Here is a 72089-nt window from a genome sequence, read left to right as displayed (position 1 = left end):
ACCACACATGATCTAGACAGGTGTTGCTAGAGGGACGGGTAACTTCCTATATGAGCTTATAGACCAAGACTTGACATTGATTTTATCAACCGGTGATTGGCGTTTTGACCATCAAGGGTGTTGATATTAAAATCACCAAGAACGAGAAGTTCTTTTTCCGTTACATACAGTTTTTCAAATGATTCTTCCATCTCTCTATCTAAGTCAGCAGATGATTCAGGTCTATATACGCCGACAAGAAAAAGAGGACAATTAGACTTGTAGGACAGTAGTCTCACACAAAGCATTTCGAGATCTTTTGATTCAAATCACCATCTCCTTTGTGAAAGCTGGACAACTTCCTGGGAAACCATCTGCAAGGATGGAGTCGGCCCTCCTGGATACTGCCCAGGACTGGAAAAATGCAGGTTGACCTAGGCCAAAACCTCATCTTTCCGCCAGAAATAATCACAACTAACCTCAGGCTGGACATGATCCTATGGTCAACCTTGCAGAAGTCCCTATACATTCTGGAGTTAACTGTGCCATGGGAGGCTGCAGTTGATGAAGCAAATGAACATAAGAGACTGAATTATGCTGGCCAAGCAGCAGAGGCAGAACAATGAGGCCGGCGGACCAAGGTCCTCCTGGTAGAAGTCGGCTGTAGAGGGTTGATAGCCACCTCAACATTTAAGCTCGTGAAGAGGATGGGAGTTTGAGGCTAGGCCCTCAGACAAGCAATCAGGTCATTGTCAGAGGCTGCAGAATGAAGTAGCAGCTGGATCTGCCTAAAAAGAAAGGATCCCATCTGTGCTGCGAAATGACCAGCAAGAGGGGTGAAAGCAGAGGGGAGCTTGCCTGGGACACTGGGTGTCGCTGTTGAGTTTTCTGGAGGTGTCATGGGCCTATCAATGAAATATCAATGAAGGAGGTGCCCACCTGATGACCCCGAGGAAGTGATTAGCCCCTTTTCCACTCAAGATTTCAGAGTGCTGATTTATCTGAGGGATTGAAACATCAAGTCCTATGAGCTCACCTTTAACCGAGTTCACAATTTCCAACCTAGGTAAAATTTTGGATTGTCTAAAACAACTTAAAAGAGATTTTCCATCATTTCTTTTGCCTCTCTTTCTTCCATCCATTTCCTTTCTGTCTGCACCTACCAAGTATTTCCTCCTGTCTGTCTACCTATTCAGCATTTTTTTACATATATTTTACCTATATTTTTTCATACTTAAAGGTAGACTGCTCTCTCTCTCTCTCTCTCTCTCTCTCTCTCGGAGGCCCCAGGGAAGACCCAGGACACGCTGGAGGGACTATGTTTCTCGGCTGGCCTGGGAACTCCTCGGTGTTCTTCCCGAGGAGCTGGCCGAGGTGTCTGAGGAAAGGGAAATTTGGGCTTCCATGCTCAGACTGCTGCCTCCGTGACCTGGCCCCAGATAAAGTGGAAGAAGACGAGACAAGACGAGGTAGACTGCCTTTCAGATTTTTCAAGTGTAGATCATAAAAAGAATATTCCTGACACCCAATTATTTTTGTTTAGTGATTGAAAGCTACTGAATTCAAATCACAGACATCCAATTTAATTCAGGTTTTTTAAATAGAACAATTAATGAATTTGAAGCCATGTGGCCCTAAATTCTCCACTATTATTTCTTGCTTCACCATGACCCAATACAAGATACCACGTCATGCATCACATGGTGGGCTTTCCCCGTTCGCACAAGGCATTGTGGGATACAAATTTGAAACGGGAGAGAAAAATGGAGGATGCAAATGAAATGTGAAAGACTGACTACAGTAACGAAAAGCAAGAAGAAAAGACATTATGTTGCGAAGAAAAGGAAACACAGGACCAAACTAATACATATCGGCGGTCAGCAAGCACCTCTGTGTGATCAGCTGTTCATTTAGTGATAGAATGATGTAAGCAAAATTTATCACACCTGAGTTTGTGTTACATTACGTTACATTACATGGCATTTAGCAGATGGTCCTATCCAGAGCGATATACAATGAATGCAAAAGCCAGGTACATGAAGTGCTGAACTTGTAGACAAGAAAGTTCTAGTGCCAACTGTACAAATGACAGCAATACCTCGTGTAATATGCTGTTGAAATACCAATACTCAAACAGCCAAGGAAAAAAACCAACCATATAAAGTATAACTAAATAGAGAACTCAAAAAACAGCTAACCCCAGGCTAGACCATACACAGCCTGGGTTGGTCTAGACCAAAGCGCAGTTAAACAGTGGACAGGGAAGAAGGGGAGAGGTGCAGCCTGAAGAGGTGAGTCTTCAGTCTGCATTTGAAGGTGGTCAGGGAGTCGGCAGTTCTGACCTCTTTGGGAAGCTCATTCCACCAACCGGGCACCAGGACAGACAGCAGTCTTGAGTGGGCTGGGCAGGAGCAGAGAGGAGAGGCCAGGTGACCAGTAGTAGTAAAGCATAGGGATCTGGTTGGCATGTAGGGACAGATCAGTCTCAGGAGGTATGCTGGCCCTAACCCCTTGAGAGCCTGGTAAGCTAGCACCAATGTCTTAAATTTGATGCGAGCTGTGACAGGTAGCTAGTGCAGTTCAACAAGCAGATGGGTGACATGGGAGGGCTGACATCAGTGTTAGACTGATGAGTGGGTGTGGCCCCTCTTCCTCTCCATTCCTGCCCAGTCTGCTCAAGACTGCTGTCTGTCCTGGTTCCCCATTGGTGGAATGACCTTCCCACTGAGGTAAGAACTGCCAACTCCCTGACCACCTTCATGCACAGACTGAAGACTCACCTCTTCAGGCTGCACCTCTCCCCCGCTTCCCTGCCCACTGTGTAATTGCGTATTGGTCTAGGCCAACCCAGGCTGTGTACTGTCTAGCCTGGGGTTGGCTATTTGAGTTTTTTCTCTTTGTCAGTTGATTTGTATGGTTGGTTTGTTTCCTTGGATGTTTGCCGAGTATTCGTACTTCAACAGAATATTATACTGGAAGGTCCAGACCAAGGTCACGATCAGTTCTGACTGAGGGAGTCGAGGTGGAGGCTGTGGATTCCTACAAGTACCTCGGGCTGTGGCTGGATAGCAAGCTAGACTGGACTTGCAACACCAACCACTTGTACAGGAAGGGACAGAGCAGGCTATACTTCCTGAGGAGGCTGCGATCGCCAGTGTCCTGTTTTACACCATGGTGTGCTGGGGGGGCGGCACATCCAAGAAGGACACATCCAGGCTGGACAAACTGATCAGGCAGGTTGGCTCTGTGGTCGGCATGAAGCTGGACTCTCTGGTGACGGTGGCAGAGAAGAGGACTATGGACAAAATACTGAACATCATGGATGACGCCAGTCACCCTCTGCACACCGTCATCAGCAACCAGAGGAGCCTGTTCAGTGACAGAATGCTCCTTCCCAAGTGCAGGACTAACAGACTTAAAAACTCCTTTGTCCCTCATGCCATTAGACTGTACATCTCCTCTCTGGCAGGGAGGAGGGGTAACAGGAGGACAGAGGACGGGAAGGAGCAGTAGCCTAGCCTGACAATAAGCAGTACTGGACAACGTACAATATAATGTGCAATACCTCTTCTGTTGGATTTTTTTTCCTTCCTCTTCCCCATATCTTATTCTTATTCTTTTTTATGTTTGTATATGTAAATACCTAATTTAATTTAATTTAATTTATCTAGAAGTTTTTCTCTATTGCTATTCTCTGTTTATCCTGTAATGATGCAACTGGAATTTTTAATTTCCCTGAGGGAACCCACCCAAAGGGATCAATAAAGTTCTATCTAATCTAATCTAATCTAATCTAATCTAATCTAATCTAATCTAATCTAATCTAATCTAATCTAATCTAATCTAATCTAATCTAATTTTGTTATTCTGTCACTTGTTCAGTTGGCACTAGAACTTTCTTGTCCAGTTGTTCAGCACTTCTTGTACCTGACTTTTGCAGTTGTTGTACATTGCCCTGGATAGGACCGTCTGCTAAATGTCATGTAATGCAATGTGTGGTTGTTTGTCTCCTCTTTTTCAGTGATGACAGGAGAGGAGAGGGAGATTTGATGAGCAGAGTAGTGTGTATGTGCATCTCAGTGTGTTTGTGGGCATAAGCTGAAAAGCAAAATAAGAAAAACAAAATGTCAACTAAAGTATCCTGCCTGTCCCAACTACAAACCATTCATTAACTGCTTACACAAATGATCACATTTTTAACAGATAATATGAAATTGTACCTTCTCAAAGTCTTTCAGAGGATTTTTCATGTTAAAATGAAACAAGTTCCCGAATATAGGAATAGGTTGTGGTCCAGGAGGGAAGTTCTTGGGTCTCTGGATCCTGATGAAGAGGAATAGGAGGCAGACACAAACAACAGCCAAAATCCAGGAACCCAGCATGATGACTGCTGTACTGCTGCTCTATACTCTACAAACCTCTGGAATGACAGGTCCTTATAGCAAAGAGTGTCTTAATCATTTACAGAGCAATGTAACAGAACAAGACAGCATGGTGGTGTAGTGGTTAGCACTGTTGCCTCACAGCAAGAAGGTTCTGGGTTTGACCCCAGTGGCCGATGGGGGCCTTTCTGTGTGGAGTTTGCAGATTAGATTAGATTAGATTAGATTAGATTAGATTAGATTAGATTAGATTAGATTAGATTAGATTAGATTAGATTAGATTAGATTAGATTAGATTAGATTAGATTAGATTAGATTCAACTTTCTCATTGCACATGTGACAGGTACAAAGCAACGAAATGTAGATTGCATCTAACCAGAAGTGCATAGCAGTAAATAACAAGTGTAATATACATAAATATAAATGTATAGGAATTACAAGGTATGGAATGGTATAATGAAAGCAGCTAGAGATAATGAGAATGAGATGAGAAATTTACCCTTAGATGCATGGACGACCAGACCTACACTCTTCCATGAGTGGGGTCAAAAATGACCCCAATTGGAATTAGGGCATTTTTGAGTGGAAACTGATTTTATGTTGTTCAGAGTTGATTGTTAATGCCATATTTTGATATCTGACATGTTCATTCACCACTTTGTATGTTTGTTTGTGTTTGTTTTGTGTGAATTTGTTTGTTGTTTGTTTATTTTTGTATGTCTGTACATGTACAGTTGAATTTTTTTTTTTTTTTTGTGTGTGTGTGTGTGTGTGTGTGTGTGTGTGTGTGTGTGCTCATCCGTATAGCGGTATCTCAGAGGATAACATATTCTCCAGTGGAGAGAATGATGAGAGAAACAGTAATGACACAATGACAACAGTATGATGTTGTATGATGTTCTCATGCACTTTATTTACATGCTTACTTATCCCCTTAACACCCAAATATAGAAAAAAAGTGTAAAAAAAATTTTCAACCTAATATATGTTGTTCTAGGAAGGCTCTGATGCAAAAATTGTGTTTCTTTTTTAATTTTGACATTTTAGCAACTTTTTGGGGAAAAGTTGTAAAATTACAACATTGGCTCTCAAGGGTAGGTAGCAGAATTTCACTGGCATCATTCACACACTGTAAATGATCTGGGTGTGTTTGTCTTCACTTTCCTGCTGATCAAGGGTCACAGAAGTGATTGTATCTTCACAACAAACAACAACAATAATAGTCAGACATGTTATATTGTTTTATGACAAGTAATTTATTCAAAAAAAGTAATTTCCACTCTTTAAAAACACTGGATGAATGTTGTATGTACAAATCTGAAAACAAACTTAAGATGCATTTTTACATCTCCCTTCTTTACCTATGGTAGTCCAAAAAGCAGTTTCTTTGTTCTGAAAAACAAAGGCAGACATCACACTTCATACAAACAGTGTTAGTGTAGCCTTTAGCACACTGTCTGCACCTTCCCCTGTCAGCTTTGATGGGGAAATGCCCAGTCATGTCTTTGCAGACATCACTTGGTGGGTGTGCATTTCTCCTCTTAGAGGGCCTAGCAGCTGGAGAACTCATAGGGCTTGAGGATGGCCGCCCTCGCTTTGGCACTGGGACAGATGTGCCAGTCAGGATAAAGGAGGATGCCAACTGGGCCTGAAACCGTCTCCTGATCAGGATCTCTTTCTTTGGAATAGCCCAGGCCTTGCAGTCCCGTTTGTACAGGAGCCAAGCGTTGATCACAGCCAGAATAATTGTGTGCCAGAAGATGTAGATGTACCAACGATGGGACTTGAGAGGAAACTTGTACTTGGCCGCAAATGAGTCCAGCAAATCCACTCCCCCCATGTTTTTGTTGTAGGTCGCCACGATGTTAGGCCTCTGAACTTCCACAAATGTTTTGGCAGTTTTGTCCCAACGTTTAACTTTTTCCACTGGTTCTGGGCCAGTAAAGGATGACACAAGTGTCACCTGACGGGTGTCGTACCATGTCACAACACAAATGTTGTGGTTCTTCTCCACTCTGACATCAAATGTCCCTCTTCCCTTTTTCTTCAAGGTTTTCTCATCATTGAGGTTGCAGTTTGGAAGCCGTACTTTACTGTTAGCACAGTAAGCTAGTGTAATAAAAATAAGTATAGAACAACATAAGTATGCAGTAACAACACAATCACACAAGATTCATTGATGTTGAAAATAAGTTAACATTTTAGGACTATTGTATGGCGAATAAAACTGATGATAATACTTACATGTGTGTTGCTGAGTAAAAATGCTCTTCAGGGTGGTGAGAATGTAAGCAGTAGATGTGTTGATCGGCAACAAATGTATTCCTGACAACCAGAGGTGACAAAAATAAAAAGTTCCTAGGGATATCAACCGAAACTCCATATAAAATGCTTGGGGTCAGTTTTGATCCCACTTATGGAAAAGTTGGGTATTGATACAAAATATAAAATAACTTAAAAGAAAAAAAACTATACATACAAATCCAAATGAGACCATATCAAAAACACCCTATTTGAGGAATACATGGAAGGTTAGACAATATAAATGTAAAATGACAAAGATTTTGCAACAAAACTACCACTGGGGTCCGTTTTGACCCCACTTATGCATCTAAGGGTTTACAGTATGTTCAAAATGTGCAATATGAATGAATTATAGTGCAATAGTATGATATTTGCAGTATACAAAACACGGTATGAATAAACAGTAGTGAAAATAGTGATAGTACAGTGAAGTCAGTTCAAAATTCAGTTTGTTCGGGGGGGTGAGTATGTGTGTGTGTGGAGGGGGGGACCGTGGTGGGGTGGAGTTCAGCAGTGACACAGCTGAAGGAAAACAATTGTTCCTGAACCTGGTGGTTTAGGTCCGAAGACTCCTGTAGCACCTTCCAGAGGGCAGGAGAGTGAACAGTTTGTGTGCTGGATGGCAGGAGTCTTTATTGATGTTTATGGCTCTCCTGAAACATCACTTCCTGTAGACATCCTCAATAGCAGGAAGTGAGGCTCCCACGACACGCTGGGCAATTTTCACCACCCTCTGCAGTGCTTTCCGGTCCAAGACAGAGCAGGCCCCATACCAGACTGTAATACAGTTGGTTAGGATGCTCTCGATGGTACAGCAGTAGAAGTTCACCAGGATGTCTGAAGAGAGGTGGTTTTTCTTCAGGGTCCTCAAGAAAAAGAGATGCTGGTGAGCCTTCTTGGCCAAGTTGGAGCAGTTGATTGTCCAGGTGAGGTCCTGTGAGATGTGCATCCCCAGGAATTTGAAGCTGGTCACACGCTCCACTGCTGCACCATTGATGTGGATGGGTATGTGTGTGTCAGCATTCCTCCTGAAGTCCACGGTGAGCTCCTTGGTCTTATTGGTTATTGTTTTCACTGCACCACACAGCCAGGTGGTCCACCTCCTCCCTGTAGGCTGACTCATCGTTGTCCTTGATGAGGCCTATCACTGTGGTGTCATCCGCAAACTTGATGATGGTGTTAGTGTAATGTACAGGTCTGCAGTCATGAGTAAAAAGGGAGTAGAGGAACGGGCTCATCACACAGTCTTGTGGTACGCCAGTGTTTAGGATGAGGGTGGAGGAGCAGTGATGGTCTAAACGAACATGTTGGGGCCTGTTGGTTAGAAAATCCAACAATCAATTGCAGATGGGAGCACTGATGCCCAGATATGTGAGTTTGGTGATGAGCTTAGAGGGGATGACAGTCTTAAATGCTGAACTGAAGTCTATGAACAGCATTCTGGCATATGTGTTTGCCATTATCCAGGTGTGAGAGGACAGAGTGTAGGGCTATGGAGACTGCATCTTCTGTGCTCCTGTTCTTGCAGTAGGCAAATTGGTGGGGGTCCAGGGTGGGGGGAAGACAGGATTTGAGATGTGCTAGGACCAGCTGCTTTAAACACTTTGTAATGATGTGGGTGAGTGCTACTGGACGGTAGTCGTTGAAACATGCTGGAGTGGAGTGTTTTGGTAGTGGCATGATCGAGGTAGTCTTGAAGCAGGTTGGAACAACAGCATGAGCCAAAGAGATGGTGAATATGTTTGTCAGGACCCCCGCCAGCTCCCCAGGACATGCTCTGAGCACACGTCCAGGGATGCCATCAGGGCCTGCAGCTTTATGTAGACTGATCCTGCTCAGCAGTGCTTTGACATCAGTGGGGGAGAGTGTTAGGGGTTGGTGGTCTGTACTCAGCCTTGCCCTGGATGCAGACTCCTGGTTGTCCTTCTCAAACCAAGCATAGAAATTGTTGAGCTCGTTGAGAAAGCAGATATCAGAGGATGGGAGGGAAGGGTTGTTGGACTTGTAGTTGCTGATGACCTGAATGCCTTGCCACATACGTCGGGGGTTGGAGTTGGAGAAATGCTCCTCAACCTTCTGTTTGTAGCAATGCTTGACCTTCCTGATGCCACGCTTCAGGTTAGCTCTGGCTGTACTGTAGGCTTGTACATCTCCTGATCTGAAGGCAGTGTTGCAGGCTTTCAGCAGTAGACGGACATCTCTGTTCATCCAGGGTTTCTGATTTGGGTACAAGGTGATCAATTTCTGGGTGGTGACGCTGTCTCTGGTGGTGGTGATGTAGTCCAGTACAGAGGAAGCGTAGCTCTCAATGTCTGTGTGGGAGTGACAGGTTGCTTGAATGGCAAACATATTCCAGTCTGTGTGTTTGAATTGGTCCTGCAGCACAGAGTCTGTCCCCTCTGGGCACACTTTTATTGTCTTCATGATGGGTTTCAAATGTTGGATGAGTGGTGAGTACTTAGGGGTGAGAAACAGAGGTGGGGTTTACATTAGACCGTATTAGCGGATCATCAGATTAACGTTTTTAAAACGATTAGCGTGCACACAGCAACACCAATACACGATTCGCGTGCACAAAGCAACGCCAATACACGGATACGCTCGGCTCCGCAGGCATCCTGCGCTCCAAATCACTCCGCCCTGAACAGCGAGTGCCCTCTGGAGGGTGCGCACTCCGGCCCTGCACAGCTCACAGAGTGCGCGAGTATAGCGCACGAGCAGTGATTCGGGACTGAGCCGCTGTGTGTGTGATCTCAGTGCATATCACTTACCACTTGCAAGTGGAAGGATGGCAAGCCTAAAGACAATCATAACTACACAATGGGCAGTATTTGCATCAGTATTTGCAGTATGTTCATACTTTTATACTCTTTAATGAAAGGTGATACAAGGCGGAAGTCCGAGCCGTTTTTCAGCAGTCGCGTCACATGACCAACGCCAGCGAATCAGGAAGGTGGATGTCACAGTGACGTTGTCCAATGACGACGCCAGCTAGAGCTCAGCACAGCGTATCCGCATATCCATGTATTCTGAATGTTTACACAGCACCGGACCAGACACGATCTGGATTGAATACGTGGACGCTGGCGGATTCCCGTTTCCCGGAGTTTCCAGGCGTTTTAATGTAAACGGACAGTGCATCCGCGAAGAAAACGAGACAGATACGGTCTAATGTAAACTTGGCCAGAGAAAGGTGATCTGACTGTCCTATATGGGGGAGGGGTGTAACTTATGTTGGAGTAAACATGGTCCAGTGTCTTATTTCCTCTTGTGTGGCAGGTAATATGTTGATGCAGTCTGGGAAGTACTGTCTTCAAGTTGGAGTGATTAAAGTCACCCGCAAAAATAAAGGCAGCCTCTGGGTGCATTTCCTGCTGTTTGCTAATGGCTGCATGCAATTCTCCCATTGCAAGCTTAGCATTAACATCTGGTGGTGTATATACAGCAGTAACTATAACTGATGTGAGTTCTCTTGGGAGATAAAAAGGTCTACATTTAACCATGAGAAACTCCACATTAGGTGAGCAGTGTCTCTTGGCTATAACAGAGTTTGTACACCAAGCTCTCATCTCATCTCATTATCTCTAGCCGCTTTAACCTGTTCTACAGGGTCGCAGGCAAGCTGGAGCCTATCCCAGCTCTCTACAGGCGAAAGGCGGGGTACACCCTGGGCAAGTTGCCAGGTCATCACAGGGCTGACACACAGACACAGACAACCATTCACACTCACATTCACACCTACGGTCAATTTAGAGTCACCAGTTAACCTAACCTGCATGTCTTTAGACTGTGGGGGAAATGGGAACACCCGGAGGAAACCCATGTGGACACGGGGAGAACATGCAAAATCCGCACAGAAAGGCCCTCACCAGCCACAGGGCTCGAACCCAGACCTTCTTGCTGTGAAGCGACAGTGCTAACCACTACACCACCGTGCCGCCCTACACCAAGCTCTATTTATATAAATGCACAAACCTCCACCTCTGGTTTTGCCGGAGCCATCTACAGTCCTATCTGCATGGTGAGTGTGGTGTCCTTCTAACTCAATAGCACTGTCCGGAAAACTGCTGTTTAGCCATGTCTCTGTAAAGATCATGACGTAAGTGTCCATAATCCATTTATTGTTGGTGACGCAGAGTCGTAGTACATCCAATTTTGTTCACCAGAAAAATGCTGGGTAAAGGGAGCCGATGTGGTGTTAGCATTAGCTTAGCTCATAGCCCCCCTCACTTATCCCGCCTTTGTTTATGGTCCCAATGCCATCTGCGAGCAATTCCGCCTGGCTGGAAAGAGTGAGCAGCCTCCGGTGTTCTGGAGATCTCTGGGATGAGGTGAAGATTGGCAATAAAACTGTCAGAATTTCATGATCCAATGTCCTAGAGCTCCTGTCTGCTGTAAGATGTTAAAGCAGTGCTGTACTGAATGAACAGTCCAGTAAGGAGCAGATAAAACACTGCTAATTCACAAAATCTGGAGAGACGCTGAGCCTCGCGTTGTTCAAGCGCTGCCATCTTGGTCAGTGTGGGTTTTTATTCTGTGTGGGTTTGTTCTGGTTTCCCCCACAGTCCAAAGACATGCAGGTTAGGCTAATTGGTGGCTCTAAATTGACCTTAGATGTGAATGGTTGTTTGTCTCCATGTGTCAGCCCTGTGATGACCTGGCAACTTGTCCACAGTGTACTGTGGACAGGGCTGACACAGAGACAAATAACCATTCACACTCACATTCACACCTACAGTCAATTTAGAGCCACCAATTAACCTAACCTGCATGCCTTTGGACTGTGGGGGAAATTGGAGCAAATCCACGCAGACACGGGGATAACATGCAAACTCCACACAGAAAGGCCACCATCGGTCACTGGGCTCAAACCCAGAATATTCTTGCTATGAGGCAACAGTGCTAACCACTATACCACCGTACCGCCCCAAATGATATGATTCTGTGATAAATGCTGAGTCACTCCAGACACTTCAGCATCTAAAACTCTAATGTACTCTATATCCGCATTAACACTATGTACAGAGCCCTTTACAATTATTGCCACCCCTTGTAAAGATTAATAAAATAGATTAGAAAAAATCCACCTTTTGGTGAAGTCGCGTCATCTCACACTGAAAAAATTTAGAAAAATCCGACCTTTCATTGAAATTAATTTATTCAGAGAAAAATAAATCCCTCATCAGAAATAAGCATTTTCAACAAAAACATGTGCCACTATTATTGGCACCCCTGCTTTTAATACTTTGTACAACCTCCTTTGGCAGTAAAACAGCGCAGAGTTTCTCCTATAACATTTTATACAGTTGGAGATACAGAGCAGGGCATCTCAGACCATTCCTCTTTACACAATCTCTCCAGATCATCCAGGGTCCTCGGCCCTATCTTGTGCTCTCTCCTCTTCAGCTTAGCCAACAGGTTTTCACTGGGGTTCAGCTTAGGGGACTGAGATGGCCATGGCAGAAGCTTCATTCTGTGCTCAGTGAACCATTTTTGTGTTGATTTGGATATCAGATCATTATCCTGCTAGGCAAGGCAAGTTGATTTATATAGCACATTTCATACACAGTGGCAGTTCAATGTGCTTTACAGAGGTAAAGGCAAAACAGTAAACAATAGAAAATAAAATTACATAAAATAAAGGGGGAAGAAGAGAGAAAAATAAAAATAATATAAGAATTAAACAATAGTAGAAATAAAGTAATAAAATGAAGTAAAAGTTCAGTAAAAAACAGCAGAATAAAATGGAATAAAAGTTAAGTAAAGTTTAAAACATGTAAAGATAATGATATTTATCAGTTAGCAGAAAGCATCTGAGAACAGCTTGGTCTTTAGTCTAGATTTGAAGCTGCCAACAGCAGGAGCATTTTTAATGTCCTCTGGCAGTTGGTTCCATAGCTGCACTGCATAGTAGCTAAAAGCTGCTTCACCACACTTTGTTTTAACAACAGGTTTTAACAGTAAATTTTGCTGCTGCGATCTGGTAGATCTGATTGGGTTAGGCCGCTGCAACATATCAGAGAGGTAATTGGGCCCTGTACCATTTAGAGATTTGTACACCAGCAGCAATGCTTTAAAGTCAATTCTGTAGGTTACTGGAAGCCAGTGAAGGGACCTTAGGATTGGAGTAATGTGCTCTGTTCTTTTTGTTCGTGTGAGAACCCTAGCTGCTGCATTTTGAATCAGCTGAAGTCGTTTGATGGTCTTTTTTGGCAGGCCTGTGAAAAAGCCATTGCAGTAATCAACCCTACTAGAGATGAAGGCATGTATAAGTTTTTCCAGATCATTTTTTGACATAAGTCCTCTTAGTTTGGAAATGTTTTTTAGGTGATAAAATGGATTGATTCTCTCTGGATTTTGTAACAGTTCCAGTTGGTGTCTACTTTTTATTATTCCATCCATCATCTGTAGCCGCTTATCCTGTCCTACATGGTCACAGGCAAGCTGGAGCCTATCCCAGCTGACTATGGGCGAGAGGCGGGGTACACCCTGGACAAGTCGCCAGGTCATCGCAGGGCACTTTTTATTATTATTATTATTATTATTATTATTGGGGCGGCACGGTGGTGTAGTGGTTAGTGCTGTCGCCTCACAGCAAGAAGGTCCAGGTTCGAGCCCCATGGCCGGCGAGGGCCTTTCTGTGCGGAGTTTGCATGTTCTCCCCGTGTCCGCGTGGGTTTCCTCCGTTTTCCCCCACAGTCCAAAGACATGCAGGTTAGGTTAACTGGTGACTCTAAATTGACCGTAGGTGTGAGTGTGAATGGTTGGATGTCTCTGTGTCAGCCCTGTGATGACCTGGCGACTTGTCCAGGGTGAAACCCGCCTTTCGCCCGTAGTCAGCTGGGATAGGCTCCAGCTTGCCTGTGACCCTGGAGAACAGGATAAAGCGGCTAGAGATAATGAGATGTGATAATTATTATTATTATTATTATCTCATCTCATCTCATTAACTCTAGCCGCTTTATCCTGTTCTACAGGGTCGCAGGCAAGCTGGAGCCTATCCCAGATGACTATGGGCAAAAGGCGGGGTTCACCCTGGACAAGTCGCCAGGTCATCACAGGGCTGACACATAGACACAGACAACCATTCACACTCACATTCACACCTACGGTCAATTTAGAGTCACCAGTTAACCTAACCTGCATGTCTTTGGACTGTGGGGGAAACCGGAGCACCCAGAGGAAACCCACGCGGACACGGGGAGAACATGCAAACTCCGCACAGAAAGGCCCTCTCCGGCCACAGGGCTTGAACCTGGACCTTCTTGCTGTGAGGCGACAGCGCTAACCACTACACCACCGTGCCGCCCCTATTATTATTATTATCTCATCTCATTATCTCTAGCCGCTTTATCCTTCTACAGGGTCGCAGGCAAGCTGGAGCCTATCCCAGCTGACTATGGGCGAAAGGCGGGGTACACCCTGGACAAGTCGCCAGGTCATCACAGGGCTGACACAGACACAGACAACCATTCACACTCACATTCACACCTACGGTCAATTTAGAGTCACCAGTTAACCTAACCTGCATGTCTTTGGACTGTGGGGGAAACCGGAGCACCCGGAGGAAACCCACGCGGACACGGGGAGAACATGCAAACTCCACACAGAAAGGCCCTCGCCGGCCACGGGGCTCGAACCCGGACCTTCTTGCTGTGAGGTGACAGCGCTAACCACTACACCACCGTGCTGCCTATTATTATTTTTATTGTTATTATTGTTATTATTATTATTTCTCTAACAGTAGAAATGGACATTTTCAAGCAAGTAGCTTATGAAAGTCAACAAACTTCTCCCTCATTTGGTTTGTGTGTTCACTTATCGTTCCCTTGTTGATGAATGACAAATGGAATTTGGCCTCTGTCACCTCATATGTACAGCCAATTAACCAGGAGGTCATAGATTACAGATTAAAAGTTCCTATACACTCCAAACAACTCAAAGACGTACAACTTAAATAGGAAACATGATTCAGTTACATTGTGTTCACTATAATTTCCAGGAGTACCAATAATGGTGGCACATGTGTTTTTGGTGAAAATAAGTATTTCTTGATGAGGAATTTGTTTTTCTCATTTTTTCACTGTGAGATGAAGCAACTTCACCAAAAGGTGGATTTTTTGTAACCTTTTAGTTTTTTTAACTAATTTTTAGAAAGGGTGCCAATTATTGTAGAGGGTACTGCATATTTGCATTGGTTACATAACAAGTCTTGGGTTAAATCAGTAATCAGGACAAAGTCCCATTTCATTGCCATCTTTGTCATTTTGTAGTAAATGAGGACACTATACCATAGTTTTGTTTAATGAGTATTTGATGTGCTCAATTTAATCTTCTTTTTTAAATAACATGAATAAAATTTGTCATTACAATCCTTTTCAACACAACATTAAACGCTGTAACAGTCATGCCTGCAAAGCTCATGGAATTGAATTATTCAGTGTACAACAAATTTTAACTGTCTCTATCAAATGTACCTATCTTTATAAAATTATCATGGAAGATACTATAGACTACAGCCAACTGACCGTCACACACACACACACACACACACACACACACACACACACACACACACACACACACACATGCGCTTGTTGAACATCTTGTTCCAGATTTATTCCCCCTTTGCTGTTATAATGACCTCCACTCTTCTGGGAAGGCTTTCCATTCAATTTTGGCTGTGGGGATTTGTGTTCATTCAGCCACAAGAGCATTAGTAAGGCCAGGTACTGATGTCAGGTGAGGGTGCAGCTGGGGTTCCTGTTTATCCCAAAGGTGTTCAGTGGGGATGAGGTCAGGCCTCTGGTTTCTGAAAACCATGTCAGCTTGCTTTTGTCATGCTGGAACAAGGTTTGGGCCTCTTAGACCCTGTTTACCCTTGGTTTTAAAATGCATCTTGAATGATTAGATCAGAAGTGGACTGCCGAGACACATCTCCGATGACACCTCTGTCTATCATGGATCTCCAAGGTGTCCAGCTGCCCCCTTGTGTTCAGGTTTCATTACTGCCTTGACACCCTGTGCAATTATGTGCTTCCAAGGTTGTGGCAACAGTGTGGACAAGGCCTACATATGAGTGTGATGGTCAGGCATCCAGATACTTTTGATCATATAGTGCAAGTACTTTGTAAGTAAAGCTAAGGTCTCACATAGACGCTCATAATCACTTCACGGTAGACGATTTTGAGCCTTCCAAGGGACAACCTGCACACTTTCAGAATACGTGAGAGCCGGAGAGCTACCTTAACAACCAGGAGGGCATGGATTCCATCCCCAGAAAGTTTTGTCATCTTGAAAATTGCTGTGGGTGAAGCATCCTTGAGGCATACGTGAGGCTTACATGGGCTACTGGGGGTTACCATAGCATTCTGTCACAACCATCGAGCTCAAAATGTTCATGGAACAACATTCTGCAGAAAGTGAAAAGTTTGCCGAGTGGGCGTGGCTCATTTTGTTTTGCCATAGCTATGCTGTAATACAGCCATGAAAACTGTACACACTGTTATCATTGCCATAAGGCCATACATCACTATACGTCACTGCAGCCATTGGTTTTACCGGCATCTTCCGTCACTACCATTGCGGCTACTGTGGCTTCATTTACATATTTACTCTGCCCAAATTTATGTGATGGATCACCTCCAAAATTTGCCGGAATGGCCACGGTCGCCCCAGCCACGGTTCTCATTGATCAGCCGGCTATGTGTGATCTTCGCATAAATTTTCCACAATGACTTTGCTGAAGTAATATTAAATATAGGAATATCTTTTGTTAACTTTTATTTAACAGTTATTCCACAAAATTGAGTCGTACGTGAGCTGATAGCCGATGAGGCGTGTAGCACCAAGTTGGTTATAAGTCATGTACGACGAGATTGAGTGGAATAACTGTTTTATTCTATCCACATTCACTGGATTTTGAGAAACAGATCATTTTTATGTTTAGAAATTCGATAAATAAAACTTTATACAAAATGTCTGACAAAATCATTTCCACTTCGAACCCAAACAAACCAGTGAAATGACAGTAGCAATTTGTGAAAAATGTGAAAATAATAATCCTTGAAAATTTTTAAAAAAGATACGCTCTTACCACCAAATACTTTTATTCCATATTTTGTTGCTTTGTTTTGTATTTTAGGGGGGTTGTTTTCAAGTAGAGTTTTTATTTCATCCTCGGTTGGTTCAGCAACATGCTCTGCCATTTTGTTTTTCTCTACTCATGGTATATGAGATAATATCCTAGTCATAGAGTAGCCAATCAGAGCGCGTGATTGCTTATATCCAGTGACTGTGAATAGAATAAAATATATTATACATACAGGACACTTTTTTGATGGAATAAAAATATGTATTCTATTTCCTTCTAGTGGGTTTCATTCATTTGGTTTGATAGCATGCAATATTGTTAGCATATCACTTATCCTATGTGTATTACGTCACTCTACCCAATGGAGAATGAGTGTTCAGGGGCGTAGCTGGGGGGGTGGGGTGGTCCTGGGGTGCCCGTGACCCCCCCCCCCTTTGTCGGACCATACATTTTTTCAATAGCCACATAAGAATATTAGAAAAGCGCCCACTGCAATTTTTCTAACATTTTCTTTTTTAAAACGAGATTGTCACCTCAGCCTCATTAGGGTTTCTATAACCTTGTTTGGACTTCCTGTGGTTTGGGCGTGAAAACCCAGTTTGTCAGAGTGTGTGCGGGAGAGGCAGATGTAAGTGCAGATATGTTAAATAATACACAGTACGATATGAGCATAAAGTGCATGAAACGCACACAACAGGCAAACAGTCCGAAACATCAGGGAAAGCCATAATCGAGGAAACAGGCAGGAGGTCAATTGAGGCACAGACAGAATATCAGAGGCAAAACTATACAAGCTCAAGGGACGAGAAACAGGAGTTGAAAAACCAGGAGGTCAGCGAGGACAGGGAACAAGGTTCAGTAAAGTACACTAGACACGGCGTAATACTTTGCATCGTCCTTGCATGGGCGCAGTCCTTAAATAGTCCAAACATAGTTCACTGATTAAAGACAGGTGTTCTTTGTTAATGGCACCCGTGCCGGAGCCTTTGTTAATGGCACGCATGCCTTCAGGTGCACGAGCCAAGGCGTGCAGGACTGACACAGTTCTGCGCAAGCGCAACACGATCGCACTAGAAAGCATGGTCAAGCTGCCAGTGTAGCTGCAGTCTCTTTAGTTGCGAACTACGAGTATTACCTCTTGTATTAATAATTTGCCACGTCAAAACAAGCGAAACTTTCCTCCTTCTTTCAACGTTTAGAGAGGTAAGCAATTTATTATATATTTTTTCTATCAAAGTTGCATTTTGTGGCTTCGAAGCGAAGTTTTAGTGTGCCGTTTCTACAACACAACATCAAGAAAACATGGAATAAACAGCAATAATGAAAGAGCTGGTTTCTAAGCTACCTAAAACTAGCAATGTTAATTATTTTTTGTTACATAATGTACTCAGGCTGCCAGTCAGTGTGTAATCCCCCCTTTGAAAAATCCTAGCTATGCCCCTGGTGTTGAATATGGTTTACAATATTGCATGGTTGTCAAGACAACATGACGTCAAAAGTTGGAGACATAAAATTTCCGCGCTAGCAATTGACAGAAACAATTTATAAACAAACATGGCTGCCAGGTTTGCATCGTTAAATGCGGAAGATTTTGAGAGAATTTTGAAAGAGAAAGACATGGTTGAACACCTGGAAGGAATGTGTATGTATAATAATAATAATAATAATAATAATAATAATATTATTATTATTATTATTATTATTTGCTTTCTTTGACTCATCTTTCACACATTCAATATGCTAGCTGAATGGAATATATCTGATGTACCATGAAAAAAGCCAGCCAATATTTTATTAAATATAGGAATATCTCATCTTATCTTATACAGGGTCTTAAAAGTAGGTTGTTACAATGTCCAACCTTAACACAAATAAATCTAGGACATCATAACAAAAGAGTCAAACACTGTTGTAGGGGAAAAAGCTTTTTCGTTTACTCAAGATGTTTAGAAGCATAACATCAAGCACAAAAAAAAAACCCTAAAACAAACCCAGGTGACTAAAGATAGAAAAATAGGAAAAAGATCAAAGAAAACCTACAACTGACTTGCTAGATGTTTACACTGCCCTTACTCCCGTGCTCCCACTGCACAGGCGCAGTGACGCAAATCAAAATGTGAGTCTTCCACTTTGTTCCTTACCTACATTTACTAGCTAACACTAGTAACGTGCAGAAATTAGTCACCTGGGACAACAGGTTTGACAAGAGATAACAAAATGAAAAGAAACACTAACAAATTCAACTATATGAATAATACTAAAGAAAAACATGCGGCGTGAGTGTGCCAGCGCGTCTGCCCCTGGGAAGTCCAGGTGAGAGAGAGAGAAAGAGATAGCCCGCCATCTTGGATGAGGGGCGGTATTTATATCAGACGACCAATCCCCGCAAACGCAGTCCACCTGTCAACCATGCCCAAACTCCACCTACAGGCACGCAGACAGAAAGGGGGAAAAAAAAAACCAACAACCCCATAACACCCCCACCCTTAAAAAAATTAATTGGGGGTTAAACAAGAATAACCAATGAACAAAATATTTACAATTACATACAAAAGATAAACAGAGGGTAAAATACTAATCTAAAGGTCCCGCTAAAGAATGTAGAATGCTTAGCTAGAAGACACTTTAGAATCATAAATAGGCCTACATACATTTCACCCACAATTTATTTATCTTCAAACTAGAATTAACACATTCTCTAAGGTTTTAACTCTATGCACGAGAAAGTGCATCAGCCACAACGTTGTCACGACCACGTATATGTTGAATATTGATATTAAAGCCTTGCAAGATTAGACTCCAGCGCATCAAACGATGGTTCTGATTGTGCATCCGGTCTAGAAAAATCAGCGGGTTGTGATCTGTGAAGACAGTAAATGCCTGCGCAGCACCACCTACATAGACCTCAAAATGTTGAAGTGCCAACACCAAAGCAAGAGCTTCTTTTTCAATCATGGAGTAAGCACGTTGATGAGCATTAAATTTAAGTGAGAAAAAACACAAAGGATGTTCCAAACCATCTTCTCCACACTGCATTAGTACTGCACCAGCCCCCAAATCACTAGCATCAACAGAAAGAGCAAAAGGAACAGAAAAATTAGGAGCGGCGAGCACAGGAACAGTAGTGAGCAATGCTTTAACAGAGTCAAACACTAACTGAGCTTCATCAGTCCACAAAAACACCCGTTTAGTACTGAGAAGGTCAGTGAGCGGCGCAGCCACTACTGAAAAATTTCGGCAGAATGATCGGTAGTAACCAACCATACCAAGAAACCTCCTAAGTTCATGGCGTGATGTTGGGGCAGGATAGTTCAAGATAGCCTCGACTTTAGAATGTACAGGGCGTACCATACCACCACCAACCACTTTACCTAGATAGACCACTGTAGCTTGGCCGAACTCACACTTAGCCAAATTTATAGTCAGGTTTGCATCAGACAGTCTTTCAAACACAGATTTTAAATGGTCAACATGTTCAAGCCAGGTGGCACTATATACCACCAGATCATCAAGATAGGCCTCACAGTTGGAAAGTCCAGCTAGTACTCGGTTAACCAACCTCTGAAAGGTGGCTGGCGCATTCCGAAGACCAAAGGCCATTACAGTGTACTGTAGGAAACTGTCAGGTGTTACAAAGGCAGAAATTTCCTTAGCACAATCAGTCAATGGAATTTGCCAAAACCTTTCAAAAGGTCGATTTTACTGACAAAAACTGCTGAACCAAGACGTGTCTGTGAAGATTCTCAATCATCCAGGTCATAGTAAACTGTGGGTGGTAGAAATGGGCAACTGGACTTGCTTGAAAATTCTTGAAAACGTTTCACCTCTCGTCCAAAAGGCTTCCTCAGTTCTGTCTGACTAATAGGGAGTATCAGATATTTATCTTCTCCTGGATCAGAATCAGAATTCTGATGATCAGCTCATCTAAGGTGTCATTGAGGCATCACGTTGGTGTGGGTCACTGGAGGTTGGGTGTGAACGGCGAGTCATTAGGGTGATCAAAGGATTGCCCGTTAGGGTGATCAATGGCAATCTGACTCTCTCTGTCCTCCTGTGAGTCACCGAAAACAGCTGGGTCCTGGCGTACACCCAGCCATCTGGGAAGAGTGTCCAAGACCGCCTTGTAGATGTTTGACAAATGATGTCTTAGGCTACGTTTACATTAGACCGTATCTGTCTCGTTTTCTTCGTGGATGCACTGTCCGTTTACTGTCCGTTACAATCCTGAAATGAGTGTCCTTTGTTGTTAAGGCTACGTTTACATTAGACCGTATCTGTCTCGTTTTCTTCACGGATGCACTGTCCGTTTACATTAAACCGCCTGGAAACGCCGGGAAACGGGAATCCGCCAGCGTCCACGTATTCAATCCAGATCGTGTCAGCTACGGTGCTGTGTAAACATTCAGAATACGCGGATATGCTGTGCTGAGCTCTAGCTGGTGTCTCATTGGACAACGTCACTGTGACATCCACCTTCCTGATTCGCTGGCGTTGGTCATGTGACGCGACTGCTGAAAAACGGCGCGGACTTCCCCCTTGTATCACCTTTCATTAAAGAGTATAAAAGTATGAAAATACTGCAAATACTGATGCAAATACTGCCCATTGTGTAGTTATGATTGTCTTTAGGCTTGCCATCCTTCCACTTGCAAGTGGTAAGTGATATGCGCTGGGATCACACACACAGCGGCTCAGTCCCGAATCGTGGCTTGTGCACTTCACTCGTGCGCTCTGTGAGCTGCGCAGGGCCGGAGTGCGCACCCTCCAGAGGGCACTCGCTGTTCAGGGCAGAGTGATTTGGAGCGCAGGATGCCTGCGGAGCCGAGCGTATCCGTGTATTGGCGTTGCTATGTGCACGCAAATCGTGTATTGGTGTTGCTGTGTGCACACTAATCGTTTTAAAAACGTTAATCTGATGATCCGCTGATATGGTCTAATGTAAACATGGGCTAAGACATCATTTGTCACACACAATACTCATTATGATATAATACCTACATATATACACTTCTATTATCAATAGAATGTTATTGTAATTATTTGGATATTCCTTGGTACTTTATAATTCCTTACTTTGTACATTATTAAGGCAGTTTTATATTCGATAATATCCCTGAATTTTAAACATTTTGAATTTAAAAATAGTGAATTAGTATAATCTCGGTAACCAGCACTATGAATTATTCTTATAACTATTTTTTGAAGTATAGTTATTGCATGAAGTGAACATTTATATGTATTTCCCCACACCACTGAGCAGTAATTTAAGTACAGTTAAACCAGGGAACAGTAAAGAATGCGGAGTGAATTATAGTCCAGGACGTGCTTAGCTATACTCAACACAGATATGCTTCTTGATAGTTTAATTAGTATGTATTTTATATGTGATTTCCAAGTAATTCTATCATCTATTATTACCCCAAGAAATGTATTATTAGAAACTCTTTCAATGTCAACACCATCTACCTGTACATTTATTGCCTTATTTATTTTATAAATATGAAATAACATGATATTTGTTTTAGACAGATTTAATGATTTATTTAAATCAAACCAACTTTTTAACCTGCACAAATCTGAAGAGATTATGTTTTCTAACTCCTGTTCCAGAACAAAACATATTCATGTCATCTGCAAATAATACCATCTTAAATAGCTTTGATACATTGCACATATCATTTATATAAAGAATGAACAGTTTAGGACCCAATACTGACCCCTGGGGAACACCACAATCAATATTCAAATAAAGTGCTCAAGGTCAAATTTGATGAGTTGGTGGGGGACTGAGCCATAGGCATTTTCTAGATCCAGCCAGACTACACAGAGATCCGACTTCTCATGCTTGGCTCTCTGGATCTGCTCCTAGATCATGGTTGAGTGTTCTACACAGCCGGGGAATGCTGGGATACCTGCCTTCTGGCAGCTGGTGTCAATATAGTTATTGTTCAAGAGGTAGTTGTCCATCTGTTCTCCCACCACTGAAAAGAATATCTTCCCTTCTACATTTAATAGGGCAATGCCTCTAAACTGATTGTTATGGGAATCTTGTTCTTTCAGGATAAATGTGGTTATTACTCTGTTCCACTCTGAAGGGATGGCTTGAGTCTTCCAGGCAACAATCAGCAGCTTCCACAATAACTTCAGCAACATGGGACAGTTCTTCTATACCCTGTATGGATCACCATTTGGTCCTGGTGATGAGGCAGATCTTGCCCTGCCTACCACCTGCTGAATCTTCATCCATTTGGGTGTTGTTGTATTGAAGTAGGAACTTGGTTCAGCAGGCTCGGGCACATACCCTGGCGGGCCAAGTGGGACGTTCCTCTTACTGTCGCCTAGCTGATGTTTGATGTTCTCTTTGAGCTTCTGCTCCATGGCTTCCAGCTTTCCACTCTTTTTTTTTCAAAAAACAATAAAACTTCTCAGTTTCAACATTTGATGTTTCTTTATACTATTTTCAATGAAATATGGGGTTTCCATGATTTGCAAATCTTCACATTCTGTTTTTATTTATGTTTTACACAGTGTCCCAAATTTTTTTGGAATTGGGGTTCTAGTCATTATTATTATTTCTGCAGCCCAAAAATATTATTTCTTTCACTTTTCCTTTTATGAGTATTTCATGATATTTACATGCATGACACTGGCACTAGGAAATAAAATATACTGCATATATTTGTTTTTATATATTTACAATCATGGCATTTGGCATTTATATACACAAACAAACATTTTGTTAAGAATGCAACTTTTTAATCATTGTCAAACATTGTAAACAAGATCCAGATTTACTACTGGCAGTTTAATTTAACATGGGTTAAATAGCTGGAATTTGACTTGATTAAACCTCTTACATCCCTTTTTTTTACATCCTTTTTTTTCACAGAATCACAGAAAAAAATAAGACACAATTTTAGATACAAGGCCATGAGGAAGAAAGTAATTAAATGTGAAACAGCCAATCACCATGTTAATTATAACGTAGCATTAACCCTAGAACAACTGTCACATGCCCATGAGGACAGGCTCATTTCTTCAATAGTCATAAAGATATTTTCAGTATACAGATATATACTGGGTCTACATTTCTCTAGCTGGTTCTCTCAGCCTGACTTCCATCCTGTACGGTTTGGGTGTTGTTGTTAGCCCAAACACAGGAGTGAAATCTGGTTCTCTTGCATCTTCAGGCCAAATGAACTGAAAGCGGCGCAGCAGAGTAACCAAGAAGAGGAAGAGCTCCATGCGAGCCAGACTTTCACCGAGACATACACGAGGCCCTACACATAGACAGAATACATAAATGTAGATTTGCTTTTTGTCAAATGAATTAATCTCTGGTTTGGTTAAATGAGGTTTAAATGAAGTTTACAGTGTCTTTTCACTCCTGAGTTCTCACCAGACGAAAAAGGTAAGAAGGCCTCAGGCTTCTCAAACTGTCCCTGTTCATTTAGGAAGTTTGATGGATTAAAATCATGAGGAAACTTCCACTGGCCTTCTTCACTCAACACTGAGGACAGGTTGGGAATGATCAGAGTTCTCTGGAACACAGGGAAATAAAAAACAGAGATTAACATGTGTAGCGGAACGGTGAAGTCAAAGCAATTAAAATCGTCACCTTTGGGATGGTATAGTTCATCAGTTCAGTATCTCTTGTGGTACAGTGGAACACACTCAGAGGCACAGTGTTGGCAACACGTTGACACTCATGAATCACAGCTTGTATGTACGGCATGTTGTGTCTGTCCTCGAATGATACCTCAGATTTTCCCTCCAGAACCTCATCTATCTCCTGCTGGCATCTCTCTAGAAACAAAGCATGTATGGCACTATTATGAGATTCATTCAACCTGCCAATTTGGGCAAAAATATCAAAAGTTCAACATTGATTTAATAAACAGGTTTAGAAGATAATGCAATGGACAATTTTAAAGTTCACACTCTGGATGTCTGGATGAACCATGAGGTAGAGAATCGCTGTAAGTAGTGTGTTGGATGTGGTATCAGTTCCAGCCACATGCAGATTCATAACATACACCACAAGTTGTTCTTCACTGAAAGTGGATTCGCTGTCTCTCTGTTACAAACAAGACATAAAATAACACACATTAGCATGATTTGTCATCAGGCAAAACTGAATTGACTTAAATCACACAAATACAAACCTTATCAAGCTCATCCAAATAGCAGTCGACAAAGTCTCTTGGTTTTCCTGGGACTCTTGTTGTCTTGTGCTTGTTGATCATGTTTGCTGTCAAGCTTTTAAGTCTGCTGTAGTTATCAAAGGCTTTTTTAAAGGGAAGGGGCAAGGACCTCACCACAGGAAGTGCATCATAGAGCTATAAGAAAATGGGAGATTTGGCTCTTGTAGTACATGCATTCAAACCCCCCCAATCGCATTTTCAGTTCATGTGATACATGTCCTTCATAGATGCATCTATATTAATGAAATATCTCCAGCTGAAACTATTACATTCTCTGGATAGGTGTAATAAACATTATTTAACAATGTCCCCATATTCATCTGATCGTTTCTACCACTGAGCATTAGGACTGTCCACTGTACATGGAGCATAGCAAAGGAGTAGATGTACCTGACTTCATCTCTACTGCACAGACTCTGGCTCCAAATTTTGACAACATGGTTCATTGGCTTCATTTCTGTAGAGTGGGAGGCAATGGAATCAAGCCGTCCATGTTTTCTACAGTTGATGCTAATTCCCACCCACCAGCCAGTTCTTCCCATGATTTTATTATAGCAGCTACTCACTGGGGAAAGTGGTGCAAACACATGCTTCCTCAGAGACATGTGAAGCCGTTCAACTGCATATTTTTTGAACCGCTACTCATGCTTGGTCATAGGGTAGTGTGACAAACTTGGAGGACATTGATATCTTCCCTCTTCCACGTACATTAGCTCACAGATACCCATGATTGGTTCATGTAACTCTTCAATAGCATAGCCAGCTTTGTTCTCTTGTTCCTCTTTCGCATTGTTGCATTATGTTTTCGAAATAATTTTACTTTCCTCTTAGATGTTACACAATTGTTAACCTTTACACTAAAAATGGAATATTTAAGAGAGCAGATTATGTGTAGTTTACGTAAAAAGACTTAGTTTCTCATCAAAATGTGATTTCATGAATTCTATATAATTAAATCAAGTTCCTAATTACTAGTTTGAATTATATAGAGTATGATCAAGTGACATAGTATTAACACGATCCAATTATGGCCCCGTTCGATTTTGAGCTCGGGTGAGAATACAGGGTTTGACTTTTTTCAGGACTTTGAAAATGTATGATCAAAACATGTTGGAGATACAAAGACTAATTGTTATAATGTACCTCAATTCATTCACATGGAACTGATGTATGCACTTGAATTAATTTAAATTAATGAGATTTTTTTCACTGTACAGTCAACCAGGAATTCAAAAAGTGTTTTATGATATTGCTGTTGTTAGACTATTTTATGAGTGCAGTTAAAGGCATATAAACAACATCATACAACACAGCAAACTGCACTTCAATTAACTATTCCTTGGAGCACATCAAGGTTCGGTCCTAGGAACTCTTCTTTTTATCGTGTTTATCAATGATCTCCCAAAGCCAATTCATCATTGCAAGGTTGTTCTGTATGCAGACAATACAGCCCTGTTCTTTGCTGGTAAGGATGTCCATTCTATGGAGTTACAGTTGTGGTCAGAAGTTTACATACAGTGACATGAATGCCATTTTGGATATGAATGTCATGGCAGTATTTGGGCTTTCAGTAATTTCTTTGAACTGTTCTTTTTTTTGTGGCAGACTGATTGTACAGCATACATCTTTAATTAAAAAAACCCACTCGACTTTGGTGCACAAGTTTTAATTTTCTTTGGGTTTTCTGAAATCAACACAGGGTCAAAATTGTACATAAAGGGTCAAATATTTACATACGCTCACAGTGTTCAGCGTAAATGAGTACAACCCCTTTAAAAAGTAACATTTTAAACAATATCTCAATGAACACAAACAATTTCCAAAATGTTGACAAGACGAAGTTTAATATAACATCTGTTTAACTTATAACGTGAAAGTAAGGTTAATAATAGAACTTAGATTACACATTTTTTCAGTTTTACTCAAATGAGGGTGGTGCAAAAATGAGTACACACCACAACAAAAACGACTACCATACGTCTAGTAATTTGTATGGCCTCCCAGATTTTTAATGACAGCACCAAGTCTTCTAGGCATGGAATGAACAAGTTGGCGACATTTTGCAACATCAATCTTTTTTCCATTCTTCAACAATGACCTCTTTTAGTGACTGGATGCTGGATGGAGACTGATGCTCAACTTGTCTCTTCAGAATTCCCCATAGGTGTTCGATTGGGTTCAGATCAGGAGATATACTTGGCCACTGAATCACTTTCATCCTGTTCTTCTTCAGAAATCCAACAGTGGCCTTAGATGTGCGTTTAGTCATGTTGGAAAAGTGCACGACGACCAAGGGCATGGAGTGATGGTAGCATCTTCTCTTTCAGTATAGAGCAATACGTATGTGAATTCATGATGCCATCAATAAAATGCAGCTCCCCGACACCAGCAGCACTCATGCAGCCCCACATAAGGACACTGCCACCACCATGTTTCACTGTAGGCACCATGCATTTTTCTTTGTATTCCTCACCTTTGTGACGCCATACAGTTTTGAAGCCATCAGTTCCAAAAACATTTATCTTGGTCTCATCATTCCAGAGTATAGAGTCCCAGTAGTCTACATCTTTGTCAGCATGGGCCCTGGCAAACTCTAGGTGGGCTTTTTTGTGTCTGGGCTTTAAGAGAGGCTTCTTTCGTGGACGGCATCCATGCATGTCATTCCTCTGCAGTGTCCGCCATATTGTGTCATGGGAAATAGTCACCCCAGTTTGGCTTTCTACTTCTTTAGATAACTGCAGTGAATTTGCATGCCAATTTTCTTCAACCCTTGTCATCAGAAGACGCTCCTGTTGAGGTGTTAACTTCTATGGACAACCTGGATGTCTCTGTGAGATGGTTGCAGTTCCATCTTTCTTAAATTTTTGTACCACTTTTGCTACAGTATTCTGAGTGATAAGTAAAGCTTTGCTGATCTTCTTGTAGCCTTCACCTTTGTGGTGGAAAGAAATTATTTTCCTTGGGGAATTCTGAAGAGACAAGTTGAGCATCAGTCTCCATCCAGCATCCAGTCACTAAAAGAGGTCATTGTTGAAGAATGGAAAAAAGATTGATGTTGCAAAATGTCGCCAACTTGTTCATTCCATGCCTAGAAGACTTGGTGCTGTCATTAAAAATCATAGAGGCCATACAAAGTACTAGACGTATGGTAGTAGTTTTTGTTGTGGGGTGTACTCATTTTTGCACCACCTTAATTTGAGTAAAACTGAAAAATGTGTAATCTAAGTTTATATTATTAACCTTACTTTCATGTTATAAGTTAAACAGATGTTATATTAAACTTGTCAACATTTTGGAAATTGTGTTCATTGAGATATTGTTTAAAATGTTACTTTTTAAAGGGGGTGGACTAATTTATGCTGAGCACTGTACATTATTAACTCAGAAGTGCTGAATCTTCCAAAATGTCTCTTATCTTGCCAAGGCTGAGATCTCTTAACTTCCTGTTAGTGATTATGTTGGACAATAGCTGGTAGCTTCTCTGTGCCTTCATAAAAAGGGTTTGTTTAAAGAACTCATTGGATTGACCAACATACAGTAAAATGGGAAAGTCCAAGGAGCTCAGTGCAGATCTGAGAAAGAGGATCGCAGATATACACAACTCCGGAATGTCTCTTGGAGCCATTTCTAAACAACTGCAAATTCCAAGATTAGTTCAAACAATTGTATCCAAGTTATCATGGGGTGTAGTCACTTTGCCAAGCCATTTTGCTTCAGGAAAACCCAAACTGTCACCCTCAGCTGAAAGGAAGTTGGTTTGGATGGTCAGGAACAACCTGGGAACCACCATGGCACAACCCTGCCATGAACTGGAAGCTGATCACTGTCTACAGTTCAGATCACCATGGACTAAGACCATGAAGAGTCATGAAATATCCAACCAGAATTCTGCCACAAGCTTCTTCATGGTAAATAAAATGTTTGGTCAAGGTCAATCTTGTGAAGAGGCATTTTACCCAAATATTAGGTGTGCTGTATATATATAAAAAAAAAAAAAAATATCCTTCTCACCCCCGGCGGGGGGTGGTATCCATGTCATCCTCAAGCTCGGGTCCTCTACCAGAGGCCTGGGAGTTTGAGGGTTCTGCGCAGTATCTTCGATGTTCCTAGGACTGCGCTCTTCTGGACTGAGGCTTCAGATGTTGTTCCTGGGATTTGCTGGAGCCACTCTCCCAGTTTGGGGGTTACTGCCCCAAGTGCCCCCACTACCACGGGGACCACGCAACCCTTGACCTTCCACATCCGTTCCAGCTGCTCTTTCAACCCTTGATACTTCTTAAGTTTCTCATGTTCCTTCTTCCTGATGTTGGCGTCAGCTGGGATCGCCACATCTATCACCACCACCTTCTTCTGCTCTTTGTCCACCACCACTATGTCCGGTTGGTTAGCCAGGATCTGTTTGTCAGTCTGGAAGCTGAAGTCCCACAGAATCTTGGCCCTGTTGTTCTCAGCCACCTTCTGTGGTATGGCCCATTGGGACTTGGGTATTTCTATTCCATACTGGTTGCAGATGTTCCTGTATACTATCCCAGCCACTTGGTTGTGCCTCTCCATGTACGCTGATCCAGCTAGCATCTTACTAGCTGGTAGGATTTCTTGATATCAGCCACTTCCTCTATCTGACGGTGGTACATGCCATGTAGGGGTTTGTCTCTCCAGGTTGTCTGTTCCTCCTCCTCCTCTGCACTCTCATCAGGGTTCTGCTGCCTGAGACATTCACTTAGCAGTTCATCCTTTGGGGCCATCTTTCTGATGTATTCTCGGATTTTCGATGTTTCATCCTGGACCGTGGTCTTGACGCTCACTAGCCCTCGGCCTCCCTCTTTCCGCTTAGTGTATAGTCTCAGGGTGCTGGACTTGGGGTGGAACCCTCCATGCATGGTGAGGAGCTTTCTAGTCTTGATATCTGTGGCTTCTATCTCCTCCTTTGGCCAGTTTATGATACCAGCGGGGTATCTGATGACTGGTAGTGCGTACATGTTGATGGCTCGGACCTTGTTTTTACCATTCAGCTGGCTTTTCAGGACCTGCCTTACTCTCTGGAAGTATTTGGCTGTGGTTGACTTCCTTGTGGCCTCTTCATGGTTTCCATTAGCCTGTGGGATGCCAAGGTACTTGTAGCTGTCTTGGATATCACCTATGTTGCCCTCTGGTAGGTCAATCCCTTCAGTCCGGATCATCTTGCCTCTCTTTGAGACCATCCGGCCACACTTGTCCAATCCGAATGACATCCCTATGTCATCGCTGTAGATCCGGGTGGTGTGGATCAGCGAGTCTATTTCTCGCTCATTCCTGGCATACAGCTTGATGTCATCCATGTAGAGTAGGTGGCTGATTGTTGCCCCACTACGGAATCGGTACCCGTAGCCGCTCTTCGTGATGATCTGACTGAGGGGGTTCAGGCCTATGCAGAACAGCAGTGGTGATAGCGCATCTCCTTGGTATATGCCGCACTTGATGTTGACTTGGGCAATGGGTTTTGAGTTGGCCTCTAGGGTTGTCTTCCACATTTCCATTGAGTTCTGTATGAAGGTCCTTAGGTTCCTGTTGATCTTATACAGTTCCAGACATTCCAGTATCCATGTGTGTGGCATTGAGTCGTAGGCTTTCTTGTAGTCAATCCAGGCAGTGCACAGGTTGGTCTGTCTCTTCTTACAGTCTCGGGCGACTGTTCTATCGGCCAGTAGCTGGTGCTTGGCTCCTCTGGTGTTACTGCCAATTCCTTTCTGTGCCTCGCTCATGTATTGAGCCACATGCTTACTCATTTTTGCCGCAATGATGCCTGACAGGGCCTTCCATGTTGTGCAGAGACAGGTAATTGGCCGGTAGTTGGATGGGATGGGTCCCTTCTGGGGGTCCTTCATGATTAGGACTGTCCTGCCTTGGGTTAGCCATTCTGGGTGGGTTCCATCCCTCAGCAGCTGGTTCATCTGTGCTGCTAGGCGTTCATGGAGTGCAGTTAGCTTCTTCAGCCAGTACGTATGGATCATATCGGGGCCTGGTGCTGTCCAGCTCTTCATCTTTGACACTCTTTCTTGGACGTCTGCCATTGAGATGGTTACTGGTTCTTGTTCTGGGAGGTTGCTGTGGTCAGCTCTTAGGTCCACTAACCATTGGGCATCGGTGTTGTGTGATGCCTTTCTTTCCCATATGTCTTTCCAGTATTTTTCCACCTCAGCTCTTGGTGGGTCTGACCGGTTGTTGGTCCCCTGCCATTGAGAGTACACCTTGGCTGGTTCAGTGGAGAACAGCTTGTTTATTCTCCTGGCCTCTCCTTCCTTGGTGTATCTCCTCAACCGGGTGGCCAGAGCTGTTAGTCGCTGTTTGGCAGTTTCGAGTGCCTCTGGTATGGAGAGTGAGTTGTACTTCCTGGGCGCCCCTTTATTCACCATGTTCCCTTTCTGTAGTTCAGCTAGCTGGCTAACTTCTCTCCTTGCTGCCTTTATCTTGGCCTCTAATCGTCTCTTCCATGGTGGATACTGTTTGTTATGTCCCGAGCCCACCTTGTGTCCAAGCATCTCCATGATTACTGTTGCTGTACTGTGTATCAGCTTGTTGGTCTCAGTGATGGTTCTTGTGGAGATTGTCTTCAGAGCAGCATTCACATCTACTAGTAGATCTTCTGAAGGTACTTGGCAACTCAGCTTCGGTATTTGTTGGGGGCTCCAGGTTTCCAGTTGGGTCACGATCTTCCTTCTCAGGTCAGCAGCTCTTGTGTTGAGGCTGTTAGCTGTTGGGGCTTGGTACCCAATCTCTGGTTGTGGGGATGATGACATCTCCCCGCTGACCTGTCTTCCTGGCTCCCCCTTGCCGTAGCATCGTTGTTGTATTTCATTAATCTCTAGTTGTGATAGCAGATTTCGATTATGGATGTTGGAACACTGGGCTAATAGCTGTTTCTTTGTTAGCCTTGATTGTGGGTTTCGAAGTATCCAATGGTCCCACATTCTCTGTATGTATCCCCTCTCTCTGGGATTGCTTGTATAGTAGCATTCCAGCAAATCCGTATTTTCTGTCCTCGTCCATCCATGTCTTGTTCCAGTAGCCCATTTCTCATCAGTTTGCCCTGGTTCCCTAGACCTTGTTGGCCCCGGGCAACGTCTGAGCCGGTATGACTCTATCAGTTATGTTTTCACTCATTCCTGAGGTAGGCTGATATATCATGAGGGGTTTTTGCCTAAGAACCCTTACTGGATGATGTTTTGCCCCGACCGGGATTCGAACCCCGATCTCCTGCGTCGTAGTCAGTGAGCATTACCACTGTACTATCCAGCTGAGATATATATATATATATTTTTTTTTTTTGACCCTGTATGTATAATTTTGACCCTGTGTTGATTTCAGAAACCCAAAGAAAATTAAAACTTGTGCATCAAATTCTAGTGTTTTTTTAAATTAAAGATGTATGCTGTACGTTCTGCCACAGAAAAAGAACAGTTCAAAAAAATGACTGAAAGCCCAAATACTGCCATGACATTTATATCCAAGATGACATTCATGTCCCTGTATGTAAACTTCTGATCACAACTGTATTTCTTGAGGAAAATCTTCATGCCTTCAATAACTGGTTCTCTCTTAACAAGCTATTCGTAAATTTTACCAAAACAAAAGTCATGTTTTTTGGTTCTAACCAATGACTTAAAAGATGTCCAAAGTCAGTATTGTCATTCACAGGAACTGACCTAGAAGGTCCAGATTCTTTCAAGTACCTCGGTCTGACCTTTGATCCTACTATGACCTGTTGTAATCATCTTGACGATCTGTCTGGAAAAGTAGCTAAAAGATTAAATCTTTTGAGGAGGAGTAGAAAGTATCTCATTGTGGACACGTGCAAATATCTTCACGGCTCTTTGGTCCAGGCTCTTTACGAATACTGTGATGTGGTCTGGTCTAATGCTGACAAGACAAGCCTTGACAGATTACTAAGGTTGCAGAAGAGAGGTGCCTGCATTATTCGACAAAAGAAGACCAGAGAAGAACGATCTGAAAACTTGTTTAGAGAGTTGAGTTGAATCCGTTTGACTGATTGTTGGACTTTCCATAAATGCCTATTTGTATTCAAATGCTTGAAAGGACTTTGCCCCTCATACCTCAGGAACATATTTACCTGCAATTCTGAAGTACATACAGTGCCTTGCAAAAGTATTCATACCCTCTGAACTTTTTCACATTTTTCCACCTTACAACCACAAACCTAAAAGTTTTTAATTGAGATTTTATGTGATAGACCAACACAGAGTAGCACATGATTGTGAAGTGAAACGAAAATGATAAATGGTCTTCAAAATTTTAAACAAATAAAAATCTGAAAAATGTGGTGTGCATTAGTATTCAGCCCCCTGTCCTCTGATACCTCTAAATACAATCCAGTGCATTCAATTGCCTTCAGAAGTCGTCTAATTAGTTAATAGAGTCCTACTGTGTGTAATTTACTCTCAGCATAAATACACTTGTTCTGTGAAGGCCTCAGTGGTTTGTTAGAGAACACTGAAGAAAAAACAGCATCATGAAGACCAAAGAACTCACCAGACAGGTCAGGCATAAAGTTCTGGAGAAGTTTAAAGGAGGGTTAGGTTATAAAAAAATATCCCAAGCTCTGAACATCTCAAGAAGCACTGTTCAATCCATCATTCAAAAATGGAAAAAGTATGGCACAACTGCAAACCTACCAAGACATGGCCGTCCACCTAAACTGACAGAGCGAGCAAGGAGAGCACTGGTCAGAGAAGCAGTCAAGAAGCCCATGATCACTCTGGAGGAGCTGCAGAAATCCACAGCTCATGTGGGAGAATCTGTGCACAGGACAACTATAAGTCGTACACTCCACAAATCTGGCCTTTTTGGAAGAGTGGCAAGAAGAAAGCCATTGTTGAAAGACAGGCATAAGAAGCCATGTAGGGGACACAGCAAACATGTGGAAGAAGGTGCTTTGGTCAGATGAGACCAAAGTTGAACTTTTTGGCCTAAATGCAAAGCGCTATGTGTGGCGGAAAACTAACACTGCTCATCACCCTGCACACACCATCCCCACTGTGAAACATGGTGGTGCCAGCATCATGCTATGGGAATGCTTTTCTTCAGCAGAGACAGGGAAGCTGGTCAGAGTTGATGGGAAGATGGATGGAGCTAAATACAGGGCAATCCTGGAAGAAAAAATATTGGAGGCTGCAAAAGACTTGAGACTGGGAAGGAGATTCTGTTAGGGTTTTGCTGGGATTCGAACCTGGTTCGTTGGTGTGATAATCCAGCAAACCCCCACTAGGCCACCAGGGGGATGACTCAAATGCAGAGGCGTGAGGCGGAAGTAGAAAAAGAATCAAAAGGTTTATTTAAACTATATACACTATATACAGGGCAAAACAAAAGACAAAAAAAAACCAAAGAGTATAATCCAAAAGAAAAGCAAAGTGCAAAAATACAAAAGCTAAGAAGATCAAAAAACACAGTACAAAGGAAACTGGAGATAAACATAACAGCACAAAGACTCCGTGACAAGAGGACTGAACTCAGGGGTATAAATAGACAAACTAATTAAGGACACAGGTGAAGATAATTAGGCAATTAACACAAACTCAAAACACAGGAACAGTGGCGGCCTCTAGAGGCCAAAATGAACACGACATGAAAAGGAAATAACAGCGGCCTCTAGAGGCCAAAACAGTCCTAGTCCTAACAGGACCCCCCCCTCTAGGAGCGTCTCCTGACGTTCCCAGGGCGATCCGGATGGGCCGAATGGAAGTCCCGACATAGTTCTTTATCAAGGACATCCCGAGCAGGAACCCAGCAGCGCTCCTCAGGACCATAGCCCTCCCAGTCCACCAGATATTGCAACCCGCCGCGGACCCGGCGGGAGTCAAGCAGGCGATTCACAGTGAACACAGTCTGCCCCTGGAAGATGCGGGGGGGTGGGGGGTTCCTAGGGGCAGGGGCATACGTAGACGTCAGTACGGGCCGTAACAGGGAAACATGGAAAGTGGGGTTGATCCTCAGAGTCCGGGGCAACTGGAGCCGGTAGGAGACAGGGTTCACCCTGCGCACCACCTTGAAGGGGCCAATGTAGCGAGGAGCAAGCTTGCGGTTCTCCACCCGCAGTGGAAGGTCCTTAGTGGACAGCCAAACACGCTGCCCAGGGCGGAAAGCGTGTGCAGGTCTTCTATGGCGGTTGGCCTGAGTCTGGTTGGTTCTGGAGGTCTGTATGAGGGTCTTCCTGACCTTGCTCCAGGTCTTGCGACACCGTCTCACATATTGGTTGACCGAGGGCACCCCCGCGTCCTCCTCCTGGTCCGGGAACAGAGGTGGCTGGAACCCGAATTGGCACTGGAATGGCGACAGCTTGGTGGCCGATGACTGCAGGGTGTTGTGGGCGTACTCCGCCCATGGCAGCCAGGTGCTCCACGATGTCGGGTTATCCATAGCCAGGCCTCGCAGGGTGGTTTCCAGGTCCTGGTTGAGCCTCTCCGTCTGACCATTGGACTGTGGGTGAAACCCAGAGGAGAGGCTGGCAGTGGCTCCGATGACCTTGCAGAACCCGTGCCACACTCGGGAGGAGAACTGGGGCCCTCGGTCTGAGACGATGTCCTGTGGAAGACCAAAGACTCGGAAGACATGATTAAACAAAAGTTTCGCAGTTTCAAGAGCAGAGGGGAGTTTGCACAGTGGTATGAAGCGGCAGGCCTTGGAGAATCTGTCAACTAAGACCAAAATGACCGTGTTACCTTGTGACTCAGGGAGACCCGTGATAAAGTCGACTGCCACGTGGGACCAGGGACGCCTGGGAATGGTCAGAGGATGCAGGAGACCCTGGGGACGCTGTCGTGGGTTCTTGGTTCTGGTGCAAACCTCACAGGACAGGACAAATGACCTTACTTCCTTCTCCATGTTAGGCCACCAGAAACGTCTTTTCAGGAAGTCCAGGGTCCTCCGAGCTCCCGGGTGGGCGGTGAGAGGGGAAGAGTGACCCCACTGGAGAACCTTGGCCCGGGCTCGATGTGGGACGTACAAGAGGCCTGGTGGCCCCGTCCCAGGACCGGGGTCCTGGCGTTGGGCTCGTCGGACAGCCTCCTCAATACCCCAGCGGACAGGGGCCACAATCCGGGACACAGGGATAATAGGCCCGACTTCATTCTCCCTGTTAGTGGCAGAGAACAGTCTGGACAGTGCGTCAGGTTTGGTGTTCTTGGAGCCGGGGCGGTATGAGAGGGTGAAGTCAAACCGACTGAAAAACAGGGCCCACCTAGCCTGTCGAGGGTTCAGTCTCTTGGCTTGCTGGAGGTACTCCAGGTTCTTGTGGTCAGTCCAAACCAGGAATGGATGTTGTGCTCCCTCCAGCCAGTGCCTCCACTCCTCAAGGGCCAGTTTGACCGCTAGCAGTTCTCGATCCCCCACATCGTACCGGGACTCAGCAGGACTCAGGCGGTGGGAGAAGTAAGCGCAGGGGTGCAGCTTTCCTTCCGAACGTTGAGAGAGCACCGCGCCGACACCACTGTCCGAGGCGTCCACCTCCACGATGAATGGTTGGGAGGTGTCCGGGAGAACCAGAATGGGTGCCATGCAGAAGCGGTCCTTGAGGTCTTTGAACGCCTTTTCTGCCTGAGGAGACCAGCCATAAGATCCACCTGTCCCTTTGGTGAGGTCTGACATGGGTGCTGCCACAGAACTGAAGTTCCTGATGAACTTGCGGTAGAAGTTAGCGAATCCTAAGAACCGCTGAACCTCCTTAACGGACTTGGGAGTAGGCCAATCCCGGACGGCCAGGGTCTTGGCAGGGTCCATTTGGAGTTGGCCTGTCCGTACAATAAATCCCAGAAAGGAGACCTCGGGAACATGAAATTCGCATTTCTGGGCCTTGGCGAACAGATTGTTCTGTAGCAGCCTCTGGAGAACCTGGCGGACATGGTGGCGGTGCTCCTGCACGGTCTTGGAAAAGATAAGGATGTCGTCGAGGTAGACAAAAACGTATAGGTTAATCATGTCCCTTAAGACGTCGTTGATTAGGGCCTGAAAAACAGCTGGTGCGTTGGTGAGTCCGAAGGGCATCACCTGGTATTCGTAGTGCCCAGACGGGGTGTTAAAGGCAGTCTTCCACTCGTCTCCCTGTCGGATACGGATGAGGTGGTATGCGTTCCGTAGGTCCAACTTGGTGAAGACGGTGGCGCCTTGGAGCAGGTCGAAAGCTGTGGACATCAGCGGAAGGGGATATCGGTTGCGCACAGTGATCTTATTCAGGCCCCTGTAATCAATACATGGTCGGAGCCCCCCATCCTTCTTGCCGACAAAGAAGAAGCCGGCTCCAGCAGGTGAAGTGGAGGGTCGAATAAACCCAGAGACCAGGGCATCTTTGAGGTATTCCTCCATGGCCTTGCGTTCTGGCTGAGAGAGTGAAAACAGTCTGCCACGAGGAGGGGTAGTCCCAGGGAGCAAGTCGATGGCACAGTCGTAGGCCCGGTGCGGAGGAAGAACGGCGGCCCTGCTCTTGCTGAATACCTCCTTGAGATCCCAGTACTCTGTGGGAACTTGAGATAACTCGGTGAGATCAGGGGGCTCGGCAGGAGACACAGGAGAGCTAGAGAGCAGACAAGAGGCATGGCATGCAGGGCCCCATTCCACAACCTGGCTTGTTACCCAGTCTATGCGAGGGTTGTGGCGAGTAAGCCAAGGAAGGCCTAGAATAACTGGGAACTCAGGTGAAGGAATCAGGTGCAGGGATATTTCTTCCTTGTGACCTTGAGACTGGAGGAAAACTGGAGAAGTAACTTGGGTGACTCTTCCATCACCTAACGCTTGGCCATCGAGGGCAGACACAGACAGTGGGACTTCAAGAGGTGCAGTCGGAATATTGATGCTTTGGGCGAAGTGAATATCCATAAAGTTCCCAGCCGCCCCTGAGTCTATCAAAGCTTGACAAGAGTGGACAGACTCACCCCAGGAGATGGAGACCGGGATGTAGATTCCTTGGCCAGGGAGTCCGGGAGAGAGGGTAGGCCCCGTCACAACCCTCCCTCGGCTGGACGGGGCGGTCCTTTTCCCAAGAGTTCGGGACATGATGCTCGGAAGTGACCAGGCTTGCCACAGTAGATGCAGCACTTGTCCCTCCTTCTGCGCTCCCTCTCAGATGTGGAGAGGCGAGTACGACCCACTTGCATGGGTTCTGGACAGTCACTGAAGGAGGTAGACGGTCTCCAGGTAGAGGTAGGGAGGCTGGGGGGGCTCAAGGCTTGGTGGCGTTCTCTCATCCTGTTGTCCAGACGAATAGCATGTGAGATGAGGGTTTCGAGGTCACTTGGGCATCCAATAGAGGCCAGACCGTCCTTGATGGGGTCAGACAGACCATGGTGGAAGGCTGACACCAGGGCAGTCTCGTTCCATCCACTTACTGCTGCGAGTGTTCGGAACGAGATGGCGTAATCTGCGACGCTTCCTCCTTGCCGGATGGACATGAGCTTTCGGGCTGCGTCGGTACTGATGTCTGCCTGATCGAAGACCCGAAGCATCTCTTCAGAAAACAGCTGGAAATCAAAGCACTCAGGTCCCTGTCTTTGCCAGATAGCAGTAGCCCAGGCTCGCGCCTTACCAGCTAATAAGGTGATCACAAAGGCAATCTTGCGGCGATCCGTAGTGTAGGTGGTAGGCTGAAGCTCAAAGGTGAGTTGACACTGGGTAAGGAACTCTCGGCACTCACTGTGCTTGCCGTCATACCTCTGTGGTGCAGGAAGGCTGGGTTCGCGAGGTGAAGAAGGCAGCATTGCAGGAGGCACTGGAGCAGGAGTGGGAGCTGGATCAGGAGCAGGAGATGCAGGCAGAGATGTCAGCTGTGCCAGGGTTTTCCCAATTTGCTGAAGCAGTTCCTCGTGGCGAGCGAGGGCCTCACGTTGGCTGGTGAGCGTACGTCCATGAGCGTCCATGGTCGCTCCGAAGCGTGTCAAAGCTGCCATAATTCCCTGAAGGTTGGCCGGGTAGACAGTTGAAGCAGCCTCTGCTGAGTCGGTCATGACGGAGTCTTTCTGTTAGGGTTTTGCTGGGATTCGAACCTGGTTCGTTGGTGTGATAATCCAGCAAACCCCCACTAGGCCACCAGGGGGATGACTCAAATGCAGAGGCGTGAGGCGGAAGTAGAAAAAGAATCAAAAGGTTTATTTAAACTATATACACTATATACAGGGCAAAACAAAAGACAAAAAAAAACCAAAGAGTATAATCCAAAAGAAAAGCAAAGTGCAAAAATACAAAAGCTAAGAAGATCAAAAAACACAGTACAAAGGAAACTGGAGATAAACATAACAGCACAAAGACTCCGTGACAAGAGGACTGAACTCAGGGGTATAAATAGACAAACTAATTAAGGACACAGGTGAAGATAATTAGGCAATTAACACAAACTCAAAACACAGGAACAGTGGCGGCCTCTAGAGTCCAAAATGAACACGACATGAAAAGGAAATAACAGCGGCCTCTAGAGGCCAAAACAGTCCTAGTCCTAACAGATTCACCTTCCAGCAAGACAATGACCCTAAACATACAGCCAGAGCTACAATGGAATGGTTTAGATCAAAGAATATGCATGTGTTAGAATGGCCCAGTCAAAGTCCAGACCTAAATTCCATTGAACATCTGTGGCAAGACTTGAAAATTGCTGTTTACAGACGCTCTCCATCCAATCTGGCTGAACTTGAGCTATTTTGCAAAGAAGAATGGGCAAAAATGTCACTGTCTAGATGTGCAAAGCTGGTAGAGACATACCACAAAAGACTTGCAGCTGTAATTTCAGCAAAAGGTGGCTCTACAAAGTATTAACACAGGGGGGCTGAATACTAATGCACACCACATTTTTCAGATGATGATGATGCCCTTTATTGTCACTAGTCACATGTACCAGCGAAATTAGCCATCAACCTGTCCATACATATACAACATACAATTGACATAGGGTAGACAGGACAGGAAGACAGGGATAAAGATAAAAAGGAAACACAACATGAGGAGAGATAAGGAAAAAAAAGAACACCCTCCCCACTATGCTCCTGTCAGGAGTACAGTGTGGGAACATTTAAAAAAAACCTTTGCATAAGCACAACTACAACACAGGTACACTTTAAACACGGGACTTGAGGGGGGGAATCAGGGGTAAGGGGGGGGAGGGGAGGAGGTAATCCAGCGCAAGCAAGCAGCCATCCGCTCCTGCAGCCATGAAGGCGCTGGTCATGCACCCGCTTGTCACACTGGGGGTAAAAATGGTGACCGCGGAGAGTTAGAGAGGAATGCGAGGAATGCGAGTGTCTCCCGGCATTGACCTTCAGGGGGAAATGTTTTCTCAGCAACGGCCTGAAACAAGGCCGGTTCTGTCTCAGGGTGCCGAATGTCGATAAGATATGAATTGTTTGGTCTTTCCAGACGCAGTCTTTGCACGTCCTCACCGCTTGTCCATATCTGTCCATTCTATTCAAATTGATCTCCGAAAAACGTATTCCTTGCAAAGCTGAAAGCTGCTCCGAGATAACCATTTTGTGGTTAAAGTTCTGAATGGCCACAGTCCAAGTGCCAACAGCTTTGCCCACCACTCCAATCATATCGGGCAGCTTTGTGGGGCTTTGAACAGCTGTCACCATTGTCTGATTTCTTCGATATACCAGGGCAATGCCTATTCCAATCAGCAAAAGTCCTGTAATCATGGTTCCGTATAGGTAGATATCTTCAATGTCCTCCACAGAAAGAATCGCCAGGCACACGACCCACCACTGCTCCCACGCGTCCATCGTGTAACCAGCCGCAAACGTTCCGGCAGGACAAACAGGTTCCCCCGCACCCAAAACTATGTCAATTTCGTTAGGAGACCAGTTTATCAATTCCATGCTTTTTAGTTTAGAAAGTAATGCAGGAAGAGTCTCTTCAAAAAGTACAGCAGACGAGACAAGACACAGAAGCACAAGCAGGGAAAAAAAGGAGGGAATGCGTCCACCTTCCATGGAAGCAGATTTTTTTTTTTTTTTTAATTTTGAAGACCATTTATCATTTTCGTTTCACTTCACAATTATGTGCTACTCTGTGTTGGTCTATCACATAAAATCGCAATAAAAAACTTTTAAGTTCGTGATTGTAAGGTGGAAAAATGTGAAAAAGTTCAAGGGGTATGAATACTTTTGCAAGGCACTGTAACAACAACACAAGAAACAAAATATCATCCAAGTCTGGTTATAGCTCCTTCAAATATTCTGCTGCTAAATTATTCAACAGTCTGGATTCTATAGTTAGAAATCATTTTGCTCAAACTATTATGTAGATAACAAAAAATGTTCGAGATTAACTCTAAATTGTCCAGTGTACTCAAGCCTCTAAGTTATTATAATTTTCACACTATTTAATAAAGGTTCCATTGTCAATATAAATCGCCATAACTTTTAATATTTTTATCCACATTATTATATTTTTATTTATTCTATTTGTTATTCTATATTTGCCATTAATTACCTCACTCGGGACAGAGTCCACCAGGGGGTGAGGTATTGTTTTTGGTCGGGTTTCTTTGTTTTTTTGTTAAGGATATTACGGGAAAACGGCTAGACCAATCTTCATGAAACTTTCAGGATAGATGGCCATTGGTCTCAAATAGAACCTCCAACATGTTGAGGGTCATCCGGTCAAGGTAACCAAAAAGGTCAAAATCATTTTTGTTGTGTCTACTGCCTTATATAGAGGCGCTAGCCACTATGTCATCATGCTGTAAGAATGTAAGAGTGTAACAATTGCGCACTGTGCATACATGTGTTCCGATTAAAATGGTCGTGAGCAGAGGTGGAAAAACTGGATTGACAAAGTAAAAGTCCTGCTTAGGTTTTCCTTCCGCCTGTGCTCTCAACACAGGTGATTTCACCAATTAGCTCATCAACCTGGCTTAGGGGATGTGGTAATTAGGATCAGCTGGTTCATTGAATTGGCTGGAGCAAAAATGTGGCAGGGTTTTTACTTTCTGCACCCGGGTTTTTCCACCTCTGTCGGTGAGCATATACAATTTGGTTCACCATTCGAAATAAATGGACTAGACTAAAGAAATTGCTTTCAGACAAGTTTATGCTTATTCCAGAGGGAAAGTGTGTTCCACTGAGCTCTAGCGCCAGGCCATTTCCAGGAAATAAGAGTTTCCTGGAAATAAGGTCATGGTGACAGCTTTCGGTTCGGAGGTTTCGGTTTCGAAAACTGTAAGAGGTAAGAGTAGAATAATATAAAGTACAGACACTTGGTATATTTTACTTCTGTGATTTTTAAAATTGTTCATTTTTGGATTATGCTTCATTTTTGTGGCTACTGCCTCATAGAGGAAATTATGCTATATTTACTGTATGGACATGGTATCAAAAAAATTTTTACTTATAAGCCGGAGCCACATGTACCCATAGGGTACCTATTTTTTTCACAATATCTTCCTTCATATTCATCATAAGTGCTACCTTGCCTGGTTTGCAGAGGTGGAAAGTACCGAATTACATTACTCGCATTACTGTACTTGAGTAGCTTTTTTGTGTACTTATACTTTTTCAAGTAATTTTTAAAGAGTGTACTTTTACTTTTACTTAAGTATGTTTTCTTTTAAGTAGTGTACTTCGGTACATTTTACATCACAACCGTTACTGAGTAAAAAAAATAAATAAATAAAAAATAAAAAAAGGCTAAAACGGAGAAGGGGAAATGCGTTCTGGAAATGAATCACGGGAAGGACAGTTGTCGCGCGCGCGAGTCTCACACAGACGATGGCGGACATGCACCGGCGCTTTAGGGGGGGGGGGGCTCACGCCCCTGGGCCACAGCCAATCAGGGGCCTTGTAATATTAATAAAATAATAAACTGTCGGAATCGTGGGCCTACATTAATGTACGGATAGAAATAAGGTTAGAAATAAATGAGCGCACAGTAGCCTGCTGTAAGAGACATGGTGGATGTGGTTCGCGAAACGAACACCCACAACTGTACCAGAATAAAATGTAACAAAATGTAACGTCACGCACGAAAGCGCGCCAAAGACTGCAGACTACTGAGACACAAATTTAGAGGCTTTGAAAGATGAAGCGTTCACATGTTAGCGGGGCGCATAAAAGGAAAAAAAAAGAGAGATGCAGGTAATGATAGAATCGTTGCCTACAGTAGTGCTTGAAAGTTTGTGAACCCTTTAGAATTTTCTATATTTCTGCATAAATATGACCTAAAACATCATCAGATTTTCACACAAGTTCTAAAAGTAGATAAAGAGAACCCAGTTAAACAAATGAGACAAAAATATTATACTTGCTCATTTATTTATTGAGGAAAATGATCCAATATTACATATCTGGGAGTGGCAAAAGTATGTGAACCTTTGCTTTCAGTATCTGGTGTGACCCCCTTGTGCAGCAATAACTGCAACTAAACGTTTGTGGTAACTGTTGATCAGTCCTGCACACCGGCTTGGAGGATTTTTAGCCCGTTCCTCCGTACAGCACAGCTTCAACTCTGGGATGTTGGTGGGTTTCCTCACATGAACTGCTCGCTTCAGGTTCTTCCACAACATTTCAATTGGATTAAGGTCAGGACTTTGACTTGGCCATTCCAAAACATTAACTTTATTCTTCTTTAACCATTCTTTGGTAGAACGACTTGTGTGCTTAGGGTTGTTGTCTTGCTGCATGACCCACCTTCTCTTGAGATTCAGTACATGGACAGACATTTTCCTTCAGAATTCGCTGGTATAATTCAGAATTCATTGTTCCATCAATGATGGCAAGCCGTCCTGGCCCAGATGCAGCAAAACAGACCCAAACCATGATACTACCACCACCATGTTTCACAGATGGGATAAGGTTCTTATGCTGGAATGCAGTGTTTTTCTTTCTGCAAACATAACGCTTCTCATTTAAACCAAAAAGTTCTATTTTGGCCTTATCTGTCCACAAAACATTTTTCCAATAGCCTTCTGGCTTGTCCACATGATCTTTAGCAAACTGCAGACGAGCAGCAATGTTCTTTTTGGAGAGCAGTGGCTTTCTCTTTGCAGCCCTGCCATGCACACCATTGTTGTTCAGTGTTCTCCTGATGGTGGACTCATGAACATTAACATTAGCCAATGTGAGAGAGGCCTTCAGTTGCTTAGAAGTTACCTGGGGTCCTTTGTGACCTTGCCAACTATTGCACACCTTGCTCTTGGAGTGATCTTTGTTGGTAGACCACTCCTGGGGAGGGTAATATTGGTCTTGAATTTTCTCCATTTGTACACAATCTGTCTGACTGTGGATTGGTGGAGTCCAAACTCTTTAGAGATGGTTTTGTAACCTTTTCCAGCCTGATGAGCATCAACAATGCTTTTTCTGAGGTCCTCAGAAATCTTATTTGTTCGTGCCATGATACACTTCCACAAACATGTCTTGTGAAGATCACACTTTGATAGATCCCTGTTCTTTAAATAAGAACTTTTAAGTACTTTTGCCACTCCCAGATATGTAATATTGGATCATTTTCCTCAATAAATAAATGACCGAGTATAATATTTTTGTCTCATTTGTTAAACTGGGTTCTCTTTATCTACTTTTAGGACTTGTGTGAAAATCTGAAGATGTTTTAGGTCATATTTATGCAGAAATATAGAAAATTCTAAAGGGTTCACAAACTTTCAAGCTCCACTGTAAAGTCACAGACTTTTTTAAGGTAAGGATCATCAATCTGTTCAGAACATCAGCTACTTATCAGTTATCAGCCTACCAGCAGCTAGGCTATGTGCAGCTAAGCTAGATATGCTATGATCTGTCCAACAGTAAAATAAATCAGTTGTGATTTGAATACGTGTCGTGTGATTTGAGTTATAATCCTGTTAGTATAATAGCATATTTCCATGGGGATAATAAAATGTCTAAAACGGCATCTACTGAAGAAATTGATGAAAAGATTGTAGCCTATAATGTTCACAGTTCGGGCAGCAGACAGAGTAAGCATACTGAGGGGAATAGCAACACAAAGCTAGCGCAGATCCACATTTCTCGCTAGCTGTGTTGGGTGTGTTGTTAACCCGTGTGGATTTAAGTGAAATACTTGAGAAGTTCTGTGGTCAAGACAGCGTTTTAAGGTAAGGACACTTGATTATTAATGTTTGCCCGCCGTGGCTTGTTGTTGACGAAAGGCCCACATGATTTTGCCTTATGCAGCTACTGCTAGCGTTATGCTTTGAACTAGGTTAAGCTCATTTGCGCTAAAGGATGGGTTTATTGAAGAACTTTGATGTAGTTAGTTTCTTTTTAAAAAATCGTATGCTCAAAACAGTATGCCCGTGTTCATCATGTTTAACTTTTTTCTTGATGGAGTGCGTGAAATAGGGCTGTGCAATGTCCCCTTAATTGGCATCGACGATGTTTACAGTGCAAACATTGTGATGGACGATCATATCGTGGGGGGGGATTTTAATACCACATTATTAAATATATTATTATTATTATTATTATTATTATTATTATTATTATTATTATTATTAAAAGTATTAGATACTCATCCGAGGCTTTGGCACGTTAAGAAAAAAAAGCGCTAGGTGATGTGGAATATTTGGCCTTGATAACGGATATGTGGTCCAGCTGCAACATGATGCCCTATATGTCAGCTACCGTACATTATGTGGACCGAGAGTGGGCAATGCAGTCCAAATGCCTGCAGACGAGTTTCATGCCAGAGACACATTCAGCGGACAATTTAGAAGACGCATTGCGTGAGACACTTGCCGAATGGAAAATAGAGGAGAAAAAGATCGCCTGCATAACAACGGGGCGAGTATTGTCACAGCCATCAGGCAATTGAAATGGCCGTGGTTAAGTTGTTTTGGGCACAATTTGAACCTGGCCATAACCAACTCGCTTGCGCAACAGAGGGCCAGTACAGACCGAGCGTTTGGAGTTTGCCGAGCAGTCAACACCGCGTTTGCGCACAGCTGGCTTCGGAGAAATGAGCTGCACAAAGCGCAGGTGGAAATGAACCTCCCCGAGCACTCACTGATCACGGCAAGATATTAATCTGCTCTAACAATGAAAGACTAGGATTCAAACTATGAGAAGAAACTACACTTAAGCTATTACTCATTGTTTATTTACACCATATCAGTTGAAGATGCGTTTCGGCCTTTAGTGCGCACTTGAACGCGCTAATTTTTCCAATTTATTAGTGTTTGAATTATTGCACCAGCTTTTAAAATCATGATTTAATATTGGTTTTTTTTTTTTACTGTCTTTACATTTGTCAGAATCACCTTCATTCTTCCATTTGGTTTGACATTATGGCTTAGAGTGGACCATTTTGTGTCTGAAAGTGGGCCTATTTACCAGATTAAAGTTATTTGACTTCTGCCGAAGTCTGCGCTTCACTGCCGTTTGATAAGGTGAAATATTTCCCGACTGTTAATAGTGGCTATTTGTTTGAACAACATGACAAATTTTACATTAAAAGTATAGTGTAGGCTAAAAAATGAAGTCAAAATTTATTATTAGTAGCATACTGTATTTGTGTAAACACATGTTATGTTCACTAGCACGTCCCTGCACCATAACCTACGTGAACAAGCGGTAATAGGATATTACTTTATAATGATTTATATAATTATGTATTTATAATATGTTATATTTATATATTAAACAAAACTAACTAACTAAACTAACAAAAAACTAACTTTTTAGGGTAAATAGGCCCAGATGATACTGTATATGCATGATTATGACAGGAGGGGGCGTGGTATCACGATGGTGGCTCTCCATCGTGATGGATGACCACCATCGTCGATGGACGATGGCATCATCTATCGGCACAGCCCTAGCGTGAAATATTGTTGCAAGTGGTATTTTGATGCAGTCATGTCAAAAAGGCAGTTGAATGCACGGTCTCATTCAAGGAGAAGGAAGACTTGCATGATGCTTGAACATAGATCGGTAAAATAGACCCTAGTAGGACTTGGTTTTGTGTATTTCGGTCTGTAGAGTTATGAGTTTGGCCGCTGTCCATGGTGTTTACGTTTCATGTGGCTGCCGAGCCAAGTACCTTGACTTGCAGTGAATGTTTGTTTTCATGCCGCCGAGCTATTTTTATGTATTTTATTTTTTAAAAGGACTTGTCTGTAGGTGTGTGTGTTTTATGTTTACAACACATAGGTCTACATAATAGCGCACGCAGGCTTGTGTGGTTATCTCTGGCCATGCCCCTGCGTGAAAGTTACGCAGTATCACTGTCCTGTCCGTGGTAATAATCAGAACCGGCTCTGTAATGATAATGCGTGCGTTCTTCTCTCCCTCTGTGGTCGGATGTGTTGAGCGATGTGAGCGTGGACCTTGCGCAGCTACGCTGAGCCAAACGTAACCTATCGTAGGCTTCTAGGCTAATTACGCACTTACACTGTAAATGCTTGACACGTATTGCAAATAAAATAAGAGTGTTTTCCTGGCCAACAGTAAGGGTAGGGTTGACAGGTAGCCTATGAGGGGCCTAGCCCCTGGGCCACGGGTGTTGATAAAGCGCCCCTGCGGACATGGAGGAGACCGAGGAACCTGTGGTGGATGACACTGCAGAAAACACAATTTCTTCCAGTAATGAAGTGCACCCCTGGCCCTACATACGTGATCACTTCAGCTTCATAGAGAAAAGGGGTGACAGTTTCATTATGCAATGCAGATTATGTGTGCCCAAGAAGACAACCATTGCGGCATACAAAAATTCGACGACTAATCTGCGCAAGCATGTTGAGGTAAGTATTGTCATTGGCATCATAATCACGGGCGCAGATAGAGGGTGGGACTGGTGGGATTCGTCCCACCCAGATTTAAATTCACCTCGTTCAGTCCCCCCCCCACTTATAGGGAGGAAAAAACGTCTATGCTGTCTTTCTTTGCATAAGGCAAACCTCACGGAAAAATCAAAAGACTAATTACCATTCGGTTTATTGAGGTGCACAGCAGTGTATACATAGTTGCAACAACTCACATAAAACAAAACAAAGACTGCTATTCGGTTGGTTGAGCTGCGCAGACTGCACAGGTTGCGAGCTTGAGCTTGGTTGCTATGGTTACCCACAACAAGTTTGACAGGCATATCGGGCTTGGGGTTGGTTTGCTGGCAGCTTTGTCCCCCCCAGTTTTTTGTCCCCCCCAGTTCAAAAAACGTATCTGCGCCCCTGATCATAATGTTTCCTTTCCATAGTAAAACCGACAATAGGCTGGTTATATTCCAAAAATAGTTGATGGCATTGCTAATGTTGAAGTAGCAACCTGTTGGTACTGTAACATAATGGTAACTAGTCTGTTATTCAGTTGGCTAATCATGCAAGCAAGTTAGCTCGCCAACCTGACGTGATCAGTCCTCCTACCATTCTACATCCAACAGGCCAGAAAGGAATACTAAGCAAAACAAATAATGTTTGAATTGAATTGTTCAATAACACACAGTGCACACAGGCAAGCTACGAGATTTCGGTGCAACGTTTCACTTTCATATTTCGTGTACAATGCTTTGTGTGTGGTCAGGGCGATGTAAACGACATGACTGTGTATTGACCTTTTTTGTTTGTCTCAGTTTTAATGCAGCATTATCCTAAGCATTCGATTTGATACACTTCCTTTAAATAAAACATCTGGGTTGAGATGTACATATATCCTTGTTTCCTCTTCTTTTCATTTTTGCACAACACAATGGAGGCAGAAAACACCCATTGTTAAAAGTAACGTTTTACTTTTACTCAAAGTACATTTTAAATTATCTACTTTTTACTTTTACTTGAGTAGATTTTTTGTCTGGTAACTTTACTTGTACTTAAGTAAAATTTCATCAGAGTAACAGTACTTGTACTTGAGTATAATATTTTAGTACTCTTTCCACCTCTGCTGGTTTGTTTGCCATGCACAGCTTTGATGTAAATAAGTGTCAGCTTATGTCAGCTCCACACTTGCATCCAAGAGGCAGGCCGACAAATGTCACTCCAAGGCACCCACTTACCGAGTAGGTCAGTGAGTAATGCTCTCCATGCACCACCTGCCACTTAGTCTCTCGCAAGCTAGCACCCAGGTTCCTTGGACCCTTCCTCTTCAAGAAGGTAATCAACCAATGTTCTGTTAGACTCGCATTACCACTCACCATGCAACGTGTTCACCCTATCTTTCATGCATCTCAGCATAAACCTCTGGTCTCCAGTCCTTTGCTACCGGGTGATGTTTGTTTTGCCTGGCAAAACAAACCTCGCCCAGTTGGTTTGCCATGCACAGCTTTCATGTAAATAAGTGTCAGCTTTTGAAACCCTGTGTCTCATAAAGATTATTATTATTATTATTATTATTATTATTATTATTATTATTACAAATATATACTGGCTACAAATTACATTTCCAGTTTCACTGTTTTATGGCTACACTGTTAATGATGGAAATAAATAAATCAGTGTATTATATTACACTATTTAAGCACATACAATTTAGTAAAATGTGTGGATTAGTGTTGATGACACGGTGTCTCAGTTGAAATACTTGATTCTGGAACTGTGAGTGTGCAGCACTGAAGCTCATGTCCCTCAACACAAACCTCCTTATAACTCAGTGACTGTTCTGAAATGCTGAAACAGCTGATACGAAACCTGACAGCTTTCCTCAAAAGTGGCCCAAGGGGATTGGAAAGCAGATAACAAGTAATCCTCTGAATGTGCTCAAATTTGAATTTAATTTAATTTTAGTTATTTATCTTTAAAGAGCAGCATACACCTTGACACTTCATACAAATTTCAAATCAAACTGAAGAATATCTACAGCAACTAAAGCAAACAAAAAAAAATGGATTCTTTTAAGCATAAACTTTCTTCAAAGGTTCACATTTTTTACAGCCAGGGACCCCGTAACTGAAAATTCACTCTACTGGCTAACTGATTTTTGAAAATAACCCAACTATACAAATATTTGACCCATTGTTTAAATGCATTTTTTAAAAAAAACACGAAAGGAATATATCAGGTCCAAAATGATATTATTTGTAAGACATTGCTTATTGCTCTCATTTGCACTGACTGTAATAACTCAATAATAAATATAATAACTTTTCTAATGTTGAGTTGTGATTTCCCCAACACTAACATGGAATTAAAAGCCATTAGCATTAATCTTAGTCCAAATAACAGTGGTCAGGCAATGTTGAAGTGACAATTGGTTATTTGTAACTATTTATAATCGCAGTGTTTATAGTCTGGTGTCACCCAGATGAGGATGGGTTCCGTTTTGAGACTAGTTTTCTCAAGGTCTTTTCCTCACATTGTCTCAGGGTTTTTTTGTTTGTTTCTTTTTCTTGTCACTTATGCCACTTGCCCACTATGGATCTAAATCTACAAATCTACCAAATTTCTATAAACTTGTTTTGTGACAATGTCTATTATTAACAGTGTTACACAATTAAAATAGAGTTGATTTGAGCTTACCATTGCCCAAGGTCCATTAGCCAGCTTTACGTTTTCAGTAAATAGCCGAACGTAGACTTTAAGGGTTTCATCGCCATAGTCATAGCGAGTACCAAACAAAACCAGGTAGATGATATTTGATGCTGCATCATGGAACAGAGTCTGAGGATACATGGAGCTTCCTACAAATAGACAAGCTTTGTTGATGTGTTTTTACTTGCTTTGTAAAAGATTTTTTATTGGGCAGCTATAATCAACAGAAAAATGATTAATAAAGTAACATGTTGATACCAGCATGCTTGTCCAATTTTGCAACAACGTGTTCAATTTCTCCAAGAATCCTCTTCTCCATAGACTGTTTCCCCAAGCCAAAGTTCCTTAAGGTCATGAGAGCAAAGCGCCGATGCTCCTTCCATTGAAGACCATAATCAGCCGTTATGACTCCTGTTTCATTTTACTCATATTAGTAACACACATTAGCACTGCACTAACAATACATTTGTAAAATAAATTTAATACAGTCTGGTGATGAGGGATGAGTAACTGTTTGTCACAGAGCTCACCTTTATCTTCAGTTATATCCCTAATCATGGAGTCTGGGCGTCCTGAAAAGTCTGCAGATTTGGTCACCAGAGCTTCTTTTATGGCTTTTAAACCATGAAGAACAACAGCTGGTTTTGTCCCAATATACAGACTGTAAATGTTTCCATACTGCTCAGCCAACTAAACATACAATAATCAACAAATATTATTTCAGCAAAACATACACACATTGCAAATGTGTCATGAGGTAACATGCCTGCTGTTCTGTCATAAGCTGGTTTACATTGTGAGATTTTCAAAACAATTTTGTTGTCATAGACAAATCTTCGTAAACCAATTTGATTGTGACAAAAGATGGCCAACGACAAAGTTCTGGCAGTGTTATAAATTCCAACCTCAGAGTGAGATTGCTGCTACAAAACTCATCTGACAACCACCAGTAGGGGGACCCCACTAGCAGACACTGTTGGCTGACTGCACCCTTAGGTGCCCACATGGTTATTTAAAAAAAAAAGCAAACACACCTTCTAGGGTGCCCCTATGGTAGATAACACCTGCTTTCTGCACAAGTCTGGATCAAACTGAACATCATAATTTTCTTTAATCATAGATGTATCATCTATCATCTCTGTACAAAAGACCCAAACATGTTTTTAACTCAGATCTTTACAGAGATTATTAATGTTAAGGGTGTCACATCTATGCCAGAAACCACACCAAACTCCACTTAACAGAACACACTGCAGCCTACAAACATGGCCGCCACAGATTACAACACCTACACACCTTCACGTTCACAGTCACCACATTTTTAACCATGCACACCTGTTCATTACTTCACATAATCACAGCTCACAATATGTAGGACTCTCGCTACACACACGATTCTGAAGTAAACACTCTGTGTCATTGCCAGACTTTACCAAGACTTGACTGTTAATATTTCAGTACTCTGGTACACAGTAAAAAATGGAGTGTCAATATTGCAGTGTAAACCTATTTTCCTCTGGATAGAGTAGTTATAACACTATGCAGAGTAAAATCGTCTAAATGGTAGTGTCAAAAGTGAGAGTTAATTCCCACTTGCACACAACGACAAAATCTACTCTGCAGGGTGATTATTCCCCGCGAAAATTCTAGAACCGGAGCTCGAGCTGGCATCGCATGTTGGAAGTCATCTCTCTCCCTGCGTGGTAAGTTTGTTTGAATATTTTTAAGTTTTTGCCGTCTATATAGGTATTTTACCATTTACGACCAACATTTTACAATATATTGATGCTGATGCTGATTAGTGTTGCCACCTGTCCCGGTTTTTCTTGATTGTCCTGGATTTTCATGGTCTGTCCCGGAAAAAAAAAAAAATCCGGGACACTGAATGTCCCGGTTTTTTGTACATAATGGGCAAAATGTGTATTTCAACTTGCGAGCCAGCTGAGAACCAGTTTGCTTTTCCGAGCTCGCCGTGCTAAGCGGAGCCACGTCATTACGTTGCTGAATACGTCATTACGTCGCTGTATACGTCACTTACTACGCTGTGTTTGCATAAACCTTGGCGCGAATATCAAAGCAAAAACACGGAAGAAGCAGCAGCAGCAGCAACAACAATAATAATGATGATGGCTGACTTCGCGTTTGTACAGCTGTGGCTTCTCGTCGCTTAAAAATGGCGATCTTTCGCGGTCTTGTTATTGTTGTTGGTCTTAACAACTCCGCCCCCCCGCTGACATAAGCGGTTCTTTCCTCTGGCCCAGCAGAGAGTTGGTGCTAGCCTGGAACCGTTTTTTCTGGCCCCAGAGCCAGATCTTTGTCAGTGGAAACAGAAAACCCAGTTCCAAACTAAACACTGGCCCCGAACCAGCCCTGGAACTGCTTTGGTGGAAATGGGGCAATGGAGGATGCTTGGACTGATAAAAGAAACAGACTCTCTGTTGCAATGGTGAAGGCTGAGCTTCAAGTCAGGCTAAACTTTCAGTTGTCCTGTACTGAGTTCAAGACATTCATTGAAAATCAGCCAGGACTCATAGCAGCAGCAAAGAAAAACACCAAATATAAATGGAAGATTAGGTAAGGTTTTGGTGAATTAAATGAAATCCAAATAGTCTTATCTGCCTACTCCTGTATGTACTGTATGTGCCCAGTTATATGTCCTCCTATGTATTTGTTTAGCCAAGAGCAGCAGAGGCACAGGCAAGCACAAGCAAAGCACACACCACACTCTAAGCAATCAGGTAAACTGTTTGACACTACACCTTATATTGTTACATTCAGGTATTCTTAGATACAATGAAAAATTAGATTTATTTTTATTCCACATAAGCAAACAAACAACTTAATTATGTATTCCCTTTTTACCTGTGCCCACTACTGCCCCCAGGTGTCCACAACCAAAAACTGTTGGAAATAAACCAAAATAATGAAGACCTGCTATATTATGTAAAGCAATTAACTAAACAAATAACTAGCAAAAGCGTCATTTTTACTAATTAGAGCAATACAATTTCAGCGTAGAAGGGCGATTTTTGTCTTGGGTTAGATGTGTGAAGGGCGCCGTTGCTTACAAGCAGAAAGGTCGATTGGATGGTCGAAATGTCCAGGATTTTTGTCAGACACAGGTGGCAACCCTAATGCTGATGATAGACGATTGTAGGTGTATTAAGTTAAATTAGGCATGCATAGGTGTAGGCTAGTTAGCTAATCAATATTTCTCACAGACTTAAAATCCAGATGCATTCGACTGCAATACTACGTCAAGATTTTGGAAGTAATGAATGGTTGATTTAAATGAAAACAAAATCCGACTGCATTTGTTTGTTGACGCCGTGCGATATGGTGAGAATTTAAGTTGTTCAGTCGTGTTGGTGACGTTGGGTTAACATACCAAAATGTAAGCTAGCTAGCTTGACAACGTGGTTTCTGCCCAATGCCATATTAAAATAGCATTGCAACGGTTCACAAGTTCACTTGACAACGTGCCCAATGATTTGCAAGGTGTTATGTTCTCGTGCTTAATTTGTGCCTCTGAAACCAGAAATAGTCGAGTGATGTCAACATAATGACGAAGAAAGTCATTAAGACAATGCTAGTTTTGGGAATCGGTTACAGTGAAGTGTTGCTGAGTTTTATGTGAATTTGTAGATTTGAGAGTTTCATCTAAGTGCACATCATTCTCATACAGATTAGCATGCTAAGCGGAGAATTAGCATGCTAATCTGTATGAGAACGATGTGCACTTAGGGCATGATAAAAGAAAGAAGCGAATGCATGATAATGAACAACGCGAGCAGCAGTCAGGTAGGCAAGGCACCTTAACTGCTCTCACTGACCTGATTCATTTCGAACAAGAGTGAGAAACTTGCTAAACACTGCCGAGTTAAAGCGTGCCCAAGTCTTCGATGTTGTCAGTACACATGCGTTGTAAACTAGGGTTTACTGTCAAGTTAACTGTTGTTTTTGAATCGTTCAGTAGTTGAGAACCTTCAGGTGCTGACTAGCGCTTCGCTTAGCCGGTGCAACTTTCGTCAGTGCTATCGAATCAACAGAGGAGAAAATGTGAGTGGGAGCCGAAGAGGTGCTTTGTTGTCAACGCTTTACAGTTGGTTTGAAAAGTTGTAGAAGTTGAGAGCCATCTGCTGATTAGCGTAGTTTTTCCGGTGCAAGTTTGGTCAGTGCAATCCAATCAGTTGAGGAGGGGAGGGACAGTATGAGAGGAAAAGGTGTCGGCTCGCGCTGTTGTGTTTGTGTGTGACTGCTTGCCTGTGAGGCTGTTTGAATGTAGTTGGACTTGATAAGAGTTTTGTTTAGCCGGTGCAGCTGTGTGTGTGTGTGTGTGTGTGTGTGTGTGTGTGTGTGTGTGTGTGTGTGTGTGAGAGAGAGCCTGTGATTGGATGCTGCAATTAGGAGCAATCTGTCTGTCTCCCCATGTTTTGCTGAATAATGTTATAAATGCAATCACTTATTACAATAATATGGAGCTTAACCCAGCCATGTATCAATTATTTTAAGGTTTACATAAAAAAATCAGAGGGCTGTGAATCAGATGGGATTTGCCATTATTCACCCTAAAATTGCTTAGAATGCAGAAATACAAAATCTTATGGGGGACTTTGCACAGTTCTGTTTAATAACATAAAACATTCATTATCTCTGTTGTTGGTTGTGTCTGAGTTTAAATATCTTTTGACAAGGCCCTCCAACTGTGTGAGTGTGTGTGTGTGTGTGTGTGAATACGTTGATGGATATTAACAGTTATTTGACCTTTCTCAAATTTAACAGAAAATGCTGCTGCGTGTCTCATTTGGTGGAGTGCAGAAGTACATCAAGATGCCTGAACTGACGTTTGGTGATTTCTTGAGAGAAGGTTAGTCACGTAATTTGGATTGAAAGTAGCTTAATGTGTTCAAGTGGTGGCATACTGCAATTATTTCTCATCAGAACATTTTGTGCACTGTTTATTTTTTTACTCTAGTGAGTCTGAAATTTAACATCCCCGAAGACAGACGGTTGGACCTCAAAGTTTATGACCAGTCTAACACAGAGGTAGACTGTGAGGTTTTTGAGGAGCTCATAAAAGTTCCATGGACCTTTCCTAGTTTCATTGGCCAATGAAGCACCTGGTAATTGTTGCCTACTTGCATATGATTTACACACACATCATTTAGGTGGAAGTGTTGAACTATGTAATAATTGCGTTAATATTTTCCAATGCTGAGGTAACCCTCAGTTCACATCATCTCCACGGTCTACTGCATCTTATGACACAGTGATCCTCAACTCCTCCCAGCTTGACCCAGCTGAGGAACCCATTGCAGCCCAAGGCAGTCAACCTAAAAGGCCTTGCCACATCAACTATGAAGCAAAAGCTGTGAGTGTGTGGGTGGATAGGGGGTTTAATTTGCATATGGTGCATCATGTTTGTTTCAGAATTACCAAGTGTTTTTCAAAATACATTACTGCACATGTTATCTTTTAGCTGATTGAAAAAATCCTGACTGCAAAACCTGGAGGTGACCGTATCATGGAGGAGTATGCAAAAACAAAATCAATCACAGATTCAACCAGAAGACGGCTCATCAACATACTTACCGCAGAAATGACGGAAACACATGGGTAAGTATGGGTCAAATGTGTTATCATGAGACATTTAAACATTATTGCAATTATTGTTTTGGTTATGTTGTTCAATGTTATCTAATAATGTTGATTATTGAATACACCAGGACCTCGCCGCCCCGGAGTGTGAAAGTGATGTATGCACAGGGGATTATCGCTCTGTTTCCATATCTTGAAGACCCATATTCACAGAATGGCTATGTAAGTAAAGGTTTTACGATATATTTGCCCTTCAAACTGTTGCTCGTATGAATGTATGTATACATCATACTGTGCATACATTATACATAGGAACACTACTACGATCCGGAAAGTGGTTCAGGATACATTGCATGGCGGTTGAAGACCATTCAACGAAAAGCTTCAGAGGAAAGAGGTCCAGCAGGTAGATCTCCTAAAGGTAATATTTATCATGATGGTGAATTATCAACCTGTGAAATGTGTTTAAAGGAGGATATAAAACTGTGTAGTTCTAAACAGCAACAACAAAATTGTTTTGTTCTAAAGTTGGCGGGCCAGGCCATGGACATACTAGACCCTTTACGGCCGAAGTCCTGACTGATGAGGAAGTGGAATCCGCTATCGCTGTGTTGAGACATTCTGCTGATGAGGAAACCATCCGTCAAAAGATGAAAATCACCTTCAGTTATCGCCACGCGATAGTCAATGATCCTGACAAATCAGCAGAGGTCTTCTCAGCTTTTCCACGGTTCCTGGACACACCAGGACTGGTAAGACATCTACATTCATTGAAGAGTGAGACGTATTGTACAATGTAGCACAAGGTACCAACTCCAGTTGTCCTCCTTTTTCTTTTTTTCTTTTTCAAATTACAGGTAGAGCAGGACTTCAGACTGATGTTTGGCGAGCAGACTGCCAATAAGTTCCTGGAGAGATGGCCTACCACTTTCAAAGCAAGAGTCATTAAGGAAAGCCATGGACTGGTCCCCTCCACAGACCTTCTTGATTTGATGCACAATGCTGAGACATCCACTGAAGTTGAAAATGGTAAGTTTTTGAATGTGGAGAAGTGTGTTGCTAAATATATTGAGGACGGTGGAAAATTATGGCTCAATGTTAACATGATACTTGTTGGCCTTTAGGCTGGGACAGTGACATGTCTGCCATCATACTGCTGCTACATCTGCTACCGCCATCCGCACAGGGACGAAAGAGGTCAGGGAAGATATCAGCATCTAATGCAGTAGATCACCTCATCAAATTCCAAAAGGTACACTAGACTAATATTTGATAATTAATCAACCCATGGCGGCACGGTGGTGTAGTGGTTAGCGCTGTCGCCTCACAGCAAGAAGGTCCTGGGTTCGAGCCCCGGGGCCGGCGAGGGCCTTTCTGTGCGGAGTTTGCATGTTCTCCCCGTGTCCGCGTGGGTTTCCTCCGGGTGCTCCGGTTTCCCCCACAGTCCAAAGACATGCAGGTTAGGTTAACTGGTGACTCTAAATTGACCGTAGGTGTGAATGTGAGTGTGAATGGTTGTCTGTGTCTATGTGTCAGCCCTGTGATGACCTGGCGACTTGTCCAGGGTGTACCCCGCCTTTCGCCCGTAGTCAGCTGGGATAGGCTCCAGCTTGCCTGCGACCCTGTAGAAGGATAAAGCGGCTAGAGATAATGAGATGAGATGAGATAATCAACCCATCATCCATCCCACCACCCCTCCACCCTATCAACAACACTTCATACCCCATACATCACACCACCCCTCACCCCACCCTTGCCAACAACACCACACCCTCTCAAACATCACACCACTGTACAGCCCACAGACACACCTCAAACACCACCTCACCTCACATTTATCACTCCCCCCCCCAACCCACACACACACAGCCTCAAACATTAGTCCACTATCGAGCCCACATCTTCAAACATTACTCCTCTACCCTTACACTTTCTAACATCATTTTACACCCGGTCACCCTCACTGTACTACCTCAGGCCAACACCACTCCACATCACACCCTCAAACCTGAGTCCACCGCTAGTAATTCTATGCATGTGACATAACATTCTTAAATCCTTAAATTGTTTAGAGTTGAGAGCGATGTCATGTTATTGTTCTAATAAATAGTGTTGTTGAATGTGTTTTGTCATAGACGGGAACAAGCCTGCAGCAGCATCTAGACAACATCACTCAAAGCCGTCAGCCCTACCTCCTTGCACAGGGACCCACAAAAAGCAGCATTCACTCCTTCTTCATTGCCATCGATAAGCACGCACTTCCATGCCAAGCCACCACCTCAGTCGGAGCCCTGGATGAACTCTTCAAGGCCCACTTTGTCTTTGGCACATCTTACAGTCCTGTCTTGAACAACTTTTTCACGTTTCTCCAAACTTCCATTTACAACATTGGCGTAGGGAAAACTAAGGAAACGCCAAGAATTGCAGAGTTGCGAGCTAGAATGGTGCGTTAGATTCAATTAAACAATGAGGTGCTTTCTTTGCAGTAATGATCTTGGTGAAGCAAACAATCTTGTAAAGCATCTCAAAGTAATACATGGACTCTGTATGGGAAGGACTCTTTATCTTCAATGTGGCCAAGTGGGATGCTCACGTTTTTTCAATAGTTTTTCTGGTTTTAGGAAGCATCTGAACAAGTGCCATGTGAATAGTGCGTGTGATGTTATTGCTGATGCTGAACCACCACACTGTCAAAGTGTTTGGGATAGTGGTAATGCAAATCCAGCAGAAGAGCCATATGGGGCAGAGGTTGAGTCAGAGCCAGCATTATCCTCACAGCACCTTGTAAATAGTTGTGCCTCTGTCATTTCAGATCTAAAGGCAGCAGGTGTTGCCCAGTCTGTTGTTAATTCTGTTGTGACTTCTTTGGAGGATATTGTGCAGGACATTCATGAGCAGGCAAAAGAGTCAGTCATCCAGTGTGTATTTCGCGATCAAAGAGAAACTGAAACATGCAAAAATGTTGAGGAATGTCTTAACCAATTAGAGAATCCGTTTACAGCTCTTAATTCAGAATACAAACAGTCAAAATTGATGACCAGCAAGTGGGAAACTGTGGAACCAGTAGAGCTTGTAATTGGCTCAAGATTTGACTTGAGGCTGAACAAAAAGACAGGAACATATGACCAAGTAGTAGTTAAAGACACAGTTATGTATATTCCAATTTTATTGACATTAAAATCAATATTCAAAAGTGAACACGCCAGAGAAATGCTCAGAAGTCCACATATTAGTGATTCAAAACTCAGATATTTGTGACGGATCTTTCTTCAACACTCATCCTCTATTTTCATCAGAGAGACACACTATACAGATACAAATGTTTTATGACGACTTTGAGATTGCCAACCCCTTGGGTTCCAAGACGGGAGTTCATAAAATGGGTGGAATCTATTTTACTTTGAGGAATTTCTCACCAAAGTGGAATTCCATTTTGGCCAATGTACATCTTTGTGCCTTGTTTCATGCGGCGGATGTAAAGCGTTAGGCCTAGATAGTTTGTTTGGTCTGGTTGAGAGTTTCAGTGCAAGGTATTGCTGTAGATTTTGTTTAGCTGAAAAAGAGGACTTCCAAACTGAATTCTCTGAAGAGGCTCCAAAAATTGTGTTGCGCACCAAAGAGGCCCACAGTGCTCACTGCCAAGAAATGGCAAATAAGCCCTCTCTTCCTTATGTATTTGGTGTCAAGAGATCATGCTTACTGAATTCACTTACATATTTTCACACAACTGAGAACTACTCAGTTGATGTTATGCATGATCTGTTAGAAGGTGTCGTACAGTTTGAATTAAAGCAGCTGTTTTTGTATTTGGAAGAACATATTACACCGGCAGAACTGAATTTAAGAATATTAAGTTTTGATTATGGTTTCACCGAGAGATGTAATAGGCCAGTGGCTGTGAATTTAAGTGCAGAGTCTAATGATTTGGGACTAAACGCAATTCAGTCATGGTGCTTGCTGAGGAACGTTCCCCTTTTATTTGGAGATTTGGTAGCCTCTACAAACCAAAACTGGACCCTGCTTATTTTGTTATTACAGATAGTAAACATTGTATTCTCTCCGACGTTATCTCAAGGCCTGTGTGTGTTTTTGAAACATTTGATCGTTGAACATCACAAACTGTTTAAGGAGGTATATCCTCAGAAAAAACTTTTACCAAAGCACCATTTCCTGATACATTATCCTTGTTGCATTCAGAAAATAGGACCTGTACTCCATAGCTGGTGCATGCGTTATGAAGGTAAACACAATTTTTTCAAGAAACAGCTGAAGTCCTTTAAAAATGTCACAAAAACGTTGGCCAAAAAGCACCAAAATCATATGGCACACAAGTGGCGATCCTCAACAACCTTTATTCGCTTGGACATTGGTCCAGGAAAAAGTGTGCCTTTAAATATGATCAGTGGTGGTTCAGTGATTGCTATGCAGATGAAAATGTCCAATTGTGATAAGATAAAGTAACGTGGGCTAAGCACAATGGGTATGTATACCGCCGACACCTAGTCATTTGTGGTGAAGTTCTTAATGAAATGCCTCTGTTTTATCAGATTGAATCAGTTGTGATCATACAGGACAAACCGGTGCTGCTCACCATACCTTTATTTACAGTAGCTTTTCAAGAACATTTCTTTGCTTATGAAGTGACTCGGACAAAGCAAGATTTTGTTGCTTTTCATGTTGATGATCTTCCTTATCCAAGACCTTTTGATATACAAATGTCATGTGGAGAGAATGACACCACTATGTACATTGTCCCATATTGTTATCTCTGAGGAGTTATTAGGAAATAAATGGTGCTACAGTACTTTGATTGTCTGTATTGTCTTTTATTATAGCAGTTAAAAACATTACTATTTCAATAATATAAAATGAAATAAATATACACTATATAGTGTAATTTAAGAATGGAAACTACTCTATGTAGTGAAATAAATTTACTCTGGCAGTGAAAGAGAAGTGTTTTTACACATTTCATTGTTAATTTTGACACAATATAGAGTCAGATTAACTCTGAAAATCTTACACTATCTATAGTGTTAAATATTTTTACACACCTCATTGTTAATTTTGTTACAAAATAGAGTAAAATTAACTCTAAAAATCTTACACTGGCTATAGAGTAAATTTTACACTGATTTTGGGTGGGACCAAATGTTATCTGACAGAGTTAAATTCAACTCTTAAAGAGTAAAATTGACACTATGATTTTTACTGTGCAGGAAAAGGAAAATACTTGTATACTTAACTCGTACATAAAACATACGTAAACACTTACAACATGTTGTGATATTGTGATATTGTGATATTGCTGAGAGAGAGGGGTAGGGGGAGAGTGTGTGTTGAGAGAGAGGGGTAGGGGGAGAGTGTGTGTGTTGAGGGAGAGGGGTAGGGGGAGAGTGTGTGTGTTGAGGGAGAGGGGTAGGGGGAGAGTGTGTGTTGAGAGAGAGGGGTAGGGGGAGAGTGTGTGTGTTGAGAGAGAGGGGTAGGGGGAGAGTGTGTGTGTTGAGAGAGAGGGGTAGGGGGAGAGTGTGTGTGTTGAGAGAGAGGGGTAGGGGGAGAGTGTGTGTGAGAGAGGGCTGGGGGAGAGTGTGTGTTGAGAGAGAGAGGGGTAGGGGAGAGTGTGTGTTGAGAGAGAGGGGTAGGGGGAGAGTGTGTGTTGAGAGAGAGAGGGGTAGGGGGAGAGTGTGTGTGTTGAGAGAGGGGTAGGGGGAGAGTGTGTGTGTTGAGAGAGAGGGGTAGGGGGAGAGTGTGTGTGTGAGAGAGGGGTAGGAGGAGAGTGTGTGTTGAGAGAGAGGGGTAGGGGGAGAGTGTGTGTTGAGAGAGAGGGGTAGGGGGAGAGTGTGTGTTGAGAGAGAGGGGTAGGGGGAGAGTGTGTGTGTTGAGGGAGAGGGGTAGGGGGAGAGTGTGTGTGTGAGAGAGGGGTAGGGGGAGAGTGTGTGCTGAGAGAGAGGGGTAGGGGGAGAGTGTGTGTGTGAGAGAGGGGTAGGGGGAGAGTGTGTGTTGAGAGAGAGGGGTAGGGGGAGAGTGTGTGTTGAGAGAGAGGGGTAGGGGGAGAGTGTGTGTGTGAGAGAGAGGGGTAGGGGGAGAGTGTGTGTGTGAGAGAGGGGTAGGGGGAGAGTGTGTGTTGAGAGAGAGGGGTAGGGGGAGAGTGTGTGTGTTGAGGGAGAGGGGTAGGGGGAGAGTGTGTGTGTTGAGGGAGAGGGGTAGGGGGAGAGTGTGTGTGTGAGAGAGGGGTAGGGGGAGAGTGTGTGTTGAGAGAGAGGGGTAGGGGGAGAGTGTGTGTTGAGAGAGTGGGGTAGGGGGAGAGTGTGTGTGTGAGAGAGGGGTAGGGGGAGAGTGTGTGCTGAGAGAGAGGGGTAGGGGGAGAGTGTGTGTTGAGAGAGAGGGGTAGGGGGAGAGTGTGTGTGTTGAGGGAGAGGGGTAGGGGGAGAGTGTGTGTTGAGAGAGAGGGGTAGGGGGAGAGTGTGTGTTGAGAGAGAGGGGTAGGGGGAGAGTGTGTGTTGAGAGAGAGGGGTAGGGGGAGAGTGTGTGAGAGAGAGAGGGGTAGGGGGAGAGTGTGTGCTGAGAGAGAGGGGTAGGGGGAGAGTGTGTGTTGAGAGAGAGGGGTAGGGGGAGAGTGTGTATGTTGAGGGAGAGGGGTTGGGGGAGAGTGTGTGTTGAGGGAGAGGGGTAGGGGGAGAGTGTGTGTGAGAGAGGGGTAGGGGAGAGTGTGTGTTGAGAGAGAGAGAGGGGTAGGGGGAGAGTGTGTGCTGAGAGAGAGAGAGGGGTAGGGGGAGAGTGTGTGTTGAGAGAGAGGGGTAGGGGGAGAGTGTGTGTTGAGAGAGAGAGGGGTAGGGGGAGAGTGTGTGTGTTGAGAGAGGGGTAGGGGGAGAGTGTGTGTGTTGAGGGAGAGGGGTAGGGGGAGAGTGTGTGTTGAGGGAGAGGGGTAGGGGGAGAGTGTGTGCTGAGAGAGAGGGGTAGGGGGAGAGTGTGTGTTGAGAGAGAGGGGTAGGGGGAGAGTGTGTGTTGAGAGAGAGGAGTAGGGGGAGAGTGTGTGTGTTGAGGGAGAGGGGTAGGGGGAGAGTGTGTGTTGAGGGAGAGGGGTAGGGGGAGAGTGTGCTGAGAGAGGGGTAGGGGGAGAGTGTGTGCTGAGAGAGAGGGGTAGGGGGAGAGTGTATGTGTGAGAGAGGGGTAGGGGGAGAGTGTGTGCTGAGAGAGAGGGGTAGGGGGAGAGTGTGTGTTGAGAGAGAGGGGTAGGGGGAGAGTGTGTGTGTGTGTGAGAGAGGGGTAGGGGGAGAGTGTGTGTTGAGAGAGAGGGGAAGGGGGAGAGTGTGTGTTGAGGGAGAGGGGTAGGGGGAGAGTGTGTGTGTTGAGGGAGAGGGGTAGGGGGAGAGTGTGTGTTGAGAGAGAGGGGTAGGGGGAGAGTGTGTGTTGAGAGAGAGGGGTAGGGGAAGAGTGTGTGTTGAGAGAGAGGGGTAGGGGGAGCGTGTGTGTGTGTGTGTGTGTGTGTGTGTGTGTGTGTGTGTGTGTGTGTGTGTGTGTGTGTGTGTGTGTGTGAGAGAGAGAAAGAAGGGTAGGGGGAGAGTGTGTGTTGAGAGAGAGGGGTAGGGGGAGAGTCTGTGTGTGAGAGAGAGGGGTAGGGGGAGAGTGTGTGTGTGAGAGAGGGGTAGGGGGAGAGTGTGTGTTGAGAGAGAGGGGTAGGGGGAGAGTGTGTGTTGAGAGAGAGGGGTAGGGGGAGAGTGTGTGTGTGAGAGAGAGGGGTAGGGGGAGAGTGTGTGTGTGTGAGAGAGGGGTAGGGGGAGAGTGTGTGTTGAGAGAGAGGGGTAGGGGGAGAGTGTGTGTTGAGAGAGAGGGGTAGGGGGAGAGTCTGTGTTGAGAGAGAGGGGTAGGGGGAGAGTGTGTGTTGAGAGAGAGGGGTAGGGGGAGAGTGTGTGCTGAGAGAGAGGGGTAGGGGGAGAGTGTGTGTTGAGAGAGAGGGGTAGGGGGAGAGTGTGTGTTGAGAGAGAGAGGGGTAGGGGGAGAGTGTGTGTGTGAGAGAGGGGTAGGGGGAGAGTGTGTGTTGAGAGAGAGGGGTAGGGGGAGAGTGTGTGTGAGAGAGGGGTAGGGGGAGAGTGTGTGTTGAGAGAGAGGGGTAGGGGGAGAGTGTGTGTTGAGAGAGAGGGGTAGGGGGAGTGTGTGTGTGTTGAGGGAGAGGGGTAGGGGGAGAGTGTGTGTGTGAGAGAGGGGTAGGGGGAGAGTGTGTGTTGAGAGAGAGGGGTAGGGGGAGAGTGTGTGTGTTGAGAGAGGGGTAGGGGGAGAGTGTGTGTTGATAGAGAGAGAGAGGGGTAGGGGGAGAGTGTGTGTTGAGAGAGAGAGAGGGGTAGGGGGAGAGTGTGTGTTGAGAGAGAGAGAGAGAGGGGTAGGGGGAGAGTGTGTGTGTTGAGAGAGGGGTAGGGGGAGAGTGTGTGTGTTGAGAGAGAGGGGTAGGGGGTGAGTGTGTGTTGAGAGAGAGGGGTGGGGGGAGAGTGTGTGTGTGTTGAGAGAGAGGGGTAGGGGAGAGTGTGTGTGTGAGAGAGAGGGGTAGGGGGAGAGTGTGTGTGTGTGAGAGAGAGGGGTAGGGGGAGAGTGTGTGTTGTGAGAGGGGTAGGGGGAGGTGTGTGTTGAGTGAGGGGGTAGGGGAGAGTGTGTGTGTTGAGGGAGAGGGGTAGGGGGGAGCGTGTGTGTGTGTGTGTGTGTGTGTGTGTGTGTGTGTGTGTGAGAGAGAGAGAGAAGGGTAGGGGGAGAGGGTGTGTGGGGGGGGTGGGGGAGAGTGGTGTGGGGGGGGTAGGGGGAGAGTGTGTGTGAGAGAGAGGGGTAGGGGGGGAGAGTGTGTGTTGAGAGAGAGGGGGTAGGGGGAGAGTGTGTGTTGAGAGAGAGGGTAGGGGGAGATTGTGTGTGTGAGAGGAGGGGTAGGGGGAGAGTGTGTGTTGAGGGGAGGGGTGGGGGTGTTGTGTGTGTGAGAGAGGGGGTAGGGGGGGTGGTGTTGGGAGGGGGTGGGGGGGGGTGTGTGTGGGGTGGGGGGGTGGGGGGGGGGTGTGGGGGGGGGGGTGGGGGGGGGGGGGGGGGGGTGGGGGGGGGGGGGGGGGGGGGGGGGGGGGGTGGGGGGGGGGGGGGGGTGGGGGGGGGGGGGGGGGTGGGGGGGGGGGGGGGGGGGGGGGGGGGGGGGTGAGAGAGAGGGGTAGGGGAGATTGTGTGTGTTGAGAGAGAGGGGTAGGGGAAGAGTGTGTGTTGAGAGAGAGGGGTAGGGGGAGATTGTGTGTGTTGAGAGAGAGGGGTAGGGGGAGAGTGTGTGTTGAGAGAGAGGGGTAGGGGGAGAGTGTGTTTTGAGAGAGAGGGGTAGGGGGAGATTGTGTGTGTTGAGAGAGAGGGGTAGGGGGAGAGTGTGTGTTGAGAGAGAGGGGTAGGGGGAGAGTGTGTGTTGAGAGAGAGGGGTAGGGGGAGAGTGTGTGTTGAGAGAATGCATGAGTGTTGTGTATGTATGAGTGTGACAATTATTAATCAATGTGTACTCCCACCAGTAACACACAACATCTCACACACATTAATATAAACATCACACAACATCTCTATATTTTCTCTCTGTCTATCTAGTATCTATCTATGTGTGCACACAGCACAAATCCCACTGTAGCCGGATATCTATAAAGACGCATATTTATCTATACGGTTGCATTTACATGTAAACGAAGGTTTCAGTCACTGAAAATGGATACTTTCGAAAACCCCGGGCAGAGTGGAGATTTCTGGAAACTCGGGAGATTTCTGGAAACTCTGAATTGTCTGAGGACAGAATTGTAACTGTATGTCTACAAAGTGAGAAAACTTGAAGAGAGTATAAGAGATGAATAACTTACATCCCAAATTAATCGCACGTTCACGTAGTTCGTAGGTTGTTCTGTTGTCGGACAAGAGCATGACTATCTGATACCACCACCGTCACGACAACCTGCTCATCCACCTGCTGCTTGAACGCGCCAAATGTTTGTGTGCTACGGTAATATGCATCCCCGCAGAAACCAAATAGGCGGAACAAAAATCCAGAGGGCGGAACTAACATTTTGTGTGACATACTGGCAGTGTTGGGCACGTTACTTTCAAAAAGTAATTAGTTATAGTTACTAGTTACTTTTCCCAAAAAGTAACTGAGTTAGTAACGGAGTTACTTTGTCATAAAAGTAACTAATTACCAGGGAAAGTAATTATTCCGTTACATTTTGTTCCCCCTCAAAAAAAAAATCAAATTCAATTAGTGTAATCATAAAAAAAAGTGAATGTTAAATGTGTTTAATGACTGAAATGGACACTTAACAGAACCAATTAGCAATGGTATCTACACTATATTAATATTTTTGTGGGACAATGTGAGATAAGACATCTATCAAATGTAATATATTTTTGTAGTTATTAAAATTATGTTACTAATTACTGGCCACTGATGAGGACAAACGCTTTGTTCCTCGACATAATCTGCATTGCACGTAAACACTCTTGCCTTTTATTTCAAGTAATGAAAAGTAATGGCTGTATTTCCAATGTGAAAGCGCAGTGCTGGGCTGACCGCTCGCCATCGCTGTGTCTTCCGATTGAAAGAGCGCGCAGTAGTGCAGTAGGCGTGGCCTACCTACATATGTTGTCCAAATCTACTCTGATTGGCTTACTGTGCCGTTGTCTCGCGTCTCCCCGCCCCACACGAAAGCAGAGTAAAGAAAGGCTGAACGAGCAGCGTGCCAGATGAGAACAGCTTTAATAAAGTAACGCATAGTATTTTATTGTAAGTAACGGGAACGGCGTTATAACGATGTAAAAAGTAATTAGTTAGATTACTCGTTACTAAAAAAAGTAACGCCGTTAGTAACGCCATTTATTTCTAACGCCGTTATTCCCATCACTGCATATTGGTTTTATAAATTTTATTGTCCGGCCCTGGGGTGGCCAGGGCAGGGTGAAGGCGTGCCCTGGGGTGGTCACGGCCCCCCCGGCCACCCCTTAGCTCCGCCCCTGCAAACCATTCATTAACTGCTTCCACAAATGATCACATTTTTAACAGATAATATGAAATTGTACCTTCTCAAAGTCTTTCAGAGGATTTTTCATGTTAAAATGAAACAAGTTCCCGAATATAGGAAGAGGTTGTGGTCCAGGAGGGAAGTTCTTGGGTCTCTGGATCCTGATGAAGAGGAAGAGGAGGCAGACACAAACAACAGCCAGAATCCAGGAACCCAGCATGATGACTGCTGTACTGCTGCTCTATACTCTACAAACCTCTGGAATGACAGGTCCTTATAGCAAAGAGAGTTTGTTAATCATTTACAGAGCAATGTAACAGAACAAGGCAGCACGGTGGTGTAGTGGTTGGCACTGTTGCCTCACAGCAAGAAGGTTCTGGGTTTGACCCCAGTGGCCAATGGGGGCCTTTCTGTGTGGAGTTTGCAGATTAGATTAGATTAGATTAGATTAGATTAGATTAGATTAGATTAGATTAGATTAGATTAGATTAGATTAGATTAGATTAGATTAGATTAGATTAGATTAGATTCAACTTTCTCATTGCACATGTGACAGGCACAAAGCAACGAAATGTAGATTGCATCTAACCAGAAGTGCATAGCAGTAAATAACAAGTGTAATATACATAAATATAAATGTACAGGAATTACAAGGTATGGAATGGTATAACGAAAGCGGCTAGAGATAATGAGAATGAGATGAGATATTTACAGTATGTTCAAAATGTGCAATATGAATGAATTATAGTGCAATAGTATGATATATCGATATTTGCAGTATACAAAACAGGGTATGAATAAACAGTAGTGCAAATAGTGATAGTACAGTGAAATCAGTTCAAGTAAATTCAGTTTGCTCGGGGGGGTTGAGCATGTGTGTGTGGAGGGGGGGACCGTGGTGGGGTGGAGTTCAGCAGTGAGAGAGCTGAAGGAAAAAAACTGTTCCTGAACCTGGTGGTTTTGGTCCGAAGACTCCTGTAGCACCTTCCAGAGGGCAGGAGAGTGAACAGTTTGTGTGCTGGATGGCAGGAGTCTTTATTGATGTTTATGGCTCCCCTGAGACATCGCTTCCTGTAGACATCCTCAATAGCAGGAAGTGAGGCTCCCACGACACGCTGGGCGATTTTCACCACCCTCTGCAGTGCTTTCTGGTCCGAGACAGGGCAGTTCCCATACCAGACTGTAATACAGTTGATTAGGATGCTCTCGATGGTACAGCAGTAGAAGTTCACCAGGATGTCTGAAGAGAGGTGGTTTTTCTTCAGAGTCCTCAAGAAAAAGAGATGCTGGTGAGCCTTCTTGACCAAGTTGGAGCAGTTGGTTGTCCAGGTGAGGTCCTGCGAGATGTGGATCCCCAGGAATTTGAAGCTGGTCACATGCTCCACTGCTGCATCATTGATGTGGATGGGTGTGTGTGTCAGCATTCCTCCTGAAGTCCACAATGAGCTCCTTGGTCTTATTGGTGTTGAGCAGCAGGTTGTTCTCGCTGCACCACACAGCCAGGTGGTCCACCTCCTCCCTGTAGGCTGACTCATCATTGTCCTTGATGAGGCTTATCACTGTGGTGTCATCAGCAAACTTGATGATGGTGTTAGTGTAATGTACAGGTCTGCAGTCATGAGTAAAAAGGGAGTAGAGGAACGGGCTCATCACACAGTCTTGTGGTATGCCGGTGTTTAGGATGAGGATGGAGGAGCAGTGATGGTCTAAACGAACATGTTGGGGCCTGTTGGTTAGAAAATCCAACAATCAATTGCAGATGGGAGCACTGATGCCCAGATCTGTGAGTTTGGTGATGAGCTTAGAGGGGATGACAGTGTTAAATGCTGAACTGAAGTCTATGAACAGCATTCTGGCAAATGTGTTTGCCATTATCCAGGTGTGAGAGGACAGAGTGTAGGGCTATGGAGACTGCATCTTCTGTGCTCCTGTTCTTGCAGTAGGCAAATTGGTGGGGGTCCAGGGTGGGGGGAAGACAGGATTTGAGATGTGCTAGGACCAGCTGCTCTAAACACTTTGTAATGATGGGGATGAGTGCTACTGGATGGTAGTCATTGAAACATGCTGGAGTGTAGTGTTTTGGTAGTGGCATGATGGAGGTAGTCTTGAAGCAGGTTGGAACAACAGCATGGGCCAAAGACATGTTGAATAAGTTTGTCAGGACCCCCGCCAGCTCCTCAGCACATGCTCTGAGCACACATCCAGGGATGCCATCAGGGCCTGCAGCTTTATGTGGACTGATCCTGCTCAGCACTGCTTTGACATCAGTGGGGGAGAGTGTTAGGGGTTGGTGGTCTGTAGTCAGCCTTGCCCTGGATGCAGACTCCTGGTTGTCCTTCTCAGAGCGAGCATAGAAATTGTTGAGCTCGTTGAGAAAGGAGATATCAGAGGATGGGAGGGAAGGGTTGTTGGACTTGTAGTCGCTGATGACCTGAATGCCTTGCCACATACGTCGGGGGTTGGAGTTGGAGAAATGCTCCTCAACTTTCTGTTTCTAGCAGTGCTTGGCCTTCCTGATGCCACACTTCAGGTCAGCTCTGGCTGTACTGTAGGCTTGTACATCTCCTGATCTGAAGGCAGTGTTGCAGGCTTTCAGCAGTAGACGGACATCTCTCTTCATCCAGGGTTTCTGATTTGGGTACAAGTTGATCAATTTCTGGGTGGTGACGCTGTCTCTGGTGGTGGTGATGTAGTCCAGTACAGAGGAAGCGTAGCTCTCAATTGCCGCTTTTCCACTACCAACGCGGCTGAGCCATGCCGTGCTGAGTCAGGCTGAGTCGAGCCGAGTCGAGCCGAGTGGGGCTGTTGGAGTTGCATTTCGACTACAACCGCGCTGAACCGTGCTGGCTGGAAGTGGGTGGACACATTGGGTGGAGTTAGCGAAAGTGGGTGGACGTCAGGTGATGTCGTTATGCGGCGCAAACAGTGACATCAGTGACCTTTTAAGCGGTAGTCTCACAACCCGGATAGTAAACAATAAACATGGAGGACATGGAGTCGTTAGTGTTGCTGGTCTTGGTGCTGTGGCTTGTTGTCACCGACAACGCCAACAGATACTGGCAAGAGCGTATAGATGAGGCGAGGCGCATAAGGCTTCATAATTCTCGTAATTCGTAATTCTTCTTCCGGGTTTACGGTGTTTACAGATCCCAGCGTGCTCGCGGGGCGTGTGTGGGCATGTGAGGACACTCCTCCTCACCAATCAGCGCGCAGGGGAGTGTCTCCTCATGCCCCTAGCCTCACTCAGCTCGGTTTGGCTCGCTTCAGCCCCACTCCAAAACCATGCGAGTTTTGGAGGCTAAGCAGGGCTGAAGCGAGCTGAGTCGTGCTGTTTTTGGATAGTCGAAACGCGAGCCGTGTCGGGCTGAAGTGAGCTGAAGCGAGCTGAAGTGAGCTGAAGTGAGCTGAAGTGAGCTGAAAAAGGGTAGTGGAAAAGGGCCAAATGTCTGTGTGGGAGTGACAGGTTGCTTGAATGGCAAACATATTCCAGTCTGTGTGTTTGAATTGGTCCTGCAGCACAGAGTCTGTCCCTTCTGGCCACACTTTTATTGTCTTCATGATGGGTTTCAAATGTTGGATGAGTGGTGAGTACTTAGGGGTGAGAAACAGAGAAAGGTGATCTGATTGTCCTATATGGGGGAGGGGTGTAACTTATGTTGGAGTAAACATGGTCCAGTGTCTTATTTCCTCTTATGTGGCAGGTAATATGTTGATGCAGTCTGGGAAGTACTGTCTTCAAGTTGGAGTGATTAAAGTCACCCGCAAAAATAAAGGCAGCCTCTGGGTGCATTTCCTACTATTTGCTAATGGCTGCATGCAATTATCCCATTGCAAGCTTAGCATTAACATCTGGTGGTGTATATACAGCAGTAACTATAACTGATGTGAGTTCTCTTGGGAGATAAAAAGGTCTACATTTAACCATGAGAAACTCCACATTAGGTGAGCAGTGTCTCTTGGCAATAACAGAGTTTGTACACCAAGCTCTCATCTCATCTCATTATCTCTAGCCGCTTTATCCTGTTCTACAGGGTCGCAGGCAAGCTGGAGCCTATCCCAGCAGACTACGGGTGAAAGGCGGGGTACACCCTGGGCAAGTCGCCAGGTCATCACAGGGCTGACACATAGACACAGACAACCATTCACACTCACATTCACACCTACAGTCAATTTAGAGTCACCAGTTAACCTAACCTGCATGTCTTTGGACTGTGGGGGAAACCGGAGCACCTGGAGGAAACCCATGCGGACACGGGGAGAACATGCAAACCCCGCACAGGCCCTCGCCGGCCCCAGGGCTCGAACCCAGACCTTCTTGCTGTGAGGCGACAGCGCTAACCACTACACCACCGTGCCGCCCAGAAATAAGTATTTTCAACAAAAACATGTGCCACTATTATTGGCACCCCTGCTTTTAATACTTTGTACAACCTCCTTTGGCAGTAAAACAGCACAGAGTTTCACCTACAACATTTTATAAGGTTGGAGATACAGAGCAGGGCATCTCAGAGAATTCCTCTTTACACAGTCTCTCCAGATCATCCAGGGTCCTCGGCCCTATCTTGTGCTCTCTCCTCTTCAGCTTAGCCCACAGGTTTTCACTAGGGTTCAGCTCAGGGGACTGAGATGGCCATGGCAGAAGCTTCATTCTGTGCTCAGTGAACCATTTTTGTGTTGATTTGGACATTGGATCATTATCCTGCTAGAAGATCCAATGACAACTCAGTTTTAGTTTCACTCAGATTCTGACATAAAATGTCCTAGTATTTCATGGAGTTCATGATGCCATGGACCCTAACAAGGTTTCCAGGGTCTTTGGAGGAAAAACAGCCCTTCTGAAGGCCCTGGAATCCTTGGAGGCCTGGAACCACCATATTTTACAGGTGGTATTGGGTTCTTTTCATTATAGCCATTCTTCTTTTTTTACACCAAACCCACCACGAGTGTTTATCGCCAAAAAGCTCCATTTCTCTTACCATAGAACATGATTCAATTGAAAGTTGTAGTGGTGTTTCACAAACTTCAGGTGCTTATGTTTGTGGTTAAATGACAGAAAAGGCTTTTTTCTGGAGTCTGATGGTGGTTTT

The 72089-nt window shown here is 44.1% G+C and overlaps 2 protein-coding genes across 3 annotated transcripts in view; both read right to left on the bottom strand.

Annotated features, from left to right (window-relative positions):
* Positions 1-4367, bottom strand: part of LOC132890282 (cytochrome P450 2D3-like) — a 19241-nt gene extending 14874 nt beyond the window's left edge. Inside the window, exon 1 of one of the 2 annotated variants that reach the window (XM_060927096.1) lies at positions 4200-4367. In XM_060927096.1, coding sequence (XP_060783079.1) covers positions 4200-4361 — 162 coding nt within the window. In that variant the 5' untranslated portion in view covers positions 4362-4367. The remainder of the gene's footprint in view (positions 1-4199) is intronic. The other variant, XM_060927095.1, reaches the window with a different exon arrangement.
* A 19186-nt stretch (positions 4368-23553) lies between these two features.
* On the bottom strand, positions 23554-67222 carry LOC132891020 (cytochrome P450 2F2-like). Its single transcript, XM_060928460.1, has 9 exons — positions 67061-67222; positions 50932-51091; positions 50660-50812; positions 50390-50550; positions 24925-25098; positions 24701-24836; positions 24378-24565; positions 24159-24300; positions 23554-24039 (listed from the first exon to the last, which is right to left on the bottom strand). Exons 1-9 carry the CDS (start codon positions 67220-67222, stop codon positions 23843-23845), a joined length of 1473 nt encoding a protein of 490 aa, XP_060784443.1. The 3' UTR covers positions 23554-23842.
* Positions 67223-72089: the final 4867 nt, after the last annotated feature.

This window comes from Neoarius graeffei, chromosome 8 (assembly GCF_027579695.1).
Source record: "Neoarius graeffei isolate fNeoGra1 chromosome 8, fNeoGra1.pri, whole genome shotgun sequence".
Taxonomy (NCBI): domain Eukaryota; kingdom Metazoa; phylum Chordata; class Actinopteri; order Siluriformes; family Ariidae; genus Neoarius; species Neoarius graeffei.
Note: the sequence above shows the minus strand (reverse complement) of the source record. Positions and strands in the feature narration are given on the sequence as shown.

Coding starts and splice junctions, on each gene's coding strand:
- LOC132891020 (XM_060928460.1), bottom strand. CDS start 67,222: ATGCTGGGTTCCTGGATTCTGGCTGTTGTTTGTGTCTGCCTCCTCTTC. Junction 51,092..67,060: donor CTCTGAAAGACTTTGAGAAG/GTACAATTTCAT, acceptor TTGTATGTTTAG/TTGGCTGAGCAGTATGGAAA. Junction 24,566..24,700: donor GGTTCATCCAGACATCCAGA/GTGTGAACTTTA, acceptor CTTTGTTTCTAG/AGAGATGCCAGCAGGAGATA.